Source organism: Panicum virgatum, chromosome 6K, assembly GCF_016808335.1.
Source record: "Panicum virgatum strain AP13 chromosome 6K, P.virgatum_v5, whole genome shotgun sequence".
Taxonomy (NCBI): Eukaryota; Viridiplantae; Streptophyta; class Magnoliopsida; order Poales; family Poaceae; genus Panicum; species Panicum virgatum.
Genome location: NC_053141.1, coordinates 5,097,082 through 5,166,105, shown reverse-complemented (window position 1 = coordinate 5,166,105; position 69,024 = coordinate 5,097,082). Strand labels below are relative to the sequence as shown.

The 69,024-nt window shown below is 46.3% G+C and overlaps 7 protein-coding genes and 1 pseudogene across 16 annotated transcripts; 2 read left to right on the top strand and 6 right to left on the bottom strand.

Moving 5' to 3' along the window:
* The first annotated feature begins 20,240 nt into the window (after positions 1-20,240).
* On the top strand, positions 20,241-26,516 carry LOC120711395 (aquaporin NIP3-2-like). Of its 10 annotated transcripts, none has more exons than XM_039996895.1 (9): positions 20,241-20,442; positions 20,535-20,635; positions 22,403-22,633; positions 23,017-23,112; positions 24,495-24,751; positions 24,942-25,069; positions 25,152-25,826; positions 25,948-26,009; positions 26,116-26,504. In XM_039996895.1, exons 5-9 carry the CDS (start codon positions 24,745-24,747, stop codon positions 26,258-26,260), a joined length of 1,017 nt encoding a protein of 338 aa, XP_039852829.1. In that variant the 5' UTR covers positions 20,241-20,442; positions 20,535-20,635; positions 22,403-22,633; positions 23,017-23,112; positions 24,495-24,744; the 3' UTR covers positions 26,261-26,504. The 10 variants fall into 10 exon arrangements, with proteins under 10 accessions (XP_039852829.1, XP_039852827.1, XP_039852833.1 ...); XM_039996893.1 differs by having other exon boundaries at positions 22,943-23,112; XM_039996899.1 differs by lacking the exon at positions 24,495-24,751.
* LOC120713158 (aquaporin NIP3-2-like) lies at positions 21,117-22,909 on the bottom strand. The gene is made up of 5 exons (XM_039999165.1): positions 22,875-22,909; positions 22,044-22,320; positions 21,530-21,949; positions 21,384-21,445; positions 21,117-21,264 (listed from the first exon to the last, which is right to left on the bottom strand). The coding sequence occupies exons 1-5, from the start codon at positions 22,907-22,909 to the stop codon at positions 21,117-21,119; spliced, it is 942 nt and encodes a 313-aa protein (XP_039855099.1).
* Positions 26,517-26,782: 266 nt separating the features above from the next.
* LOC120713157 (aquaporin NIP3-3-like) lies at positions 26,783-27,758 on the bottom strand. Its single transcript, XM_039999164.1, has 2 exons — positions 27,019-27,758; positions 26,783-26,930 (listed from the first exon to the last, which is right to left on the bottom strand). The coding sequence occupies exons 1-2, from the start codon at positions 27,756-27,758 to the stop codon at positions 26,783-26,785; spliced, it is 888 nt and encodes a 295-aa protein (XP_039855098.1).
* Positions 27,759-28,266: 508 nt separating this feature from the next.
* LOC120711394 (monodehydroascorbate reductase 5, chlorplastic-like) lies at positions 28,267-32,924 on the bottom strand. Its single transcript, XM_039996890.1, has 17 exons — positions 32,699-32,924; positions 32,422-32,608; positions 32,190-32,289; positions 31,957-32,034; positions 31,574-31,645; positions 31,366-31,484; positions 31,027-31,111; positions 30,793-30,882; positions 30,589-30,690; positions 30,383-30,472; positions 29,926-30,006; positions 29,509-29,580; positions 29,336-29,430; positions 29,171-29,259; positions 28,999-29,061; positions 28,863-28,906; positions 28,267-28,698 (listed from the first exon to the last, which is right to left on the bottom strand). The coding sequence occupies exons 1-17, from the start codon at positions 32,706-32,708 to the stop codon at positions 28,567-28,569; spliced, it is 1,509 nt and encodes a 502-aa protein (XP_039852824.1). The 5' UTR covers positions 32,709-32,924; the 3' UTR covers positions 28,267-28,566.
* A 1,300-nt stretch (positions 32,925-34,224) lies between these two features.
* Positions 34,225-37,804, bottom strand: LOC120711393 (E3 ubiquitin-protein ligase TRAIP-like). The gene is made up of 9 exons (XM_039996889.1): positions 37,563-37,804; positions 37,197-37,473; positions 37,006-37,107; positions 36,832-36,914; positions 36,610-36,726; positions 35,784-35,886; positions 35,018-35,702; positions 34,723-34,913; positions 34,225-34,622 (listed from the first exon to the last, which is right to left on the bottom strand). Exons 1-9 carry the CDS (start codon positions 37,679-37,681, stop codon positions 34,530-34,532), a joined length of 1,770 nt encoding a protein of 589 aa, XP_039852823.1. The 5' UTR covers positions 37,682-37,804; the 3' UTR covers positions 34,225-34,529.
* Positions 37,805-39,119: 1,315 nt separating this feature from the next.
* Positions 39,120-47,309, bottom strand: LOC120711390 (annotated as a pseudogene).
* A 12-nt stretch (positions 47,310-47,321) lies between these two features.
* Positions 47,322-48,288, top strand: LOC120711391. The gene has a single exon (XM_039996887.1). It carries the CDS (start codon positions 47,461-47,463, stop codon positions 48,124-48,126), a length of 666 nt encoding a protein of 221 aa, XP_039852821.1. The 5' UTR covers positions 47,322-47,460; the 3' UTR covers positions 48,127-48,288.
* Positions 48,289-48,408: 120 nt separating this feature from the next.
* LOC120711392 (small nuclear ribonucleoprotein E-like) lies at positions 48,409-55,095 on the bottom strand. The gene is made up of 6 exons (XM_039996888.1): positions 54,886-55,095; positions 54,738-54,764; positions 54,579-54,641; positions 48,914-48,992; positions 48,765-48,810; positions 48,409-48,671 (listed from the first exon to the last, which is right to left on the bottom strand). Exons 1-6 carry the CDS (start codon positions 54,925-54,927, stop codon positions 48,662-48,664), a joined length of 267 nt encoding a protein of 88 aa, XP_039852822.1. The 5' UTR covers positions 54,928-55,095; the 3' UTR covers positions 48,409-48,661.
* Between the last annotated feature and the right edge of the window lie 13,929 nt (positions 55,096-69,024).

The window sequence follows — 69,024 nt, the reverse complement described above, 5'->3', positions numbered from 1 at the left end:
GGCTTAGGTTTATTTTGCGAAAAGCAGATTTTTACCCATGCAAGGTTAAGTTTGTAAAGGCGTTTTAGCAAAAGAGTAATATAATCATATTTATGAGTATATATAAAAAGAAGTGAGTCCAAATTTTAATGCTACCAGACACTCCGTCCACAGTAGCCCACGGCACGCTTGCCGGACATTTCCAAAATCAGACCCAAATCCTATTTTATCAAAAAGATTTTAAAAGCTCTAAAACTGGCTGTCTAGTTCAAGCGCTCTTGACCGTGAGCACGGCTATTCAAATAGTTTTACACTATGCAGAGGTTGTACACTTTATCCATACGACATATTTCGCTTTGATGCCAGCGCATAGCTAACGCGCATATACACAATTCCTTAGATGTGTCGGCAAGCTAACATGACAAAGCCGTTACATCAACCGGACCCAAAATATGCTACACGACAGACTGTAGGAGTGCCTCGCCTCCATACATCGGACCGTGTTAGCTACCCCAACACCGACGAGCTCCTCGAACACTCGGGCGGTAGCATCCTCTCGGGCCGACTGACTTAATAAGCTAAGACCAGTGCCCATTTAGTCGTATGATTGCACTGTAATACCTGACTAGAATCCTGTCAATTACTGGTCCTTAATTGAGACAAGGCGGATAACTATAAGACCGAACCACACAGACTCGAGTCAAATATCTAGTAGTCCCACACATGGACCTTATTCCGCCCCAACTCTGGGTAATCACCACCACCATCATCATGTTCATTATACTTTATAAATTCAACTCACACCTTTTAAAACAACCATCCCATTTTTCTCATTTGTAAATAATTGCATTTGATAAAAAACAATGAGTAATATTGCATAAATAAATCCTAAGCATGCTAGTATTATTTATCAAGGCATTCATCTAAACAGAGCTAATCATGTTTAGTGATAAATCTTAGGTTGTCAAGGAATAATCAGGATTTAAATAATAGCAAGGTATGGCATTTCAATTGGGTATTTAACTACAGCAAGCAGTAAAATATTTCGAGGTCTCATATACCAATTGAATGCACTTTTAAATAGGCTTCTACGGGTGGTGTTTAAAAACTGGGATAAATATGATCAAAAGGGAAAAGGTTGGACTTGCCTTCGCTCAACAAACGAGTAGTTCAACTCGCGGTACACGTTTCGATCTCCAGCTCACGGTACTAGTCCTCGTGCTCGCGGTACGTACTCCGGGCTTGTGCTTGCGGTACGAACTTCTTATTTCGCGGCACCGGACTCCAGGCTTCTTCTTGTCGTCGTTCGCGATCTCTCAGTGACTACTACCCGGCACAACTCAAACAAACAAAGCATCCATAAATATAAACTGAACTCCAAAAACTATAAAACTAACAAAGATAGTTAAAGCTTGATTTTAGATAACTTTAGGAAGAAGAATCGGGCCAGATAGCACACAGTGCTTACCAAGAGCACGATGAGCTCGTCAGGATGAGAAAGCGACGAGCAAATTGCTCTGGCGGAAAAGATAGGGTAAGTGAGCTCAGGTTGGTCGGAAATGAGTTGGGAGTGATGGAGGAGCTACGCGAATGCGCCTTTTATAGACCAAGAGGAGGCAGTGGCCGACAGCGGCGTGACGGGGTACTGGTGCGAGAACAGAGGCAACGCTGTAGCGAGGAGCGGCGTTGCCGACACACACACGACAAGATGGCAAAGCTCAATTCGGACTTTCTTTAGTATTGTTGCTATGCATGATCTTGAGCTTGAGCAGTTAGATGTGAAGACTGCATTTTTGCATGGAGAGCTTGAGGAGGAAATTTACATGGATCAGCCAGAAGGATTCATAGTGCCAAGCAAAGAGAATTATGTTTGCAAATTAAAGAAGTCATTGTATGGTTTGAAACAGTCTCCTCGTCAGTGGTATAAGAGGTTTGATTCATTAATGTTGTTACATGGTTTTAAAAGATCTGAATATGATAGCTGTGTTTACATTAAGATTGTTGAGGAATCACCTATATACTTGCTGTTATATGTTGATGACATGCTTATTGCTACCAAGAGCAGAAAAGAAATCACTACAGTAAAGAAATTGTTGAGTAGTGAATTTGATATGAAGGATCTTGGTGTTGCTAAGAAAATTCTAGGTATGGAGATTACTAGAGACAGAAAATCTGGTTTATTATTTCTTAGTCAGCATAATTACATTAACAAGGTTCTTCAGCGTTTCAATATGCATGATTCAAAGCCAGTTAGTACTCCTATTGCACCTCACTTTAAATTGTCAGCTGCTCAGTGCCCTAGTTCTGAGGAGGATGTTGAATACATGTCAAAATTCCCATATTCTAGTGCTGTTGGTTCTCTGATGTATGCCATGGTTTACTCTCGCCCAGATTTATCATATGCTATGAGTTTGGTTAGCAGATACATGTCTAATCCTGGTAAAGAACACTGGAAGGCAGTTCAGTGGATTTTCAGGTACCTCAGAGGAACAGCAGATTCTTGTTTGAAGTTTGAGAGAACTGATCAGGGACTCATTGGTTATGTGGATTCAGATTATGCTGCTGATTTGGATAGGCGCAGGTCACTCACAGGTTATGTGTTCACTGTTAGCAGTTGTGCTGTGAGTTGGAAGGCTACTTTGCAGCCTGTTGTTGCTATGTCTACCACAGAAGAAGAATATATGGCTATTGCTGAAGCGTGCAAGGAGGCAGTTTGGCTGAAAGGTTTGTTTGCTGAGTTGTGTGGAGTTGGTTCTTGTATTGATCTATTCTGTGACAGTCAAAGTGCTATTTGCCTCACTAAAGATCAGATGTTTCATGAAAGGACAAAGCATATTGATGTCAAGTACCATTATGTTCGTGATGTTATTTCACAAGGTAAATTGAAGGTATGCAAGATCAGTACTCATGATAATCCAGCTGATATGATGACTAAACCAGTTCCTGTAGCTAAGTTTGAGCTTTGCTCAAGCTTAGTTGGTTTGACAGTTTAGCCAGAGAGGCTATTTGGCGCCAGATGTTCTGTTCTTTGTTGTGTTCTGGTGATGATTTTGATATGCTACAAGAATGAATTTGTCTCAAGGTGGAGTATGTTATATTGTGATCCAAATTCTGATGGGAGATTGTTGGAATTTGGGCTTGGCCCATTAAGGCCCATGTGGTGCAAACTTTTAATCCCACATTGCTAGTAGAAGTTGAGGAGACCACGTGACTCTCCTATATATCTAACCCATAGGCTTCACCGGAGAATATCAATCATATTATTCCTCTTGTAAGCCGCCGCTAGGCATTGTACACAAACACCCGATATAGTGAAGTTCTTGCTGGCTGGCGCCCGTGGTTTTTACCCTTCGCATTGGAGAGGTTTTCCACATTAAATCCTCGTGTCTTTCTACGGTTTGATCTTTCTATTTTTCATCGTTTTGTTCGCCGTCGCTTCTAACAAGTGGTACCAGAGCCGTGGTTTCAAGTTTGGGTTTCGTGATGGCGTCGATGAAGTATGATCCACCGATGTTGGACTACAAGACAAGGTTCTTGCTATGGCAAGTCAAGATGAGAGCTATTCTGGCGCAAACCAATGATCTTGATGAGGCGCTGGAAAAATTCGGGAAGAAAAAGAAGGATGAGTGGACCGATGAGGAGAAGCGCAAGGACCGTAAGGCTCTTTCTCTTATTCAACTTCATCTATCTAATGATATTCTACAAGAAGTGCTGCAGGAAAAGACTGCTGCAGAATTGTGGCTAAAACTGGAATCGATCTGCATGTCGAAGGATCTTACCAGTAAATTGCATATGAAGTTGAAGCTGTACACGCTTAAGATGCAGGAGGGTGATTCGGTGATGGGTCACCTATCTGTCTTCAAGGAGATCGTTGCTGACCTAGGGTCGATGGAGGTTAAGTATGAAGATGAGGACTTAGGTCTTCTTTTATTATGCTCTTTGCCAAGTTCTTATGCAAGTTTCCGTGACACCATACTATTAAGCCGTGATGAACTAACCCTTGCGGAAGTTTGTGAGGCACTCCAGTCTAAGGAGAAGATGAAATGCATGGTGCAGACAGATGGCTCGTCCTCTAGGGGCGACGCTTTGCATGTCAGAGGCAGATTAGAGCAAAGATCCTCAAGTGATAACAACGATCGTGGCAAGAGCAATGACGGTAGAGGCCGCTCCCAGTCCAAAGGTCCCAAGAAGAAATTCTGTAAGTATTGCAAGAAGAAATCTCATATGATTGAGGATTGCTGGAAATTGCAGAATAAGGAGAAGAAGAAAAATAAATCTGATGGTAAGGCTAGTGTTGCTTCTGCTGGTGAAAACTCTGAGTTAGATTGTTTGGTTGTCTTTGCTGGTTGTGTTGCTGGTCATGATGAGTGGATTCTTGATTCTGCATGTTCTTTTCATATCTGCACTAATAGAGATTGGTTTAGTTCCTATGAGTCTTTGCAGAATGGTGATTTTGTGCGCATGGGAGATGATAACCCGTGTGAGATTATTGGCATTGGCTCTGTTCAGATCAAGACCCATGATGGCATGATTCGCATACTGAAGAATGTAAGGCACATACCAGGGATGAAAAGAAATCTGATCTCGTTGAGCACACTTGATAAAGAAGGACTCAAATACACCGGTTCAGGTGGAGTTGTGAAGGTATCTAAAGGTTCTCTTGTATATTTGCTGGGTGATCTCAATCCTTCAAATTTATATGTTCTCAGAGGTTGTACTTTGCATGGTTCTGTTTCTGCTGCTAATGTTGCTAATGCTGAACCTAGTAAGACTGACCTTTGGCATATGCGTCTTGGACACATGAGTGAACTCGGTATGGCAGAATTGATGAAGAGAAACCTGCTGGATGGCTGCATTCTGAGTGGCAAGAAGTTCTGTGAGCATTGTGTATTTGGTAAGCATAAGAGGGTCAAATTCAATATCTCTGTTCATACCACAAAAGGTACACTTGATTATGTTCATGCTGATTTGTGGGGTCCTTCACGTAAGCCTTCATATGGTGGTGCTCGTTATATGCTTACCATTATTGATGATTACTCTAGAAGAGTCTGGCCTTATTTTCTGAAAAGCAAAGATGATACTTTTGCTGCTTTTATAGAATGGAAAGTTATGATAGAAAGGCAAACTGAGAAGAAGGTCAAGGTGCTTCGAACTGATAATGGTGGAGAGTTCTGTTCGGATGCTTTTGATGATTATTGCAGAAAAGAAGGCATTGTTAGGCATCACACCATACCATACACTCCTCAGCAGAATGGTGTGGCCGAGCGTATGAACAGGACTATCATCTCGAAGGCTCGTTGCATACTGTCCAATGCCCATATGAACAAGCGTTTTTGGGCTGAGGCTGCTAATACAGCATTTTATTTGATCAACAGATCGCCTTCTATTCCACTCAACAAGAAGACTCCTATTGAGGTATGGTCTGGTACACCTGCAGATTATTCACACTTGAGAGTTTTTGGCTGCACTGCTTATGCTCATGTTGATAATGGAAAATTAGAGTCTAGAGCTATTAAATGTCTGTTTCTTGGTTATGGTTCGGGAGTCAAAGGATATAAATTGTGGAATCCTGAAACTAGAAAGACTTTCATTAGCAGAAGTGTTGTTTTCAATGAATCTGTGATGTTTACTGACAGTTTGTCCACAGATGATGCTTTAGTTGAGAAATTCCAGTCACAAGTTAGTGTGCAGGTGGAGCTTATGGATGACCAGGAAAATGAAGTTGTTGGTAATGATGTTTCAGATAGTGTTCCTGATACTGTTCAGCACTCACCTCCAGTTTCACAGTCTGATTTGCAGCATGAGGAGGATGTAGATTTACCTATTGCTCTTCGCAGATCAAAGAGGAGTTGTGGACCTCCAAACTGTTTAATTGAGGAGTGTAATATGACTTATTATGCTTTGAGTTGTGCTGAACAGGTGGAGGATGCTAGTGAGCCAGCAACATATTCTGAAGCCATTGATTCTGTTGATAAGGAGAAGTGGATCTCAGCTATGCAGGAGGAGATGCAGTCTCTTGAGAAGAATGGCACATGGGAGATTGTAAGCTTGCCTGAGAAAAAGAAGACTGTTCGCTGCAAATGGGTCTTCAAGAGAAAGGAGGGTTTGTCTTCTAGTGAGCCTCCAAGATTTAAGGCAAGGTTAGTTGCAAAGGGTTTCAGTCAGATTCCGGGTGTTGACTATAATGATGTGTTCTCTCCAGTTGTGAAGCATAGCTCAATTCGGACTTTCTTTAGTATTGTTGCTATGCATGATCTTGAGCTTGAGCAGTTAGATGTGAAGACTGCATTTTTGCATGGAGAGCTTGAGGAGGAAATTTACATGGATCAGCCAGAAGGATTCATAGTGCCAAGCAAAGAGAATTATGTTTGCAAATTAAAGAAGTCCTTGTATGGTTTGAAACAGTCTCCTCGTCAGTGGTATAAGAGGTTTGATTCATTTATGTTGTTACATGGTTTTAAAAGATCTGAATATGATAGCTGTGTTTACATTAAGATTGTTGAGGAATCACCTATATACTTGCTGTTATATGTTGATGACATGCTTATTGCTGCCAAGAGCAGAAAAGAAATCACTACAGTAAAGAAATTGTTCAGTAGTGAATTTAATATGAAGGATCTTGGTGTTGCTAAGAAAATTCTAGGTATGGAGATTACTAGAGACAGAAAATCTGGTTTATTATTTCTTAGTCAGCATAATTACATTAACAAGGTTCTTCAGCGTTTCAATATGCATGATTCAAAGCCAGTTAGTACTCCTATTGCACCTCACTTTAAATTGTCAGCTGCTCAGTGCCCTAGTTCTGAGGAGGATGTTGAATACATGTCAAAAGTCTCATATTCTAGTGCTGTTGGTTCTCTGATGTATGCCATGGTTTGCTCTCGCCCAAATTTATCATATGCTATGAGTTTGGTTAGCAGATACATGTCTAATCCTGGTAAAGAACACTGGAAGGCAGTTCAGTGGATTTTCAGGTACCTCAGAGGAACAGCAGATTCTTGTTTGAAGTTTGGGAGAACTGATCAGGGACTCATTGGTTATGTGGATTCAGATTATGCTGCTGATTTGGATAGGCGCAGGTCACTCACAGGTTATGTGTTCACTGTTAGCAGTTGTGATGTGAGTTGGAAGGCTACTTTGCATCCTGTTGTTGCTATGTCTACCACAGAAGAAGAATATATGGCTATTGCTGAAGCGTGCAAGGAGGCAGTTTGGCTGAAAGGTTTGTTTGCTGAGTTGTGTGGAGTTGGTTCTTGCATTGATCTATTCTGTGACAGTCAAAGTGCTATTTGCCTCACTAAAGATCAGATGTTTCATGAAAGGACAAAGCATATTGATGTCAAGTACCATTATGTTCGTGATGTTATTTCACAAGGTAAATTGAAGGTATGCAAGATCAGTACTCATGATAATCCAGCTGATATGATGACTAAACCAGTTCCTGTAGCTGCTCAAACTTAGTTGGTTTGACAGTTTAGCCAGAGAGGCTATTTGGCGCCAGAAGTTCTGTTCTTTGTTGTGTTCAGGTGATGATTTTGATATGCTATAAGAATGAATTTGTCTCAAGGTGGAGTATGTTATATTGTGATCCAAATTCTGATGGGAGATTGTTGGAATTTGGGCTTGGCCCATTAAGGCCCATGTGGTGCAAATTTTTAATCCCACATTGCTAGTAGAAGTTGAGGAGACCACGTGACTCTCCTATATATCTAACCCATAGGCTTCACCGGAGAATATCAATCCTATTATTCCTCTTGTAAGCCGCCGCTAGGCGTTGTACACAAACACCCGATATAGTGAAGTTCTTGCTGGCTGGCGCCCGTGGTTTTTACCCTTCGCATTGGGGGGGTTTTCCACGTTAAATCCTCGTGTCTTTCTACGGTTTGATCTTTCTATTTTTCATCGTTTTGTTCGCCGTCGCTTCTAACATTTGGAAGATTAGCTGTTAATAAATTCCGAAAATAAAATGATTTGGATTAGATGCTTAGTCTGGTGCTTTGCATGTGATGGGAGGCTTTTGGGCCTGTCGACTAGCACATGGGCTGGTGTCTTTGATTATCAGTGTACTGGGCTAAAAAGAAAACAGATCACAACAGCACACAGGGAGGGATAGAGGAGTGTATTTCGGCTTTTATTTTTGTAAAGGAAAACGGCCACTTTGCATCCATGATTAGAGCTCTTGCTTGCTTCCTCGTGGGAGAAAACACAGAGAAGAAGAAAGGGTTGAGCTGCTGCGAGAACAAACAGGAACTAGAGTTCGGTGAGACTCGAGAGATGCGGTGACGGGTGAGTCCTAGCTCTGGCAAGGACAAAGCGTTGGGACAGCAAAGCCGCTCGCAAAGAACAGATATCTCGAGACCGCAGTGGTCTACGGCGAGCACACAGCTCGTGCCCGCTAAGGGCTGGCCGCGACGCCGTGGCGTCGGCGCGCGGCCGCCACGCATACCGAAACCGTGGCGAGGCTACGGCAAGACAAAGGCGCTAGGCAAGGGTAAAGGCTCGGCCTTTGGGCATAGGGGCGGCCAGCGCGTGCACGGGCACTCGGCATCGCCGAGGCCGTATCACGGCCGCGACTTTCGCGGTGCTCTGGCGTAGCCGGGCCGCAGGCAGGACGGCAAGATTTTGGCCTGGGTTTTACCAGGGAACACGATGTGGCGAGTTAAGCTAGCACCTTTCAGCGGTTTGGCCAGGCATGGCGAGCTTGTCGGGAAGACGTTGGAGTTAAGCTAACACGTGCTGGTGCTGGTGGTGTTTGGTCTGCAGCACGCGCACACGTGCTGGTGTAGCCAAAGGTCAAGGAGGCAAGCTATCTCACGTTCAAAGCATGGAAACCAATCACAATTTGGTCTCAAGACACACTGCCACAGAATAGGTCTTTGTTTCAGGCCATTTGTCCCGGCTGTTTTTGGACCCGGGACAATAGGTGGCTTTTATTTCGGATCCAACAGCTAGCCAGGCCAGCGGAGAGGGGGGACAGGGGCCTTTTGTCCCGGTTGGAGGCACCAACCGGGACAAATTGTCCCGGTTGGTGCCACCAACCGGGACAAAAGGCTCTGGATATTTAGTCCCGGGAAGTAACACCAACCGGGACAAAAGGACCCCTTTTGTCCCGGTTGGTGACTCCAACCCGGACAAAAGGGGTCTTTTGTCCCGGTTGGTGGCTCCAACCCGGACAAAATGGTCCTTCACGTGTTAGTTTAACAGGAATGCATTCATTCTAAAGTCACATGTGGTGTGTAGGTGGGGTGGTAAAGAAATTACACGTGAGGCAAGACATCTCGGGTTCGAGTTCTGGGTTGCACAGAATATTTTTTACGTTACACATGGCCTTTAGTCCCGGTTATTTCACCCGGGACTAAAGGGTCCGGGCCTTTTGTCCCGGCTTCATTGTCCCGATTCCAAAACCGGGATGAAAGGGGGATTTGGAATCGGGACAAAAGCTTGTTTCTGTAGTAGTGACAGCATCCTCCACAAAGAACACGGGACGGAGGTCATAGGCTCTACGGAGGGGTCATTGGTGGCCGTAGCTCACGTCGGCAGCACTAGAACGTTGAGAGCGGGACGCCGGCACTCACCGTGGGTCGACGGTGTGTTGATGCAAAATTTGGTCACATACTCGAACGCGCTAGAACGCGCAGCAAGATCGTCAAAACGATCAACACCAGCAGCCTCCCTGTGCCGACCGGTTAGACCGGTACTCCAGGAAGACGGCGAAGACCTAGAACCAAGAGCTCGGGAGGGACCCCGTCGAAGCTCGTGAATCTAGGGTTGCTTTGAGATCAGCAGGCTACTCAGAACATCCTCGAACGCCGTAGAGACGAGCGAAGAACAGCAGATGGGGTTGGAAAAGTTAGGGTTTGGAGGTAAAAAGTAAAGGGTAAATGTGTGAATCGATTGGGATTACCCTCAATCGGCCGTGACCCTTTATATTTATAGGGTGGGGTGAACTTATCCCGCAAGAAATCCTGTTTACAGATCTAAATCTATAAAAAACCCTAGTTGTACTCGGACTCTACCTGGACCGGTCAGACTGGTCGGACCTACCGGTCAGACCGGTCGGTCCCTACCGGACACGCCACAGCGCCTCGACCGGTCAGACCGGTTGGTGCCAATTTTGGCTGTCAACATATGCCCCCCTATTTTTTGGTAAAGCTTGCTTGCCAAAAAATATTCTTCTGAGCCAAAATTGTCTAAGAGCGATGATTAACACTACATTGGCCATTTTTTGTACTAAAAGCGATAAACAATTATCGGCCATGTTTTTCTCAAGTCGATGTTGAAACAACTTGTTTGAGCCGCCACACCTTCTTCATTATCGCTGACGTCTTTGGCACGGCCTCCACTTGTTGTTCCATTGCCTCCTTCTTGCGCATACGTTGTAGCCTTCGCTTCTGAGTATGAGACAAGCCTGAGGGACACCACCTCGGCTGTAAATACTTTGAATCTTCCTCCTTGCACTTCTCATTCTCTTTGCTGCAATCAACATCTTGCTTGACCGGATTATTGCTAGCAACAATCGGTCTTTGTAGTAATGCATGATTTGGATACATAGGAGGATATTGAATATAATATGATTGCATATGCATCCTACTATAATCCATAGGTGTATAAAAGTAAGGATACCAGCAATACCATGGAACAAATCAGTCCACTAGATGAAGTATAATTACCTTGACTCAATTGCTCTTGATGTCTTGACGATGATCCCGTATCCTTGACTTCGCTTGGTCGCCCCTTCTGTCTCTGAGCACTCCCTTTCTTCTCATATTTGACCAAGAGTTCGTTAAAACTCAGTCTTGTCTTGATTTTGGAGGAGTTCCCAGATTCACTGGGCACACCGGTCAGACTGCCGCTGTGGCCAGTCAGACCGGTCGACTTGTTGTCGGCCTTCTTCTTCTTGTCTTGCCCCCTGAGTGTTTTTGCGCCTTGAGGGATCTTCTGTGCCAGCTTCTTTTTAGGTCTTTCATCACCAATAACTACATTATTCTCCTTGGTTGATTCGGCTTGACTCGGCCGAACTAGCACTTTAGAATTATTCAATTCCAACACATGCACTGGGAAAGGATTCTGATCAACCTCAGTAGATGCATCCGAGGAGGTAGAAGCGAAGTCGATCTCCTTGATCTTGGTGACTTTGCCGCGTCGATCGACCTTGATGCTCGCAAGCGCCGCTTGTAGATCTTCTTCATCGCGCTTCTTCCTGCGCTCCTCCAGCAGCAGACGAACGTCCTCCGGAAGATGCTCATATGTCAAAGGGATGATGTTCTCCTTGTCGATTTGTTGAGTCAAAACAGCCCCGATGACCTTGTCTTCAGCAACCACATAAAGCCTGAAAGGAACCCCTCTCCTAGACGTCATGAGCACATATGGTAAAGACAAATAAACCAAAGACCTCTTACTGTTCTGCCCCCCAAGTAAATTCGGTTTCATTCTTTAACCGAAGAATAGAAGTAAGAGCATTAATATGCCTTATTACAAATAGTTTGCCAATTTTCTAGCTCGAATTGAAAAACTTCTAATTCGGCTTTTATCCGCTGATGTTGCAATTTTCAACCAGCTCAAGACCTCAAATACATGATCAAAGTCTTGAGAGCCCCTTGCAAACTGATCTGTTGCATACAAACTTCATGAGGTAAATTATCATTTGCCAATATTTTGCCCCCCGAGCACTTAAATGTCGTCGAGCTCCATATTGCTGCTCTTTTGGTGTAGCCTCATGATCCACTAGCTCTTCATTGCCTTGTACCGAGAATGTTAGCGGTGTTTCTCCATCGCAAGGAACCGAAACAAGCATTACCGATTCGGCCTTCTGTTCTGTTGCAACCTCAACCGGTCTGACCGGTTGCTCTGGGCGGTCAGACCGGTCGCTTGTACCGGTCAGACCGGTCTCCTGAGGCGGTTCGACCGGTCGTGCTGGCTGGTCAACTGCTTTGACCCTCCATACCTTGCCTTGAGGGACCATTGGTCTGTAGTGGTTGGATTGTTTGTCCCTCAACCTCTTGAACTCTTTTTTCTTCTTCTCCTGAGCACGTAGACGCTGTAGCTTCCTTCTTTGAGTACGAGTCAACCCTGAAGGACACCATCTTGGTTGAAAGTACTTTAATCTCGAGTTACTGCTGCTAGCCTCATGATCATTAGCCATGATCGGCCTTTAGATAGAAGGATTGACCGATTTACCAAAAACCATCGGTCTTGTACCCGCATCATTGACAACCACTTTGATATTGCCGATTTGCACAGCACCATCGGCTTTAGCTTTCTCTGAATCAATAGTGGGTTGTACCTCTTCTTTCTTCTCCTTGACACGTAAACCTGTCTTGGAGAATGAGTTTTGTCCGGTCTCTGATGAGACCGGTCTGACTGGTCAGTGGCGACCGGTCTGACCGGTGCAGGCTGCCGCCTCCGACCTAATTGGTGGGGTCCCAATCGGTCGTGCACTGGTCGTGAAACCTTGCCGAACACAGGCCTTCTGTGATCCTCCTCCCTGTGGTGAGATGGTGGGTATAGCATTGGATAATAATACATCCAAATTCCTTCATGCCCCATGTAGGACAAGAAAAACCCGATGCCGGTGACGCCCATGGCGTGGTAGTACACATCTTCTGAGGAGGGAACGCTGTAGTGCTGTCACCCCTATGCCTGTTGGATTCTCCCCTAGGAGAAGAACGCTTTCCTTGACGCGGAGGTGAACTTGGTTCTTTTTTTAGTGGCCGATCTTTTGGAACGGCCTTTGTGTACTTGTGCAATAGCTGAACGAAGGTGAGCTTCTGCTTTGTAGAACTCCCCTGCACCTTCGACTTATTAACCTTCCGAGTACCTCCTTCCGGGTGCTTAGGCTTGAAAGTTCTGGGCCGACCTTTTATCTGACCGGTTGAGGCGACCGGTCTGACCGGTCGTGCCTGGGCAGCAGGTCGACTCGTGTCTTGTGAGGAACTCTCTTGCCCTCCGGGTCTTGAAGCTTTGACAGTGATCTTCAGTGACTCCTTTCCATCAAGAGTCTTCTCCATCGTCACTTCCCTAGTCTGAATCTTGTCATTGACATTTTTCGGCCTTGGCTCGCCAATGATAACATTTTTTCCTTTTGCTCCTTCGGCTTGTTCCGGCCGAATGAGTACCTTGACATTATCCAAATCAATCGTATGGACAGGGAATGACGCCTTGTCATCTTTTACCTCATGCATTACCAATCGTCCTTCATTAACGGCCGATTGGATTTTTCGACGAAAGATATTGCAATCATTAGCTGCATGAGAAAAAGTATTATGCCACTTGCAATATGCATGCCGCTTCAGCTCCTCAAGCGGCGGTATGACATGAGACAACTTGATGTTTCCACTTCTAAGCAATTCATCAAATATACGATCACACTTAGAAACATCAAAAGTGAAACAAGCTTGTTCTTGCCGATTCTTTGGAATCGGCTTAAGCGATGAACAAGAACATGACTTAGCATCTGATGGCCATATGAATTCAGCAACATAAACTTCCTTTTTTCTCATCGTCCGAATTAGATTTACAATCGACATATGGACCGATGAGTATTATTGGCATCTTTTGCGCTCTGGAGTCTAAATTCTAAACCCAAAACTTTCATGTGCAAATAATTAATAGTGTAGTACTCAAAGCCTTCGAGTTCTTTTTTCAAATAAGAACGCAAACCATCAAAAGCCAAATCAGTCAATTCCTTTTCAGAAACTGTTAAATTGAAATATCGGTTCTTTATATCTTTAAACCTTCGGAAGTAATCCGAAGCAGGCTCATCTTGGCCTTGCCTAACCGATGCCAAATTCGACAGTTTAGCTTCATTGTGCCCATTATAAAAACGATCATGAAACTTGCGTTCCAACTGATTCCAAGATTGAATAGAATTCGGGGCCAATGAAGAAAACCAAGAAAAAGCGGTTTTAGTCAAAGATAATGAAAACAAGCGAATGCGCAAAGCCTCATGGAAACCAGCTTTTCCCAGTTGTAAGATATATTGGTCAATGTGCTCCCAATGTGCTCTATTATCATCACCACTAAATTTCACAAAATCAGGAACACACCAACCAGCAGGAAAAGAAACTAAATCAAATTCAGCAGGATATGGCTTTTGGTATAATATAAAATTATCTATATCCACACCGAATTTAGTTTTCATCGCACTAGCCGGATCCTCTTTTAACCTAGCGGGATCAGCTTTGCATCTACCACTCGTGGATGCTTGTGCTACAGAAGTAAGACGATGTTCTACAGGATTATCTTGTACCATCGTTTGAATCGAACTTATCGGTGCATGCCCCGCAGAATTTTCATGTATATTAACAAAAATCGGTTCATGTGGAGAACCAGATTTTTGTGAAGGAGAAGGCTGCACACAATTTGTCATCTCATTGGTTTGGCTAAGGATTGTCGAACAAAGAGTAGACGTGTTCGGTGTAGATGTTGCTGGGCTGACCACCATCGCACCGGTCTGACCGGCCTGTTGGACCGGTCTGACCGGTCCAGCCGCATTCAGTTGTACCAGCTGCAATGGTGATGTTTGCCCTGTAAAATAGTTCGTCGGCATACCATATAGTGGTTCTTGAACAGATTCTGGCGTAGCCGATGAATTAGTAGTTTGGAAAGCACAATTATCATCTACGGATTTGCCTTTTTTCAAGATATCTATTTGATCTTTTAAATCATTCATGGGCTTATATATATCAGCAATTTTCTTATCCATAATAGATGATAATTGGCTAAACAAGTCGGAAGATGAAGTGCTTACATTGCTTATTATCTCGACTTGCTTATTCTTGAGCATGAAGGAGGGCATCACAAAGTCTTGAACCCTCGTGACCTGGCCTTACTGATTTTTCTTGAATCCCTTCAAGAATTGTGCTTTGAAGTGCTCCCTGACCACCAAGTACTCTTGGCGCTCCTCCTCGCTGAGTTCCTCGATAGATGTGGAGATGTTGCCTTCGTCGAGGTCGGTGATGACGCCCATCTTCTTTGAGAACTAGATTAGATCGGTTTTAAAAACTAGATTAATCTGTCCCCAGCGGAGTCGCCAAAAAGTGTGTTGACGCAAAATTTGATCACACACTCGAACATGCAGCAAGATCGTCAAAACGATCAACACTAGCAGCCTCCCTATGCCGACCGGTTAGACCAGTATAGCGGACCGGTCAGACCGGTACTCCAGGAAGACGGCGAAGACCTAGAACCAAGAGCTCGGGAGGGACCCCGTCGGAGCTCGTGAATCTAAGGTTGCTCTGAGATCAGCAGGCTACTCAGAACATCCTCGAACGCCGTAGAGACGAACGAAGAACAGCAGATGGGTTGGAAAAGTTAGGGTTTGGAGGTAAAAAGTAAAGGGTAAATGTGTGATTCGATTGGGATTACCCTCAATCGGCCGTGACCATTTATATTTATAGGGTGGGGTAGACTTATCATGCAAGAAATCCTGTTTATAAATCTAAATCTATGAAAAATCCTAGTTGTACTCGGACTCTACCTAGACCGGTCGGTCCCTACCGGACAGACCACAGTGCTCGGTCCCTACCGGACAGACCACAGTGCTCGGTCCCTACCGGACAGACCACAGTGCCTCGACCAGTCAGACCGTTCGGTCCGGTTGGTGCCAATTTTGACTGTCAACACGGTGCAGATGTGGCCGGCGTGGTGTGGACTCGTGGTACGATGACACTCGGCTCGGCGGCGGCAGCTTGGGCTGGGTCGTCGGCGAGGTCGGGGCTACGGCTCGCGGTACTGCTCGTCGTGGCCATCGGTGACTCGGCGTCGGCGTCGTCGATCCTCTTCGCGCTCGTGGTCACCATCTTCATCGTCCTGGTACTGCTGCTCTGCGCGAGCACGGGAGGAGCGGAGGATGGGCTGCTACTGAAGGATTGGAGGGGTCGTGCTGTTGTGCTTGCGTGAGGAGGAAGAGCAGGAGAGAAGTGCATACATGTGTCCAGGGATCAGGAAGTGAAAGAGACGTGTGAGAGAGAAATTGTGTGCGTGAGTGTGCATGCATGTGTACAAGGAGTAAGAAAGAGATGAGAGTTAATTGTGTGCATGCATGTGTGCTGGCGTGAAGTGAGAACAGGTGCAATTGGAGCTCGTGCCTGCTGTGCTTGCTCGGTGGAGAAGAGAAATCAGAGGGGGCGGGGGCGCTGGTCTGCTTGCTGCTCTGATTTTTTGGGGAAAAGAAACGAGCAAGACCATTAAGAGAGCATGAGATGCTACTGATGGAGTGGAGGTGTGCTGCCGACAGAGAGAAAGAGTGAGAGAGCAGGAGGTAGGGAGCGTGGCGTCGCCAGGCTGTGGTCGAGGACAGCGCACAGTGATGAAGGATGATGAGGACGGAGGCTGCGCTGTGCTGCGGGGTGACGAGGCGCCGAGGAGCAGCGCTGGCCGTCGGTACACGAGGTCGTACGCGGGCGGCGCGGAATGGAGCAGCGACGGCGGAGAGTGCAGGCGTGCATCTTCCGTGCGTGAGTGCTGTGCGGCTAGTTTTGTCGTGAGGTAGGAAGCTTGTGATGAGCTGATGAGCATCCGAGGCGAGGGGAAACGAAGGGGGCGCTGGCAGCCTCCTCCACACGGGAAGGGCACTGAGTTGGTCCCACCGGTCAGTGATACAAGAGAGAGTGCGGTGGGGCCGTGTGGGCTTGCTTGGTTTGTTTGTACTCGTTTGGGATTAGCAGGCCCAAGTGTCAAGCAAGCTCATGATTTAGTGTAGGAAGGGTTAGCTTGTGGGCTTTACGTACAAGAACAAACTGGTATGCCATCACGTGAACAGGAGCATGCAAACAGGGGCAGATCCAGTGTGGGGGCAAGGGGGCTCAAGCCCCCCCTACCCCCATGAACTCCATGGAAATTAGAGGAGAGGAGGAGGGAGAAGAAGAGGAAAGGGGGCGGGAGGAAGAAGAGGAGGAAGCAGCCCCCGTGCCGGTGATTCCAGCCTCCGCCACTGCATGCAAAAGAGATGGATTTTTCTTGCAAAAGAAGATGAGTTCAAATTTTTTGAAATTAGATTGGGAAAATGAATTTTTTTTAAATGAATTTTGAATTCAAATAAATTTTTATTTGTGTGAGATTTTGGGCTGCAAGTCCGTAGCACAGCGCGCCCCAAGGCCAACGACCGCCGCCTTGGAGACGCCACAGCCGGTGTTGGCCACGCTGTGCACAACGGCAGCGGTGCTGCAGCCGGAGAAGCCCGTGGAGGCGTTCGCCGAAGCTGCGGCGTGCTGTCTGGCAAGGGCAGCGGCGGTGCGCAGGATGGTGGGTGGTGGTGGCTGCAGTGGAGCGCGCCGCTCCAGCTCGTACGGCGGCTTCCAGCAGCGCCCACGATATCGCGCAAGACGGCAGGGTACCTCTCAGTGCAGGCGGTGCGCGCGCCGCCAAGCGTAAGCGCGACGACCAGCTCCTCCTTGAGCACCATGTGCGCAGCGCGGTCCTCGTCTGATGTCCCCTCGGCGAGGCGCTCTAGTTGGCTATCCACTTGCCGGACTCCTCCTCGCCGAACAGGAATAGGTGCATGCATTTGATAATCTTGTGTTTGAGGTATAGCTGAATGCATTTTTCATGTACAAGCATGTTCTTGATTTGATTTTTTTTCTTTCTTCTTATGTGATGTGCTGTGTTTTTTTTGTCCTCAATATTTCTGTTGAACAAGCTGGTACATGGATTTTTTTATTTCAATTGATATTGCTTTTTATGAGTAACAAACGTGCTTAGTCTCAGGTGGTGCTGGGAGGTACCAGCTAAAATGGGTGGTTACTGCTTAGTCTCAGGTACTGGAAGGTACAATCCCCGCTAAAATGGAACATGCGCATCATCTATAACCTGGTACATAAAAAAGTATGCACTCGTGACATGGAGGATAAGCTCAACGGATAGTAAATTTATTGATATTTTTCATAGATACGACAGTACAAATAAGTACTCATACAAATTCCACTAGTGAGTAGTACAAATAAGTACTCATACAAATACCACTAATGAGTACCATGACATGGAGGATAAGTTCAACTGATAGTAAGTTTATTGATATTTTAATATAGATACGGCAGTACAAATAAGTACTCATACAAATGCCACTAGTATATTCGGTACCAGCATTCACGTCAAGTTAGAAAAAACGATGTAAATATAACACTAAAAGTGAGTGTTTATCGGCAAGGTACCAGCATGTATCATGTATCAGTACATATTCGTCCCATCATTTGGCAACTACAGTAAAATATTAAAAAAAATTATAGCCGCATCTAAAAAATAATAAAAGTAATAAAATATCCCACTAGTAACGGGTTCATTTGCTTTCCACGGTCCACGAGACCTTTGTGTCCGGCACCTTTGTGTGCACAGTAAAGTAATAGAATAACAAAATATTATCCTTAGAAGGAGCGACAGTTAACAAAATTAATTATTCCACTAATAGCAACGGCTAACCACAACAGGGTACCCACTACTAACAATAAAATATCATCACTGTTAGGCGGTTCAAAAACAGTGAACAGTGAAACTTCCAATGCTTTTTACGGTCCACGAGACTTTTATGTCAATCACCTGCCAACTTCCTGTCTAAATCGCAGCAGGGGACTGCAAATATGTGTAGGGATAAGGCAGCAAAGAAAAAAACATGACAATACATTCATATGAGACAAGATGGTACAAATCTCGGTACATAATTGACATCATTGACGAACACGATAGAGTCTCTCACATAGGCGGGAACAAAATCGACTTTTCGCCCTGCACGGCCCAACCAGTCACACGGTGTCACTCTGGTCTTATTTAGTTCAGTGACACAGTGTCACTCTGGCCTTGTTTAGTTCGTGAAAAAATTTGGATTTTTTTATACTGTAGTATTTTAATTGTTATTTGATAATTAATATCTAATTATAGACTAATTAGATTTAAAAATTCATCTTGTCATTTACAGCTAAGCTGTGTAATTAGTTATTTTTTTCAACTGCATTTAATACTTCGTACATATGTCTAAAGATTTGATGTGTGGATACTATAGAAAAAATTTTGTGAACTAAACATTTGATGTGTGGATACTATAGAAAAAATTTTGTGAACTAAACAGGGCCTCTGTTCCTCTGGGGAGGGCGGGCGCCGGCATCTCTTGTCGCAGAGCAATCACACGGTGTCACTGGCCCTGTTTGGTTTGTGCTATGCTAGGAATTGTATCAACTTTGACCGCTAATTTGAGGTACTAAATTAAGTCAGTTTTCAAAACTAACTTCAGAACCCCTGCGCTAGGAACCATGAAAAATTTAATGAGACATTTGACCGCGTGATCAAAAAATGGTTACTGCAGCATCACTGTAGTCAATCATAAATTAATTACCGTCATTATATTCATCGTGAAAAGTCGCACTCATTTTTGAAAAGGTTTTACAAATAAGCCTTCATTTAGTACTTCATAAATATAAAGATTCTCTTCTCGAAAATCGTGTACTAAAATTCAGGAATGAGAACCAAGGCCACTCTGTTCCTGTGGGCAGCGCAGGCCCTGGCGTCTTGTCGCAGTTAAGTGCATGGTTTAATTGGCGTAGCTGCCTGGAAGGGATCAGATTCGGGCCCCCAAACCAACTTCAAGCTAACGAGAAATTTTACGACAAATCTTATCGATTCCGTTGCCAATTAGTTTAATCATACAAATTAGTAGTATCAAATTTTGGTCATGTTTGAAAGTTATAAAAATCTGATTTGAATTTGCATGAGGCAATTTGTTTTATACCTGTCAAATTGAGAAAATAGGAGTAAAATCACCAAATTCAAATAATAGTAGAAACAAATCTGCAAGGGCAAATTGATAAATCAATTTTAACACCGTTAACTGGCTTTCATGGAATAAGGGCAAATGCTTCCTTCATTTATTAAAAACGAGGGTAAACTCACAAAGTTGAAAAAATAGGAGCAAAATTATCATTTCACTTCAAAACAGGAATAAGAACGCCAAAGGCCCCCAAAAAAAATATAATAGCACTAGCCTTACAAATGCATGGAGTTGAGAAATAATGGCAAATCCAGGATAACTTGAGACTCTTGTGATCAAGTCAAGGAACGGAATGAATGAAATCTATAAAAACTTACTCCAAACAAAAAAAAAACTTATTGACCAGCTTAGCTTAATTTGGGTGCATTGTTGCCACTTGCCAGTGCACACTCAAGAAGCCCACGCCGGCCATTAAAAATAAAATGGGCCTACGAGATAACGGGCCCACCGAGCGCGGCCTATTTACGGCCCATGGGCAGTTACAAGCGGGTAGTAGGCGAGAAGCGCAGCCGAGCGCCTCCGCGTGAGGCTCCGGCGGCCGCCGTGCGACAGGGTCGTTCCCCGACGACGGTGGGTCTCCGGATGGCAGGGATCCCTCCTCCTCTACCTCGTGCCTAGTCGCATTGGACTATTGCTGCCATGGATCGACGACCTGCCGTGGCCGTTGAGGAGCTCTGGCCATGCCCTGCTCCATCCTGCCGCCAAGGATGGTGATGGTATTACTGTATCATCAAGTATAAACTGATGCTGCACCAGTGTGTGTGTGATCCTGATATCTGATTTACCATTGAAAACTTTTCAGGTGGGCGGAGTTGCTCTGGAACCCTGGAGGAACAGTGCTCAATGGTTCTCCAGAATTCAGAGACCTACAAAGGAACCGAACAGGTCTTGTAAATTCTGCAGGTAGGTCCAAAACTCAACATGCCAAAATAGCGGCAAGACATTACAGTTTTGCCGCATAATATATAGTCGGGCCCTCCGTTTAGTTTTTGTAGCACAACATACATACCATTGGAATTTGTTCATGAACTAGTGAGATGCGACTAAACCAATTCTTCATTGAGAACCATTGAGGTCAGCTAAGAGCTGAAGGATAGTAGTGCACATATGTACAGATTACAATTGAAGTAAACAGAAAAGGAGGAGAATTCAGAACTGTTCATCAGTTCAAAGTAAACGATGAAAATTTAGACTGTTCGTTGGGCATCTAATCTTTCCACTTGACCATGAAGTCAAAGAATTTTGATGTATCTACATTGTGGTCGTATCAGCTTGCTCTGAGAGTCGCATGTTCCCTGCAAAAACGTAATGTTTCTTAGAACGACAACAAATAAGAGTACTATTTTCAGATACAGATTTCTGAATTTTCCCCACCTTTTGGTAACTACAGCTTAATTGTAATATAAGCTCCAGTTCCAGCTATAGCGCCCATCGGTGTTGCCACCATGTATATCCAAATCTGGGTGTACCTTCCTGTTGCAACTGCCGGACCAATCGTACGTGCAGGATTCATTGATGCTCCTGTTGATGGCCTGCTCACGAGATTATCAAACAAAGTTAGAATTTATCTTTGTTACGGTTCAGCTACAAAAGAACTCTGCTTATGATTTTTTTTTCTGAACCATTGCATATGTACACAAGGACGACATACCCTGCTACAAGAGCATTCATCATGATTGTTGCCCCAACTGCCACTGCTATCAGTTCTTTCACCTAGTTTGATGAGAAGATCATTAGCTTTATATAATGGGAGGAAGGGTAACAAGTCTAAAAGATCTAAAGGAGCATGAAACTTACAGCATGGGGGTCGGTGGCGAGAGCGGTGATGATGAACAGAAGCATGAATGTCGTGATGAACTCAAGGAAGAAAGCTTCAGTAGTGCCAACCTTTGGAATGGTGGCAATCCCAGGGTTCACTGGATGATAGATGCCCTTGACACTGAAGGAAGCAGCAATGGAGCCCAGAATTTGTGCAGTCATGTAAGGTAGGAGGTGAGCAAGTGGGAGGTGGCCAAACACGGTCATGGCGATGCTAACTGCCGGGTTCAGGTGGCATCCGGATATGTGTATGAGGGACAGTACTAGAACCGTGACGGCTAAACCTGCAGATGTTGCGATGCCGAGCAGGCTCTCAACTCCGTCATGCTGCTCATTCATGACTATGGTGGAAAGCACAGTGAAGATCAGTATGAATGTGCCAAGGAACTCAGCAATCACCTGCAACAACAATAGCACATCAAGGTTAAAATTACATCAGAAAACAGTAGCACATCAAGGTCATATATAAACTGTTAAGGTTTTGTAACTGTACCTTCTTGATGAGAGGAACTGCTTTTATCTTCGGTAAGCCTTGATTCCATAGGCGATAATGAGTTGCATGAGCATCAGAGGATTCGGCAGGATCATCATGTGGATGTGAGCTGACACTGCCGGCATTGAGCAACTCAAATGGCATGACCTTGGAGCTTGCAGCCCTTGGGGAAATGATGATGGAAATCCTGTTGCTCTCACTTGTCCCCGTAGGAGGGACTGTAACTGCAGCGGCGCAGCCACATCCATGCCGCGCTTTTGCTCTTCCATGCTTTGCTCTAAAGTCAATCAGCTAAATCTCACTATGTAATCGATGAAACAGGATGTTGATACTTAACTCTGTTGTTTTGGTCTTTGTAGGGCAAAGGAATTCTGTTTTTGATGCTTGGATGTGATATGAAGCATGGCAGTGAAGGCTATATATAGGCATCTGCTTTTGCGTGGTTTTCATATGCGCAACGTGCCTTGTAGTAGCTTCTGTTGTTAAAACCAACAGGCTCCAAATCTGCGGCGGCAGAGGTGCCGAATTCATGGGTTTTGGAAAAGCGGCAACTGAATACCGCGGCGAAAGAAGTTGCTAGAGCAGTGTATGTAAGTATAATAACAATGTCAACGCCCCCCTTCTGGAGTAGCATTCAGTTATCAAATGAGAACTCTGTTATAATCAATTATATTCACCATCATCATCATCTCTGATCTCTGGTTCAGAATGGAATATTCTGACCGGACCTCAGTTGACCTCTTCTTTAGCTGTTCATATTGGCAAGCATGCTGATTCTCTTCTGAGATTATTTTGCCAAAAAAAAAGAGTTATGTTGGGCTATGATGTTACCTAGATGCTTCTTCATATGAAAACAGTAGATACATGACGCTGGCAAAATCATTACTAAAACCTTGCAGTTGGAAGGACAGGAAGTACTACTTCTGCAGCTGTGTGCAACATCTAAGGCATTCTTACGTTCCTTGAAAACCAGGGCGCTGATCTGCCTTCCACCTCTGCTGCTTCAAATCTTGGAGTTGTTAGTTTCAGCAACACCATATGCTAAGCTAAACACACGTGGAGAGCTAGGGTAAGTCAAATGATAATCAATTCGTTGATTGTCCGAATGAGCTTTTGAGATAAACATGTGACCTAATACTAATAGCAATGATGGTCCAATGGGTCTCATACTGGCTGCTATCTAACAATTTACTAATTGGACGTTAATTCTCACAGAATGAGCTAGAAAAACAGGAAAATGCTAGACATTTTCATAAAAATCAAACGGGCTAGAAAAATAGAGAAATTGCTAGACATTTTCATAAAAATCCAAGACGTCTGGCCATCAATCTGGTAAGTCTAAAATTTACACATCTTGCTATTATAAAGATAATCTAAAGTAACCCTAAATTTGCATCTTAGATCCCCTACATGTGTTGTTATTAAGAATAATATAAAGTGATCTCTAAATCTGCATCAGAATTAAAATATTATTATAAAATAGTATTCCAAAGTAAATCGTTATATGATTTTAAATCATCTAATTCCGTAACTTTTAAGTTTTAATACAGAAAAAAATACTAACTTAAGATATACATGCATGATCTGTAAACATACACCATATATGTATACATGTATAAAGAAGCGAGGGGACTTCCATGTTAAAGACGTAGCTCAAACTTCGGGTTCATTCAATTAAGCACATGCCGAACGCATACAGAGGTGCGTGCAATGCAAAGCGAAAAAAATGTTATGAATTTAGATGAAAAAAAGTGTATAGAGTAATTGCTAACTAAAGTCTATCACAAAATGAAAAAAAAACATATATAAGTACGTATCTATGTAGTATGTGCTACAATATTTAACTAATGAAAGAGCAAGATAAGCATTTTTTTATTATATTAGCTATGGAAAATTTCTTTACAAATTTCTGATACTTGTCTGTCAAAATTACAAGCCCGTGGACAGCATGGGTTGATGGATTAATTATCATAATTTACAGCATAGTAATTCCCATATATGGCAGTAATGCAACCTCATCATCAGGAAGTGGTAAACTTACTCCTCTCATGTGTATTATCATAAAAATTAATGCTTCTCAGTTTGCTGTCAAGTGACAAGTTTGTGTGTATTTTTCTGGACTTGCCACCAATGCAATACTATGCTAATTTCTTAGTGATTGTTCCACTATCTAGTTGCTGGACTCGTATATATTTCTTCCATGTTTATGCTTCTCCCAAATTTAATTACATGTATAAAACTTGTTTCAACGCTAATTTATTTATCCCCAAAATATATTTATTATAATCAGATATGTCATCAGCCAGTATTTAGCTGTCAGGATAAACACGGACAACTATATCTGCATTCCTTCACTCCTCGAATTTGTCTTGGTTTTTATCTGAGTTTCCTCTCGGCCAAAATCTACCACTTCTAGCTTTTTCCCTTGAACGACATTTGTAACTTCCTCAGACACAGCATTGACCCCTTCAACTTTGATCACAAAAGTGGAAAAGAAGATGCTTGGGAAAGGACTCTAAGCATCCTCTACTATCGACCAGACAATTAGACAAACAAGAACTTGCCAACATATCAGTCAGTATCAACTGATCCAAGGCACAAGCTTATGAGCATGGTAGCCATAGAATCTACAAGCGGCTTCCATTGTGCTCATGAGCTGTGACCAGCAGAACAGGGCAGATCGAGGCGTTGGTACACATCGATGCATGGTAGGTTTGAACAGGTAAAACGGAGCTAAATGACTGCAACAGAAGTAGTATTATAACTTGATTTGGCATTGGACAGTGAAACCAACAAGAATGGTGTTTGTTTTCACCTTCCCATACTGTGTGGTGTTGATCAATCATTCAATCATCACAAATCATTCCAGAGCTAATTGTTTTTCACTTGTTTGAGCAGGTACATCGATCACATCCATGCCGTGCCCGCCAAAATCCATCCAGGCCAGTCAGTGCCCACATAAATCTCAACCAAGCATAGAGCTCCCTGTCCACTGCACTGACATTCTCCTCCAGTCAGTCCTCCAGGTACAAGAACACCGCAATCATCGATCACTTGATCAGCCATAGATCAGATTCGTCACAGGACATTAAACATCTCTTCTTCTAGCTCGAGAAATCATCAATGGAGCAGCATATGAGGAGCATCTCCAGGGATCTGACACTGAGCATCTCCAGGGCAGCTTCCATGGACGACATGAGCGCCGACGACAAGATCGCAATCATCGTCCCGCACTCGTCCCCAATCCTCTCGACGAAGTCTCCTTCCAACCACACCCTGCCCCAATGGGTGCAGAGCGAGGCTTCCCGTCCACCTCCGAGCATGGAGGATAGGGCGGCGCTCGCCCTCGTCAGGAAGGTGGCGGCGGAGTTCCTGGGCACCTTCCTGCTCGTCTTCACCCTGCTCTCGGCGCTCATCGTGGACGAGGCTCGCGGCGGCGCGCTGGGCCTGCTCGGCGTGGCCGTGGCGGCGGGGTCCGCCGTGGCGGTGATCGTGGCGTCGCTCGCCCACGTCTCCGGCGCGCACCTCAACCCGGCGGTCAGCACCGCCATGGCCGCGTTCGGATACCTCCCCGGGGCCCACCTCCTGCCGTACGTCGCCGCTCAGCTCCTCGGCTCCACGGCCGCCTCGTTCGCGGCCAGGGCGGTCTACGAGCCGCCGAACCTCGGCGCCACCGCCGCCACCGTGCCGGCGCTCGGCACCGCGGCGGCGCTCGCCGTGGAGTTCGTCACCACGTTCGTCCTCCTCTTCGTCATCACCGCCCTCTCCACCGATCCGAAAGCAGTAAATTATTCCTCCACCGTTGCAAATTAGTAGCAATTTAGCATTGTCGCTTGATCGATCACTCTCTGAGGATGCTAATGGCGAGACGATTACCATGCCCATCTAAATTAAACCGGTGCAGGTGAAGGAGCTGCTTGCAGTGGGAGCTGGGGCGGCAGTGATGATGGGCGCGCTCATCTCCGCGTACGTGCAGCAATGGCTTCATCAGTTCAGTTTTCTGATTGAGAAAGAAAGGTTAAATTTACGCGTACATGATGTGCTGAATTTTGGTGGTGGATCGATCGAGCAGGGAGACGACGGGAGCGTCGATGAACCCGGCGAGGACGCTGGGGCCGGCCATCGCCGCTGGGACGTACACCAAGATCTGGATCTACATGGTCGCTCCTCCCCTCGGCGCCATCGCCGGAACTGGAGCTTACGTTGCGCTCATGTGATTCAATGATTGTGCAGGCAGGCATGGCTGCACAATCACATAAACGAAGTGGTTCTCTTTTCTTAAGAAAAGAAGTAGTAGCTAGGATGGAAATGGAATCAAGGGCACAATTGTTGGGACCTTGTCTAATTTCTCCTTGAGAACTTGAACATGAATTTTCCACATATACTTGTGGTTGCATAGTCCATCATTGCCCTCCATTTTGAAATCAACAATGGGAGATGGGTGAAAGAATCATGGGTAGGTGAGAGAATCTGTGGTGGGTGAGAAAATCAACGGTTTTGCTTTCCGCGGCAAGCGCGAAAGTGAACGCCGCTGGTAGTTTTGTGTGAAGTTCATGGCGTTTCAAATGGTTCCTGATCGATATATATTCACTTGATCATCCAGCTACTGCACAGTATATCCAGCAGACGCTGTGCAAGTACTTGCGTTTTTCCGTGCAAGCAGCCAAGCATGTACGTACATGTGTTCTTCCATGTGCCACGGTGCATGAGACTGATCGATCCATCTCCATCGTCACCGATCAGGGCTTGATGAGGCTGTAGGTGCCGGCTCCTGCAATGGCGCCCAGCGGCGGCGCCACCAGGTAGACCCAGATGTCCTTGTACTTCCCCGTCGCCAGCGCCGCCCCGATCGTCCTCGCCGGGTTCATCGACGGCCCCGTCGACGGCCTGCATCATCCGTGCATCGATCGTCATAAGCACCGGTCGGTCTTGAATCTTGATCGGCGTAGCAGCAGCTAGCAGCGCGGCCACTTACCCTCCGACGAGCGCGTTCATCGTTATCGCCGCCGCGATCGAGATGGCGACGAGCTCCTTGCTCGACGCCGGGTCGGTGGCGACGGCGGCGATGACGAACATGAGCACGAAGCTGAGCACCAGCTCGAGGACGAAGGCCTCGGCGGCGCCGACGCGCGGCACCGTCGCCATCACGCCGGGGTCCGCCGGCCGGTACATGCCCTTTGCCAGGAACGCGGCGGCGGCGGCGCCCAGCGTCTGCGCGGCGGCGTAGGGGAGCACGTGCGCGCGCGGGAGGTGCCCGAACACGCCCATCGCCAGGCTCACCGCCGGGTTCAGGTGGCTCCCGGAGACGTGCACGACGGCGAGCACCACCGCCACCACGGCCAGCCCCGCCGACGCCGCGATGCCCAGGAGGCCCTCCCCGCCGCCGCGCTGCGCGTCGGCCACGATGGTCGACACCACCGTGAACATGAGGATGAACGTGCCGATGAACTCCGCCGCCACCTTCTTCACCAGCGGCACCTCCGCCGCCGCCGCTGGAGTCCGACGCTCGTGCTCGCCGTGGAATGGAGGCGGCGGCGGCGGCGACTTGAGCATCAGTTTCTGCAGGGAGTCGAGCGGCACCAGCTTGGACGATCTCGGAGTAGAGGCGCTGCCGGCGCCGGCGAGGCTCCGGTCGCCGCTCGGCGTCGAGCACATGCTGATCGCCACCTGCTGCTGCCTCTGATCTTCACCACTCTTCGTGGTATGATCAGCCATTACTTAACCTCAATTCTAGTTCTGGATCTCTCTCTCTGTTAGATGCTACTAATGCATATAATTTTTACTTAATGATCTTATAGTTCCTAGTGATTTATGCACAATTGCACACAGATCTCCGAGTGATCTTGCAACAAGTTATCATATTTATAGGAGTACGTTGATGCGGTGTGGCGAGTCGATATCGGAGAATACTAATGAGTTTGTATTTGCATAGGGTCTCCAGTGTGTTTAGGAGAATATGACGAGGAATATGTGATGAGAGGTGGAGTAAAATGGACTATCAGGAGCTAATCAACAAGAGGCCACTGCTGAGTCAGCGGCTGTTCTGCTTGTCATTTGGCCTTGCGCCAGTGAGTTCTCCATCAGGTGTGACAAGGCCAAGAGAATTTTTGTGCATATTCCCAGGAATTTTCGGCAAGACAAGTACTGAAATACCAAGATGACAAGAATGTACCCTATGCTCTGTTGGCTTAAGAGGCATCGTCACTTGAACTTCCAAAGATCATGGATAATATGACAGGCCTTGTTATTAATTTCATATCACATGAACAGTGTGTATCAAGTAATAACCACATTAGAGAATCAAATAAGTGTGGCATGAAGGTTTCATTCTATCATCCTCATCAACCCCTCAAAGGGTGACCAAGTTTATTTCAAGATGGAAATGGCAATTACAGGTACAGTAAGAATATCACAATCCCGTGGAAATGAATGCTGCGGAATTGTTATTGATGATGTGGTCTTGACGATTCAAAATATGCAACAGCACCCGTACTCAGCCCAAGAAGTTCCTAGATGTCGAGAACTACACCGAAGCGGCAGACTGAAGAGAGCTTCTTGCGATCTCTAATGCATCTTCAACAGAAGCTGCGGCCTGGAGCTTAGATTTGTCAATAATGGGCTGAGACTTAGCGAGTTGTGGAAGAAGCGAGAATTCCTGAAAGATTGTAGAAAGTTTATTATGAATTCAGGCTGGTTCACGTCAAAAATCACTCCCGTACTTAAATGGCTTATAGTTTGGTCCTAGTTTCAACTGAAACAGAAACTGTCCCTAGGTTAGAAATCTATTGTTCATGTGAGAGGTGATGTCAATATATTTACCTCTGAGGTTCCACTCTCAAGGAAAACACCCTTCAGTCGACTATCTGCAGTAATGAAGGAAGAAAGGTAATGTTATCATGCTATGACAATGTGCAACTGAGAAGAATTAAATTGTATTCCCCAAACACCCGATTACCTGAGTCAATCCAGAAAGTAGCAATTTTTGGATCGAAGTTCCCTACTTCAACTGTTTCACCAACTGTTCAGAGCACATTGACGGTATAAATATCATGATTATTCACGTTCAACAACAGGGACCAATACTATGAGGTAGAAAATGGCTAGCATGGTAATTATATTGTTTGTACCGTTATCGCCATAAAACTGCCACCAAACTTTTCTTGAGCTTCCTTCATACTCAAAAACTCTCGAGTAAAAATACGGAAGGTAATCATACCTGCATACAACATGGCAAATCAAAAGAAGAACCAGGTGCCAAAGCAATGCAGTACACTTGATAGCCATAAACTTACGCTTTTGTCTGGGATGTTAGAAGCGTTTCAACACAGTGGTGTGCAGATTTGCGAGCATGATCCACATGCTCCACTCGAGCAATTCTATTGTACATCTGCAATGAATTTGCGCAAATATCATATTCTGAGATCCAGCTTTGCCTCAAAAGATGAAAAACTTAATGAGTACCAACCTTCAAAGGAAAAGCTGCTACATCTCCAATAGCAAAGATGCCAGGTACACTAGTTCTGAACAAGGAATCAACCTAAAAAAAAAGATATTCAATCAGCTGTATTGACCAAGAATACCCAACAACTGATTTACAGAGTGCCAAACATTGAGCAAGTAACTAATGTGATTAACATCTACCATACAATGCAGAACTACACATCCAACTAGAAGGAACACAATGACAATGAGACAACTAAAATTAATAAATGATAAGGATAAGATGTAACTATGTGTGTTTGTTGCTAATCTACATTAATCCCAACAATATCTCAGGTAGAGAAAAAAAAAAGTTCCACAGAAACTTTGAGCAACTATCATGATGCACTTGCATAACAGTAAGCATTAAATAGTTCTCATCAATTTTGGCATGGAAACAAACCTCTATTCCACCAACTTCACGGTTGACTCCAACAGCTTCAAAGGGCCCCACAACTGGTTTTGCTCCTATACCAACAACTACCTGCACTAACGATATCTTGTTAAAACAACATAAAGTATAACGTTAAAAAAATTTGTCTACTTTTTTTTTTACTTTACGGGCTATATGTTCAATGAAGCGCGGTGCATACTACATATGTCAAACCAACAGATTGAGTAGATCCATCAACTACCCTTTTTTTAGAGTGAACAGACCTATCAAATTGAGTTTGCATGCATAATTATATATTGTTATTAAAAAAATTAGAGTCAGATAGTTTTGGTTCTCCCTGTTTGGTGACAGCAAGGTGGGCCAAAAAGATGAATATGATACTGAAATTTATCTGGTAGCCAAAGTAATAATTTTGATTGTACAGCACTGCAGCATGAAACCATTAGAAGGACATTAAGACCATAACTGTATCAGCTTCAACTACAGATCCATCTTTAAGTACAGCAGAAGACACCCTTCCATCAGATCCAGCTTCAAGTTTGTCGATTAGAGCTCCCTGGTCACCAATAAATATGTTCACACTCAAATTGATCGAAACAATACTAACAAATGAACTTGCATACTCCTCGCAAAATAAAGATAATGAACTTGTGTACTTGATGCAACAATCACCTTAATGAATTTGACACCATTTTGCTGATACAGATCTTCATACTTCTTAGCAAGGGAAGGTGTAAATAATCTTGGCATAATGTGGTCCTCTGGGAACACAATCTATTCATGTACCAATATCAATTAGAGAAGTGGCACTTTTAGCATAAAGAAAGAGAGATGTACAGGCTTCACTGTATCAAACAGAGGAAGGTAGGCCCTTACAGTTGTGTCAAGATTCCAGCCACATGCTGCTGCAGCTACTTCCATGCCAATATAACCCCCACCAATGACAAGAACCTTTTTTGCACTTCCCTAGAAAAATAAAACAAAAAAGATTACCAGTAAATATCAGAGTGAGATTAGAGAAGTCGTAGTTTATCAATGTCACAGTCAAATGAGATAGCATTAATTCTGGTGGACGAGGAATGATGATAAGTATTAATCTACCGAACATACCAGTGAGGATACTAGAGAATCAGCATCAGCAACATCACGAATGTAGTGAACTCCAGGTAATTTCCCTCCAATTTTCTCAGGTAATCTGGAAAGAAAAAGGATTTTTGGTATTAGAAGCACCAAACATAAGGTTGAGATTCATTCTAATCAGTGGAATAAACGAAGTTTGTGCATCCCATTCATGCGCACAACACCAACTGGATGTCACTGGATTAGCATATAAGTATGTCTGACATCTGAGTAGAAAATTTGATAAAACTGGACATCATGAAAAGAATAGAAGAAATCTGGCTTCCCAAACATATACATGAACTCATCCACATAAGCATTGTTGTATACCTTGAAGCTTCACAGCCAGTAGAAATAATAAGTGAGCCATACTTCAGAATTTTCCCTGACGAAGTTTTCAAGGTCTGTGTTTTGCCATCAAATGCAACAACTGGATCCTCATACAACACCTTTCATGAAAGGACAAATCGTTTCAGATAAAGTGTCATAGTTTTTTTTTGAAAAACAGCTAATTAGAAAATGTTAACATCATCACTACCTCTATACCATTCTCCTTGTACCATTCAGCAGTCTGTCGCTGTCCACCAGATCCAACACATGTATGAAAACCCTGCGACAAAAAAAGCATAAGATTTTGGGCTTGTTTGTGAAGCACAAGTTGATGGTTAAGCATGCAACGTACTATCAGGTAATCAAATGCTTCCTTAAAGATACGAATAAATGGTGGAAGTGTTAAGAAACTTAATGACACCAATCCTACTAAAGTCAAATTAATCTACCATGCACCTAACTCATTTCTTGCTCACTATATGAAGAATGTACAATGCTACAATTAAATAAAACCAGCCAATTCAATGGGTGATCCCAAATTTTCATATCAGTTACTGCTGCCTGTCATTGTAAATTTGTCAAGGTACTTACAGGTAGGCGTGCCGGCTTCTTGTCCGGAGGAAAGAGATAGCCTTTGGTCAATGCTGGCCGCTCATATGGTGGAACTGGCTGCACGGAAGCGCTTGAACTATCACACAAGTACATTACATGGCACAATCGAGGAAGCAGCAGCATCATGAACAAACTAACTCCAATCTATTTGTGCAAGTATGACGATCATATCAAAGCGCGCCTACAGCAACCGATCAGCCACACAGCAATACCTCCTTGGAGACGATGCAGAGGCGGCCATCAGCCATGCCATGCTCGACGAACGTCCTGGCCGCGTACCCCGCCGCGTTCCCTCCGCCGACGATCACATACCTGCAGTCCGGCGATCCACCAGCCAACTCGTAAGCACCATTTACCGTACACAGCTCGCCCACTTCAAAGCCGCAAGCTTTGCGCAGCACAAGAACTATACAGAGTGGATTCGAGAGGAACAGGGGCACCCACTCGCGGTTCTGGTTGTCGAATCCGCCAGCTGCGGCGGAGACGCAGAAGCTCCGCCGGGAAGAGAGCTGGAGCACCCGGGCGCCGCCGCGCTGCCGCAGGAACCGCGTGGCAGGGGACGAGGAGTAGGAGCTGAAGCACTGCGCCGCCGCCGCCGCGGAAGCCATCTCCGCCGCCTTCCGCCGGAGAGCTGCGGCCACCTCCAAGAAACGGGACCGGGGAGTGTCAGAGGGGCCTAACTGCAATTACAGGAAGTAGCGGGGGGCCGGATGCGGAGAACCTGAAGTCATCGCTTCTCTCCCTCCCCGGCAGCGCCCTTATAGAGGACTTGAGGAGGCGGCGTTGTCAGGTGAGCAGCGAGCTGGAGGGGACAGGGGTTGGATTAGGGAATAGTTTAAACGCGAGGGATCTAGGTGTGATTTGGAGGGGCCGGAGGGTCGCTGGCCGCTGCGGGAGGCCAAGGGACGGAAGACAAACCACGGCGGCGGCGGAGTGGGGAAGAAGAGGAATGGCCCGAGGCCGTCTACTTGTAATCTCTTCTCCTTTTCAAGGTTGGAAATAGCGGGCTACGAAGTTTAGCGGTAACCTTCTCTAAAAGCTATAGAATAGCTATAGCGAAGCTGTAGCGGACTATAGCGAAAGCTAAATCATTTAGCAGAATGATAAAATAATAAATAATCTAATACAAATTATAAGTATCATTGGTCTAACACCTAAAATTTGAGTCTAACACGTCTCTTAACTACCCAACAGTACCCAATTGACATTTATTGCTGCTAAGTCTCACAGAAACCTATTTAGCGGACATTTAGCATGGCTAAATCTCATAAAATCTCATTTAGCGGATATAGCGGACAAATGTTGTATAGCGTAGCGGTAGATCTCCTAAAAAGCTATTAGCGGGCTATAGCGAGGCTATAGCGGGCTATTTCCAACCATGCTCCTTTTACATTTTTACCCCCCTACAAAGTAGAACTTGTCGCCCATGCCTCTCTGTTTTTAGTCGAGGTCCTGTTTGTAACATGAACTTTCTTGTTTTTTTTCGGAAATGAAATTATTACATTAGTAACAGTTTTTTGAGTTTTGCAATTTGCAAAAGAGTTTGAACGTATTAGGGGAAAAAAAGAGATTGGACAAAAGTGTATTTTCATAGGAACTTTGTGCTCAGACGCCCTAAGTGTCGAAGTTCCAAGGCAAGCCTGGACTGCATACGAGGTTTTTTAGTCTTAAGACACTGGTGCTAAGATGTTCCGTTACAATTGAAAGACTAAAAAATTGTACAAATAGCCTTCCATCTCAGAGGGCTACAAGGTTTTGAAGCCACTGGTTCAATGCAATTCTGTGAAACCAGAAAGAACAAGAATGCTATCCCAGTGATCAACTTCGAGAAGAGGATTTTGTTGTGTTGTGTGCCTATCTTTGAAGAAAAGGACAGCAGCTGGTGTAGCTCCAGAAGCTCAACACTGGGTACAATAAAATACTAAACTAAACTAGAAGGTGTCATCTTGATTGGACTCTGCACAGCTGCTGTAGCTTCTCCAGAGATCCCTAGTCCACACCACCTTCTAGTACCTACCATCAAACTCTTCTTCTAACCCTCAGTACCCAACACTGTTTTAGTGTTTGTTTCCCCTTCACTCATTCCAGCTGTCATGTGATGAAGGAGTTCGGGGATTTTCTAGACCTGCGTAAGAAAATCTTCTTCTTAGTGCAATGCCGTGGGGGCGGTCCCCCCCCCCCCCCGGTCTAGGTTTTTTTTTCATTCCAGCTGTCATGTGATGAAAAGAAACCAGACAAAGTTCAGGCTGAACCAAAAGTGAAGCTCCCTATGCATTTACATCTACATCAGCTGACGCATCAAATGAACTGCTACATTTTCAAAATGAGAGGTAAACAATACATGCCTGGATGGTACACCTAAGGTGTAAATTCAGATTTCTGGCGTGGTATAGATTGTGTACAGGTTCTGTAGGCCCAATACTTTACCATTGCAAGAAATTGGATTCAGTTATTCAGGGCAACTGTAGCGGAACCTTTAGAAGTACAGATGGATGTCAATAGATGCACTTCACATAATCCAATGACAGCATCACAGGCAATGTTCAGTATGATCATCTCTTGCCAAAGAAGTGATATATCTGAGATTGGCCACCTTTGCCTCCAATCTTCTGCGCCTTTGGCCACAGAGCTTGAGACTTGCTACCCTGTGGAGCCCGGAAAAAACATGCAAAAGGAACAATTAATTATAAAAGATTGAGTTGTTTTTGCTGTCTGACAAACATGAAAAGAACTTATTCAACTGACTTGGAATCCGCCAAGGTCCCTTAGAATTTTGACCTTTCCTCCACGTCCGTCCGGCCCCACAGCAATCAGGTTGCCTCTGTTCGGGTTTGCAGATGCAGAAGCAGATCCAGGAGCTGTTGAGCTCTTGCACCATTTGCCGATGCCTTTTCTTGCTCCATCCATGCCAGGAACTCCAGGTGACTGGAAATCATCTGATAGTAAATGAAGCAAAGTTGCTTTGTTAGTAAGCTAAATAAGCAGGAACAGGTGGGCATGGATTCATAAATAAATTATTCAGTAGAACACAAGGACTCACCAGAGAGAGAATTGAAGTTGTGAATCTGCTGAGGTCCAGTGCCAGAAGTCAACCTTGTTGCTTGTTTGGAGATGCCATCAATTGTTAGTGTTTCTTTCTCCCATGTTGAAGTTGTCACATTAGTCCTCTCAAAATGACTCTCCTGAGAAATATGCAGTTTAGCCCTAAGGTTCGCCAGAGAGGTTGATTTTCCAGTTGCTTCTTTATTTTTGAGGAAGAATGCTTCTTTCGCTACATGCTGAGTTGTGCATTCAAATGTCATCGTCTGTCTGTTATCATTTTGACAAAGACTAGAATTGTTTTGGGAATCCAAAGTGTTATCATCAGTCCCAAATGGTTTGGCAGATAATTGTGTCTTGTGTTGATTTCCAAAAGCGGAATCATCAGCATCTAGTTCTACCACATCCACATTCTTGTTCTCAAAGTTGCCATTAGAATTCAGATCACTCATAGCTTCAGGTTTTAACTGGTTCAAGTCAGGCTTGTCGTTGCAGGGATCCTGCATCACTTCATCAAGCTTGGTTGTTTGATTTCTGTTCCCAGCACTTGGACAAGGGAAACCATCATTTGCTGTGATATTCCCTGATTTTGTTTGGTCTGCTTTCAATTTCTTTGAAGGCCTCAAGTCCCTTATCAAACTATTTTCTTTTTCCTCTAATTCCTTCTCAAGTTCATGTACCCTTGCCTGTTCTTGTTCACACTCATAAAGGTCATTCACAAGAATTATGACATTAAAAGCATTAAATTTATACGAGGCTGAGCTCACCTTTAACTTTTTTACAAGCTCTTTGGCCTTCTCAACCTTCTGCTGCATGCGAGACTCTGATCTCCCGAGAACATTGCATTGGATCATCAATTCTTTGTAGCTCCTAAAAGGAAGAATAATTACTCAAAGTGCTCCAAACAAGCAAACTGTGACAAAAAGAAAAGGGGAAAGCTAATATTCAACAGCACATCTTTTATGTCTTTTCCTAGCAATATCTAGTACGGTGAAACCATCAGCATTCTAATGACAAGAGAATCTATTTCATGTTGGGAACAATGCCATTCATCCACAAGCAATGAAATTTGTTCCCACAGTGATTTTACAATAACATGGCTTGTCCATTCTCCAATGGCTATGAAATTTTATTCAGAACAGAACTTTTTGGAGTGGGTGGGGAACAGAAACAATACTATCTGTTGTTTAGATACTGGTAAGAAAGAATTAGTGATATGATTGGTCACTTTAAACTTTTGAAACCAGAACTCTGGACAGTCACTCCAAAATAATGCAACTCCAGTTTGACTGTTCAAACAACCATCATTTAGGTTGACAACCTCATGCTTCCATAAAATTGGTGGCTACAGTTGGCAATATAGAACACATCAGCAGAGAAAACAAAAGTAAATAGCCTAAAAATAGACATTGGCAGACAAAATCTATGGTGCATTGTTGAATCGAATTGCCGTATATGATCCTAATTCTAGCTGGGCCTACTGTAACTAGTATAGTAAGGAATGGTCCCCATGATTCAGTTCACCGATGCTAACTGGTTAACTAAACATGAACAAACTATTTCCAAATAAGGAAGTCAAGAAGATAAGTATACTTGTTCCGAATAGCAAGGGATCTCTTTAACACATCAACAGCATTCTCTAGGTTCCCATGGTTACCGAGTGACGCCAACTTAAGGATCTCCTCCTCCGGAAGGTTCATGTCCGAGGACCTAACAAACAAGACATAAAATCAAAGTCATTTTCAATAAACAAGAAGCGACAGCAAAGCCGATTTTCACGCAAGCGATTGTATTTTTCAGATACAAAAAGCATACAGCTTCAGTGCCGCGAGCTCTTTGGCCAATGCAAGGCTCTTCTCCTGCAATCTACCACATTCTGATGTCTTCCTCAACAATTCCTGCAATGAAGTGAGACTGCAATTCACTAATCCACGGCTGGATAAACAATCAGAGGCATCAAATCTAGCCAGCTGAAGAATCAATTACTACCTCTTTTCTCGCAATGAGTAGCATCTGGACATGGTCTTTCTCCTTTCTCGCGGCTTCCTGCATCGCCTCTGCGGCGGCCGCCTTCGCCATCCACCTGGCAACCTGGCCGAAACCCGGCAAGAACCCATCAGCAACCCACGCGAAACGCTACCTAGAAACACAGATCTGGAGGGGACAGCAGCAGCGCTCACCTCGGCATTGAGGTTCTTGATGCCATCGCGCTGCTCCTCAACCACCCTGCCGAGGGACGCCGCCTTCTGCTCCAGCCGCGCGAGCTCGGCGGCGAGCGCCTCCGGGTCGGGGCCCGCGGGGGCGTCCTGCGAGGCAGGGTCGGCCTGGGTCGGGCACGCGCCGGTGGACTGGAAGTAGAGGCGGGTCGGCGGGTGCGCGGCGCCGCAGGCCTGCTTGCAGACGGGGCAGGTGCGCTTCTTCTTGCCGCCCGGGCAGTACTCCAGCCATTGCTCCAGGCTGCGCGCGCCGGGGGGTCAAGAAGAGACCTGGGTGAGCCAGCCAGCCATCGCTGGATCGAAAAGGAACGGAGGAGAGAAGGGACGGACCAGAGGGCGTGGAAGACGTGGCCGCAGGCGGGCAGGCAGTGGAGGTGCTGGTCGGAGAGCGGGCGGAGGTCCTCGTAGCAGATGGTGCAGACCGGCCACGCGGCCGCGGCGGCGGTCATGGCGGCGCCAGCATCCGACGGGGAGCGGCTGCGCCCTCCCTCTTGTTGGATTTTGGGGGAGGGGGGAGAGAAGACCTTCCCTCTCTCGTTTCGCGCGGTTTCAAAATGCAGGGGGAGATTTCGCGGCGGGACGGATTTTCTTTTTTCCTTTGTCCCTTTTTCTTTCTCTCTTCTCCTTTTCCCCATTTCATTTTTAGGTGTATTACAAAAATTTTAGCTGCATTTCCAGAAATGTTAGCTAGTTTACAAAATTTGATCCTGCTGCCGATGGGATTAAAACTCCCAGTGCCTTTTATGCTTGAATTTCGTCGAAAATCTAAAATTTTCGAAGTAGGGCTAGTCAGCCTAGATTCCTCCGCCAATCCTTATTTCCACAAATAAGGATAGGTACATTGCTACATGTCATCCGTCTAATAGGTCATCTTATGCAATACCACATATGCATGCCACATGATTTTTGATGATTTGGAGGAGAGAGAGCAAAGTGAGAGAAAGAGATGGTTGTCTCGCGAAACAACTGTCTCATAGACTAAATTTAAAGAGTATGAAACTACTTTCCACCATTGTATAAGTTGTTATTACCATGCAATTCAAAATATTTCTTTATTTCATCCACAAATCAAGAAATGTGATATAACTATGAGACAACTAAAAAAACAAATTATTGTAGAAGTTTGTCTAGTAAGTCGTCTCAAAATTATGTGACACTGCACGAAACTGCCTTAAAGACGACATCAATGTACTTGCCCTAAGACCCTCTGCCATCCGTTCCAGTCTTTGAACCTTGACTTTTAAACAGGAGTTTTGCACATGAAGAAGCAAGCAAACATTTTAAAATGGGAAAAAGTCTATATCACACCCTCACCTATGGGGTGGACTATATAACCCCAACCAATGAAACAGTCTATATTACCCCTGAACTTTTCAAAACCGGTTAAATTACTCCTAAAGTAATTTCAAAAAATTATAGTAAATCACAGAAAAATCATAAAATAAAAAATCTAGTTGTGTTGGACTCCAAATGAGTAGATCTATAAGTGAACATATAATATGATATGTTTTAATACATTTTTTGTAGCTATAAAAAAAGCATAGATCTAAAGCTACAACAAAAAAATATACTAAATCATACCTTATTATATATTCACTGTGTAGATCTACTCATTTAGAGTCTAACACAATTGGATTTTTCATTTTATGATTTTTTTGTAATTAACTATAATTCTTCAAAACTACTTTAAGGGATAATTTTACTGATTCTAGAAAGATCAGGGAGTGATATAAACTATTTCATAGGTTGGAGGTTATGTAGTTCACCCCATAGAGGAGATAATATAGACTTTTTCCTTTAAAATGCGAGAGAAAAGAAATTTAACATTAAGTGTATAATTCAGACATACCTCCAATAGGCATAGGCCTTTCAGGGAAAGACGGAAAAAAGATAGAAATCATGCCTTCAACAAGTTTTGATTGAAGTCAACGTTTCTTTGTATGTACATGGAGGAATTTAACAAATTCTCGGCAGCTATGAAGGTTGCGAGTCGCAACCCGTGCAGCTGCCCTCTGCTCCAAGCTGAAGTCCATTTTCTTTGCAAGTCTAACGAGCACCTTCATCATAGTTTATAAACACGGCACTCCAAAACTTCACAACCACAGAACACACATTTCTTCCTTCACAGACAACACATGAACGAACTATACACACTCTGTTTCTCTGTGGGACGCAAAGGTCTGCTGGCCATCTGAGGTCGTGGTAGCAGTTGCAGTACTGTCAGAAGAACCGCCGCTTCAAGCTTCTGGTCGTTGCTTGGTAGGATCGCATGAGGAGCCCAACACCTATGCCAACACCAACAGACTCCCAGCCCAATCCCTACGCCGACTCGAACGCCAGCGTTGAACCATGAGAGCTGCCCGTCGTCGTCATTGGAGTACCAACCTTCAGGGTACTGCATGCTGGTACTGTTCATATCATTGTCGCCTTCATTGCCTGCAGCCTGCCAAAGCAGCTCATAATGATCAGTAGAAATTTGAGGGGTCAATCGTCGCAAACTTACAATCTGTTTATGTGTGTACTGATGAAAAAGAGCTTGAGTTTTGCCAAGCAGGTCTGTTTCAGCTCAAGGCAGGGGCACAAAAACAAACCAAAAACATAGGGGAAATATTCAAGACAGAAAGTGTCAGAATTTTAATTTAGTCATATTTCTGAGTCTTCTCACCTTATATCCAAAAACATAATGCATCGCAAGATAGTACTCAATACCTATGTCTATTCCCTAGGGCTCTTATCGGTACATTGGAAGGGGAATGGTAGATTGGGTTCGTGAAGAGACAACAAGTAACTAGACAAAAACTATTGGATCTCCATAGGCACTAAATCTACAACAACCAGTGTCCCCTTATACAGCAATAGTGAAGGGGTAGCATTGTGAATTGTGATATGATATTTTATTTGAAAACCAGCAAATATCACTAATTAAGTAATAAAAAGCAGTGCTTCCTGATACTTTTTGCAATAAGGTAACACTGTCACTTGAAATAGATTTTTAAGGCTGACAGATCTAAAGCATGACATGGAATAGCGCAAGATAGATGTTAACTTTCTGCTGACACTTCCAGGTTCACCACATCCGAAAAAAACAAGCCAATGCAGGAATTAATGACAGAGCAGATGCGCTACAATGTTTCTAGCAAGACAAACTATTTTGCAAGGCACAATCTAACTAGATGCGTGTGAGATTTAGTTTGAAATTGAAAGCAATGTACAAGTAATGTTCTTTTCAGGGGTATGTACTAGCAGTACTCTACTAAATTTTCTTTTGCAGTGGAATTATTAAAAAACTTGAAAATAATAAAAGTCCAATACTTGTAAATATGTACTTCATTTTTTCCAAAACAAAAGGCTGGATGTGCATCAGTGTTTTTAAAGCGGTAAGGCGAGGCGAGGAGATCCACCACCGCCTTATTGCCTAGGCGTTAAGGCAGACTAAGGCGACACCTTAAGCAAGGCGAGCAGCCACTGCCTTGTCGCCTAGGCGACACCTTGAAAACATAGATGTGCATTCACTTCAGTACAAAAAACATTTTCCAACAAACAAGCATATCAGTCCAATACTGGGGATGCAGACACTAATACCCACCAGGCCACCAATCAATCACACTCACACAAAATAACAATGAGATCGCAACATCGTTTACGGGATTACACCCACAGAAAAATGTTTCTACGTCAGTGATAGTACAATTGACAACGATGTGCAGTGCCAGTTGCACCTCAACTGCAATGCGTGAACAAAGCAATCACAATCAGAAGTCAGAACCCTAGTACATGAGTAGTACCATTGTACTGTTAGGAATATGAAGGCCATAAGGCCCATGTATCTATCCACTTCATATGTACTCAGCAGAGCTTCGGTGCTCTCTCTCTCTCGCTCATTCTTCTCAGTCCAAAGGTAACATGGTACAGAGCAGGTTGGGTTAGGGAGAGGATAGTCACCTCTCCCGCCCGAGATCCCATTTTTCTTCCCCGCCGCCGGTCGTCTGCCGGTCGCCGGCCGCCGGCCGCTCGTTTTGGCGCCGCCCTTCGCGGATCCGCCGTTTGCCCACTCGTTGTTCGTCCGCCCGTCGCGGACGTTGCTGTGGCTGTCCGCCCGCCCGTCCGACCTCGGTCGCCCTCCCGCCATCCTCCACCGTCCACGGCGCCCATCCCCGCCGGCTCGTCCTCGCACGGCCACGGGCCTCCATCCGTCGCGGACGCTGCCGCGGGCCCTCATCTGCGCCTGTCACGCGGCCTGCATCCGCCGTCCCCCATCCGCGCCGTCCGCGCGCGTCCGTGCGGCCTCCTCCTCCGTCCGCGGCGACCCGCGAGCCGTCCGCGAGCATCTGCGCACCTCCGGCCGTCCGCGCGCGCACTTGATTGGGCGCCGGCTGCCTGCATCGTCGACTGGATCGAGCCGCCAGCCGTGGCTCTGTTCCTTGCCGCGGGTCTGCTCTTCGTGCCTCCTGTCTACGCCGATTGACTGCCGTCCCTCGCGTTTCTGCTGTGGATGAGCTGCAGTTCATCTGTTGCTACCTGTCCTACTGTGCGGGAAGAAGAGGGAGGGGCGGCTGTGCTGGACTTCTCCAAGCTGTCTGTCTCAGCTAGTGTCCGTTTGCCTCTGCTGCTGTCTTTCTGCTCCTCTGGTGCTACACACGAAGGCTGAGAACAGAGAAGGTCCCCTATTGTTGTTTGCCCCTGGACTGTTGTTTTGTGGAGGCTGCAGGTCATCTTCTCTACTATTGAGGTCCCCAGCTATTTGTTGCAATAAGTGTTTTCAGTACTTCAACATGTCAGAGTCAACCAATACAATTGCTATTGCAGCTACTTCAGGTTACATTGCTCCGGAGACTTGGTTTTTGGATTCAGGAGCTTCTTTCCATGTGACATCCGACAGGTCCAAATTGGTAGCTTGTAAGCCTGTCACTGATGGTAGTTCTATCAATACAGCCAATGGAACAGCTTGTCATATTACTCATCAGGGTTCTCTTTAGTCTCCTCATTTCTATATACCTGATGTTTCCTGTGTACCTCAGCTAGCTATGAATCTTCTATCAGTGGGTCAAATAGCTGATATGAACTGCTTTGTTGGATTTGATGAGTCATCTTGCTTCATTCAGGACCGTCCAATAGGGAATGTGATTGGGACTGGTCATCGCCGTAGGGATTCTTCTAACCTCTATGTTTTGGATACCTTACGCCTTCCTTCTTCTGCAGCCCGTGCATCGTCAGCTGTGTCTTCATCGGCTTCATCTTTTGCCAAGTGGCACCATCGTCTTGGCCACCTTTGTGGGTCTCGATTATCCACCTTGATTCATCAGGGACATCTAGGTCATATTCCTATTAATTCTAGCTTTCATTGTAAGGGTTGCAAGCTTGGCAAACAAGTACAGCTCCCATATTCTAGTAGTACTTCTCATTCTGCTCGATCTTTTGATCTTATTCACTCAGATGTCTGGGGTCCTTCGCCTTTTGCTTCTAAGGGTGGTCATAGCTATTATGTCATTTTCATTGATGACCATTCTCGATACATTTGGATTTACTTTATGAAACATCGATCCCAACTGTGTTCTATTTACCAGTCCTTTGCTCGCATGGTCCACACTCAGTTTTCCACCGCTATTAAAGTTTTTCATTCTGACTCTGGAGGTGAATACTTGTCTTCAGCTTTTCGCCAGTTTCTCACCTCCGAGGGCACCCTTGCTCAGCTCTCATGTGCCGGTGCTCATGCTCAAAATGGTGTTGCTGAACGTAAACATCGCCATCTTATAGAGACTGCTCGCACACTTATCATTGCATCTTTTGTGCCTTCTCATTTTTGGGGAGAAGCTATCTCTACTGCTGTTTATCTTATTAATCGGCAACCTTCCTCCAAACTTGCTGGCAAATGTCCTGGTGAGGTTCTTTTTGGTATACCTCCTAATTATGACCATCTTCGAGTTTTTGGGTGCACATGCTATGTCTTACTTGTACCTCGTGAGTGAACTAAGTTGATTGCTCAGTCCGTTGAATGTGCTTTTCTAGGTTATAGTCCAAAGCATAAGGGTTATCGTTGTTATGATCCTTCCTCTCGTCGCATGCGTATCTCTCGTGATGTAACTTTTGTTGAGAATCGTCCTTTCTTCTATAACCCTTCTACTCAGCCCTCATATTCTCCCACAGAGTCCACATCATTTCTTTTTCTTCCTCCTATTTCATCTAGTGATGATGTCATACCACCACCACCACCACCTGTTATCCTTATTCCTGATCCTACTCCTTCCACCACATCTACTCCACCACCACCTCCGCCCTCTAAACCACCTATAACGCGTGTGTACACTCGTCGTCGCACAGTGCTTACGCCTAGTCCTACCTCCTCGGCCAGTCCGGATGCTCCTGTTTTAGATGGATCTGACAATATTGAGGAGTCACGTGCTATCTCTGATGAATTACAGGCTGGTCCACGATATCATCTACGAGATCGCACTACTATTGAGCCTCCTGACAAGTTGGGTTTTCCATGTGTGAGTGCTGTTATTGTTGAGCCATCCACTTATCAGGAAGCAGCTAGTATTCCAGAGTGGCAGCTTGCTATGTCTGAGGAGCTTGCTGCCCTTGATCGTACCGGAACTTGGGATCTTGTTCCACTGCAGTCACATGCTGTCCCTATCACATGCAAATGGGTTTTCAAAATCAAAACCAAATCAAATGGTTCTATTGAGAGATATAAAGCTCGTTTGGTCGCCAGAGGTTTTCAGCAAACTCCAGGTCTTGATTATGATGAGACATTTGCTCCCGTTGCTCATATGACCATTGTTCGCACTCTAATTGCAGTAGCTGCTTCTTGTTCTTGGACTATATCTCAGATGGATGTCAAGAATGCTTTTCTCCATGGTGATTTACATGAAGAAGTTTATATGCAGCCCCCACCAGGTGTTGATGCACCTTCAGGACATGTTTGTCGCCTTCATCGTGCATTATATGGTCTTAAACAGGCTCCTTGTGCCTGGTTTGAGCGTTTTGTCTCTATGATACGGGCTACTGGTTTTTCACCGAGTGATAATGATCCTGCTTTATTTATTCATGTATTTTCACGAGGTCGTACCTTGCTTCTCCTCTATGTTGATGACATGTTGATTACGGAGGATGATGTGGAACCCATTTCTCATGTCAAGAAGCAACTTGGTGAGTAATTTCAGATGTCTGATTTGGGTCCTCTCAGTTATTTCTTAGGAATTGAGGTCTTACATTCTGCTAAGGGTTTTTACCTTTCTCAATCCAAATATATGCAAGATCTTGTTACTCGTTCTGGCATTACTGATAATCAGGACTGGCTGCAACACCAATGGATCTTCACTTGCAACTTCGTCCTAATGATGGTACACCTCTGGCGGATCCCTCACGATATAGGCATATTGTGAGCAGCCTTGTTTATCTCACTGTTACCAGACCTGACATTGCTCATGCAGTCCATATATTGAGTCAGTTTGCGAGTGCACCTACTTCAGTTCATTTTGACCATTTGCTTCGTGTGCTGAGATACTTGAGGGGGACGTCATCTCAGTGTTTGCTTTATGCTCGTGATAGTCCGCTTCGTCTTCATGCTTATTCCGACTCCACTTGGGCGAGTGATTCGACAGATCGTCGTTATGTCACTGGTTATTGCATTCTTCTTGGCTCTTCTCCTCTTGTATGGAAGTCTAAGAAGCAGACGGCTGTATCACGGTCTAGTACAGAGGCAGAACTTCGAGCACTTGCCACTGCCACTTCAGAGATTGTATGGCTTCGATGGTTATTAGCTGATTTTGGCATTTCCTCTGATGCTCCCACACTTCTTTGTGATAATACTGGAGCTATACAGATTGCTAATGATCTAGTGAAGCATGAACTTACAAAGCATATTGGTGTTGATGCCTCCTTCACTCGGTCTCACTGTCATCAGAAAATAATTGCTCTTCAGTATGTGCTATCAGAACTGCAGTTGGCAGATTTATTCACCAAAGCACAAACTTGAGAGCAGCATCGACTTCACTTGCTCAAACTCAATACTTCAGATCCTCCGCTTCCACCTTGAGTTTGAAGGGGGGTGTTAGGAATATCAAGGCCCATAAGGCCCATGTATCTATCCACTTCATATGTACTCAGCAGAGCTTCTGTGCTCTCTCTCTCGCTCATTCTTCTCTGTCCAAAGGTAACATGTACCACGGCATGAATAAAATGTTTATCCATTTCCGCGGCACCAATATATTAACTTGACACTAATCTATATACAGGTACACACTGGCAACCTGCAGGCCAACCTGGGAATGGTTCGGTCCAAAACCAGTTTTTTTGGGTTGTTTTCTTATTTGGGTCTATCTGGTTTGGGTGGGAATGGGCTGGAAAGTGTAATGGGCTGGTTCGGTTTGGGGCAGTAGCTGTGATGATTTGGTCCGGTTTGGGTCCGGTTCCATGCCTTCCGCCTGATCTCGACTCGTCCCAATGCAGTTAACAGCTTGCTGCTGCTTGCTAATCTACTTGGAATCTGTTTGCTACTGTTTGATGCAGTTTATCGCAGCGGTCCGTGCTGCCGCTATCCCCCGCCGAGATCCCGCGGCGGGAGCTGGAGGCCGTGCTGCGGCGCCTCGGCCACGGGGAGCCCTCCGACGACGAGCTGGATGCCGTGGCCGCCATGGCCGCGCAGCCGCCCGCGCCCGGCGGGGAGGACAACCTCATGGAGGCCTTCCGGGTGTTCGACGCCGACGGCGACGGCCGCATCACCGCCGAGGAGCTCCGCGCCGTCATGGAGGCCATCCTCGGCGCCGAGGGCTGCAGCCTCGATGACTGCCGCCGCATGATCGGCGGCGTCGACGCCGACGGCGACGGCTTCTTCGGCGTCCAGGACTTCGCGCGCATGATGATGAACGCCACCACCGCGGCCGACGCCCCAACGACAACCTTCTTGTGATCCCTCGTCGCCTGACAAGAGAGATTGGGGATGGCGGATGGCCCCGGCCCAGCCCTGATGCGCGCTCAGATCGGAGAGGAAGGACAATAGCTAATCTGCTTGCTACTGCTTGCTGCGGTTTAACTACTGGTTCGGTTTGGGTTTGGTTTGAAACAACAAATCAGTTTGGTTTGGCTCGGTTTTTGAGGCATACAGTTTGGTGTGGTGAAGTTTGAATGGTGGGAAGATTAGTAAATAATTTGGTGTGGTTATGGTCCTGGTCTCGGACCACTAGCAGGTTGACCTGCAGGTTTGGAACTTCTTGGTGACAACGAAGTCATTGTGCCATCTTTCGCCGTCTATAGTGCGCAAGCAAACAACAGTATTCAACAGCTATGCAAATAAAATTGTTAGCCAGCCACTTTGTTGCTGCATATATGCTTGGTTTTAATGGCAAAGCTATTTGCCTATTTCCCTTTACAACCATATCACTCCATAAAATCAAGCAAATAATGATCTTGGTGCAAAACTCACCGTCAATGTCCCCGGCCGGCGGCGAACCAACCCACCGGCAGCTTCCTCAGGCGTGGCAAGCCGCAGGGCGCGCGTGAGCACCGCGGGCTCGCCACCGCAGCACCCAGCGACATATACCTCGAACGCCGAGGCCGAGGCGGCCGCCCCCGCGGCGGGGACGCAATCGATTTCCCAGGCGGGGGAATCGGCGGCCTTGGCGCCGGGGGGGCACCGCCGGAGGGAGCCGCGGAGGAGCGTGGCGCCGCGGTGGTCGGCGACCTCGAACGCCGCGGCGGGCGGGGCCAGCCGCGCGGCCGCGGTGGAGACGTAGGTGGCCTCCCCGGAGGCGGCGTCGTGGCGGTCCAGGCGGAGCGCGAGGGGGATGGCCTCCTCGCCGTCCGCGGCCGGGCGGAGCTCGAGCGCGAGGCGCGGGGGTGGGGCCGCGCCGCCGTGCGGCGCGACGCGCACGTAGAAGAGCCGGACCTCGAGGCAGCTGCCGGGGTCCGGCGGCGGCGGCGGCGGCGGCGCGTGGTCCATCCGCGCGGCGAGGTGGCGGGGGAGGGGGGCGCTACGGTTGCGCGGCCAGGGATGGCTATCTCAGGTGGAGTCGGGTGGTTAGCCAAAGTGGAATAAGCCACCGCTAAAAAGTTAGTTAATTATTTATTAAGACAAGATTAATTATTAATTAGTTCGCTTGGGCTGGGCTGGGCTGGGCTTCAATGGGCCGTAACTGGGCCGGGTAATGGGGCGATTAGCCTTAAACCGCAGGAGGAAATGACTTGATGAAGAGAGCAAAGCGAGCAGCACGGAATCCGATCTGCCAGGATGAACGGCGGCGGGGGCGGCGGCCGGAAGGCGGCGGGGCCCGGCGGCGAGGAGGCGGAGGTGGAGGCGCTGCTCCGGGCGGCGCAGGACGCGGTGCTGCTGATGCTGCAGGCTAACTCCCACCTCGTCTCCTCCTCCGCCTCCGCATCCGCGTCCGCCCCCGGCCCGATCGCTCCTCTCGACGACGCCGCGGCGGCGGCGCCCGATCCCCTGGAGGACGACCTCGCCCGCCGCTTCGACGCGCTCAAGTCCCGCGCGGCGGCGCCGAAGCCGGGCGGAGGTGGAGCTGTTGCTCCTGCTGGTGCTAGCGGGATGGACGAGCTGGAGGCGCGGTTCGCGGCGCTGAAGGGGGCGGCGGGGCCGGAGAAGGAGGCGAGGGTGAGGCTGGAGGACCTGGGAGGGGAGTCGTCGGAGGACGAGGTGGACAAGGTGATGCGGTGGGCCATGGACGCCGCGCGGCTCGACGTCGCCACGGCGGTCGCCGGCGCCGCCGGCGTCAAGGCCAAGCGCGCCGAGGCGGAGGAAGAAGGAGAAGACAAGGATGATGATAAGAGCAGCGTGAGTAGCGAGGACGACGACGACGACGAGAGGCTGCAGCTGGAGATGGCGAGGAAGAGGAAGGAGATGGCCAAGAGCAAGACCAAGAGCAAGTGGTTCTTCCTGTGACATCCCAAGAACAGACTAGCAGAAAGATCATGTATTTCTATCTGAGATTCCTCTCCGTGATTTGTAATTGTTGTTGCAAGATTCCATTTTGATATTTGAATCCTGATGAACATGATCACAAGACACTTTCAAAAAAAATGCAAATGAACAATAATTCAGCAACATTAAGCCAAGTTTCAAACCATTCAGCAACCGATAAACTTGCAGAGACTATCTCGAACTGCGTGTGCATATCTTTCGGAACATTAAGCCGAGCAATATAAATTTATGCGAAGCTGACGATGAGAACCAGAAAGCGCACACACGTCATGTTGATCTTCAGAGCACAAGTGAGCAGCTCATTATCACATCTAGAAGTACATAAGAGTTAAACCTCAGGAAGTCAACAGCGACAACTATCTCACTCTCATAACGACATGCTACAATCTCAGTTTGGATGGAGTACATATCTCGCGCACAATGACAATTCTACATTTCAGTCTGGATGGATTACAAATGCCTCACGGAAATACTAGGCTCCAAACATCTTCCAGCTTCACTTGCCACTGCAAAATTTGTAATTGTATTAGTTTAGGAGGCTTATCACCAGAAATTACAGCATTCAGAACAGAATGCTAAGGTTTGTTTTGTTCACTTACGTGTTCATCATCAAAGTTATGTTGTCACCTTTCAGAAGTATCCGACCTGCAAATCAATTCCAGCCAAACATATCTGAGCATAACAATGAAATAATGGCATGCGTCCGTGTGACAGAAAAGAAATGCTTTTTAATTGAAAATTTACTAACCCAATGATTTCCTAGTGTTCTTCTTTACATTGATTTCCTCAGCATCATCAAGGACCAAGTTCATGTACTCATCAAATCCCTGCATGTGTACAAAAATAAGTGTAAGAACTTCAGGTACTAAGTAGAAATGCACACAAACAGTAGTAACAGTTTGAGGGTTAAGTGACAATTATATAGAGGGTTACATGGTCCAATGGAATGCTACGAGGGAGTTTTTATGATCTCTTCCCCTAACTGACGTTTAGAGGCCTAGGCTTTCAAAAAAAATACAGACCTAGAGCTCCAATTAGTTAAAACACCACTGGTAAGATAAACTCATCTGAGTTAACAAATATTAAGCAAGAAAAGTTGTCACATGAAAAGGAAAGGTCATGCCTGGAGAAAATTCTTGCCAGCATAATTGTCGTGGGATTTCTAGGGTACCCACAGCCGGGTGGCGGAACGCACCCGCCTATTCCCAGAGAGGGAGTGCTCGGGGAGGTACTAGGCGATTGGGCTGATCTAGCCCTGAGATAAGCACACAAGAACACACGATCTAGAGTGGTTCGGGCCGCCGGAGCATAATACCCTACGTCCATTGGGAGAAGTTTTGATCTCTGTTGTGTATGAGTCTATCCTCTGCCGGGCCTTGGCTCTCACCCAGCTTGAGTTTCCTTCTAGCGGGCGCCCCCTTTTATAGACCAAGGGGGCGGATACATAGGACGTTGGGGCCCCGACAAGTGGGCCCAACGTGACTGCGCAGCATACTACGCAGAGTATTTAGATTGTTACAATGGTTACGAATCTTTCCTCCGATACGCTCCCACGCCTTGCTAGCGCTACAGTGGTCTTCTCTTGTCCCGTCACCAAGGTGTCCGTTGGGGGAGCATAGCTTGCGGCGTAGCCTGTGGAGGCTATTATGTAGGCGTCATAATGGGTGAAGCCGAGCCGTCGTATCCATCTGTTATGGCAGACTTGGCAGGCGCGGCGTGGGCGGCGCCAGCAGCTCCACTATCTCGGTAATACGCGATCAATAGTGTCCCCTGGTCAAAGTATCGCCTCGGCTTCTGCTACATTAATGCGGACGTCCTCCTGTCGTAATGAATGCCGCGGTAGGTGAGCCTTAATAAGGAGACCAAGCGGCCTTATATACGTGTCTGGGCCTGTTGACACGTGGTGGCCCCGGACCACCCTCGAGGCGGGGTGACGATTCCTTTCCTTGGAGAGGGGTCCGGTTACTATACAGGGGTCCGGGATTCCCTGGGGATTCGGTCCTCTTCGGGAGGAGGTCCGGAGCTTCCAGCCATTCGGGCTGACCGCCAGCTTTTCCCGGGACACGTGGTGCTCCCGGACCTTTCCTAACCAGGGGAAGGTCCGGGACCGCTGTTGGGTGAGCGGGGCTCCGGACCGCAAGGGTCCGGCTGCTGGACGTAGTTAAGGATAACTACAAGGCTCTTGCCTAGGCGCAGCAAGAGGGGGTACCCCAGTCCTGGGGTACCGACAGTGGCCCCCGGGCCCACCTCGGGAGAGGCACGAACCCGCAGGTGGGGCCACTAACGAGATGTGTTTCCACGCAAACTTGATTGCGTCGGTGCGCTCATAAAGAGCGGGTGCTCCGGACCCCTGAGGCCGGTACACCGGTTGCCAGGTTCAGGCTCTAGAGTGCTCTCCACAGGGCGACGAAGGTGTAGGCTTAGGGTGCGGAACCAAGCTAAGCGGCTACACAGACCTCGGATCGCTCAGGGAGCATGCACCACCTTCCGGACCTGGCTCTAGTCGACCGTGGCGAGCGGTCTCCGCCGGAGCGGGCCACCGGAGTGGACTTGAGTCGACCGTGGCGAGCGGTCTCCGCCGGAGCGGGCCACCGGAGTGGACTTGAGTCGACCGTGGCGAGCGGTCTCCGCCGGAGCGGGCCACCGGAGTGGACTTGAGTCGACCGTGGCGAGCGGTCTCCGCCGGAGCAGGCCACCGAGTGGACTTGAGTCGACCGTGGCGAGCGGTCTCCGCCGGAGCGGGCCACCGGAGTGGACTTCAGTCGTTGCTGATGATCCGATGAAATATATCATCGGACCTGAGAGTAAGGTGCGAGAAACCAAGCCTTATACTAGAAAGTAGCTCGGGACCTCTAAAGACAGCAGTTCTCGGATACTAGAGTACTTATAACAGGGTAGTGAAGTACGTAAACTTAGGGTACATTACCAGGCTAAGCTACGCGGAGCTTCTCTACCCTAGGATACGAGTACTACTTCTCCGGACCAAGGTCCTTAGGGGTCCGAACTGCCTTCCAGCTTGAAGGGGTGTCCCCACCTGGCCACAAGCCAGCAACTTATCTTGGATTGTTAGCAATAATAGGAAGGTTCCGTTTTTAGAGGAAAGAAAAGCTAAACCAAGGTGAATAAATGTAATCAAGGTGGAGCCTAGATAAAACTGAGAAAGATCTCATTTATTATTGTGGTTGTCACGGTATACATCAAAGGTCGGGATTACGAGGTCGGACCTCTACCGCTCCGGACCGTAGCTTTGCCTGTTTGTGCGATAGGGCCAGAGGTCGGGTTTACAAGGTCGGGCCTTGACCGCTCTGGACTCACACGTAGGCGCCACGTTATTACAAAGGAGGAATTTTCTCAGTCCTATTTTAGGAGTAACCTTCGACTGCATTCTATACAGCATGTCCTTCACTGATTGGAAGTGGTACCACTACTCCTGGGTTCTTCATGGTCGTCGGAGGTGAAGGCGCCCTGGATGTGCCTGAACTGCATCATCCAGCATCACCTCGGGAGCTCGGGGGGCCACTCCTTGCCTAAGAGCTGTCATATGCTTAGGTAGCATGAGACAAATTATTTGGCTTTGAGTGGGAGAGGCCCCCCTACCGCCGTCGTCGTCTGCCGATGGAAACCAGACGCCCTTGCGCAGCAGAAGGACCGGTGCGAAGCGCGGAGAGGTGCGGTCGTTCGCCGGCTTGTCCTTGGTGCTAGCACCAGGGGCCCCCGCGCCTGGCGGCGGGGCCTTATCTGCAGCAGCACCAAGCTACGTTGAGGCGGATCTCCGGTGCTGGCGACGGCAGGACGACACGGCCAACTTCTTCCGGGATGGCCGTCGGCTCCGGGCTCCATGTTGAGAGAAAGCCTTGAACCGACGTCCTGCCGCCGGAGAGGAAGCATGGCCGTTGCTTGAGAGAAAACCTTGAGCCAACACCGGGATGGCGCGGGGCGGCACGCAACAGGCGTCGCCCCCGCGCACCACCGTGCCGGCTCTGAGGCGTCGCAGTGGCGACGCACAGCAGGCGCCGCTGCCGTGCACCGTCGCACCGAGGGCGCTGGTGCCACAGCATAGTAACATGCGGTGTAGGTGCCACCATGCCTCTCTTCATCTTCTCGTTCGTCGTTGCAGAGGATGAACACGGCCCCAGAAGCCTGAAGATCCAGCCAGCGCCTGATCCTCCCCACGGACGGCGCCAAATGTCGTGGGATTTCTAGGGTACCCACAGCCGGGTGGCGGAACGCACCCGCCTATTCCCAGAGAGGGAGTGCTCGGGGAGGTACTAGGCGATTGGGCTGATCTAGCCCTGAGATAAGCACACAAGAACACACGATCTAGAGTGGTTCGGGCCGCCGGAGCGTAATATCCCTACGTCCACTGGGAGAAGTTTTGATCTCTGTTGTGTATGAGTCTATCCTCTGCCGGGCCTTGGCTCTCACCCAGCTTGAGTTTCCTTCTAGCGGGCGCCCCCTTTTATAGACCAAGGGGGCGGATACATAGGACGTTGGGGCCCCGACAAGTGGGCCCAACGTGACTGCGCAGCATACTACGCAGAGTATTTAGATGGGTACAGTGGTTACGAATCTTTCCTCCGATACGCTCCCACGCCCTGCTAGCGCTACAGTGGTCTTCTCTTGTCCCGTCACCAAGGTGTCCGTTGGGGGAGCGTAGCTTGCGGCGTAGCCTGTGGAGGCTATTATGTAGGCGTCATAATAGGTGAAGCCGAGCCGTCGTATCCATCTGTTATGGCAGACTTGGCAGGCGCGGCGTGGGCGGCGCCAGCAGCTCCACTATCTCGGTAATACGCGATCAATAGTGTCCCCTGGTCAAAGTATCGCCTTGGTTTCTGCTACATTAATGCGGACGTCCGCCTGTCGTAATGAATGCCGTGGTAGGTGAGCCTTAATAAGGAAACCAAGCGGCCTTATATACGTGTCTGGGCCTGTTGACACGTGGTGGCCCCGGACCACCCGAGGCGGGGTGACGATTCCTTTCCTTGGAGAGGGGTCCGGTTACTATACACGGGGTCCCGGACCCCATGGGGGGTCCGGGATTCCCTGGGGATCCGGTCCTCTTCGGGAGGAGGTCCGGAGCTTCCAGCCGTTCGGGCTGACCGCCAGCTTTTCCCGGGACACGTGGTGCTCCCGGACCTTTCCTAACCAGGGGAAGGTCCGGGACCGCTGTTGGGTGAGCGGGGCTCCGGACCGCAAGGGTCCGGCTGCTGGACGTAGTTAAGGATAACTACAAGGCTCTTGCCTAGGCGCAGCAAGAGGGGGTACCCCAGTCCTGGGGTACCGACAATAATGATTGTTGAAATCACGATAAACTAAAAAAAACATGCTACCTATGGGGATTGACCCATCACCCATGCAAATTTTCTCTACGAAACCCAAAAGACTAACCAAGTATGTAAGTGATTTTTTATTGTCACCCATCCTTTATTTTCCAGTCTCATGAGTCAACACAAGCAAATCAAAAACAAATGCATACTCTGTGACTCACAGTGTTCCATACTAAGAAAAGTGAATCCAGCAATTCATAAATGAAGGCATTCTGTAAAGTATGTTTCAGAAATACTCTTAAAGATAATGAAGCCAGCAATGCCTCATTGAGCACATTCTAAAAGGTTTCTTTAGCTCATTATCTGATTACACATTGCAATGTTCTAATTGGGCAAATAGATAATGCTTTCATAAGAAAGCAACAGAACTAAATTGCTATTTACAGGTTTAGTTATTTCATATAGTATTGTTATTGGTCCCCTGGTCCGCATAACCAAGATCTGGATTGATTCCAATTATGACTGAACAAAGAAGCATAAATATATGAATCACATTGTAGCTGCCCAGTATAGTCAGGAAGGCCTAAATTTTCAAGCATAAAATTGGAGCAAAGCAATCACAGGTAAACAAGCCAGAGTTGCTGTTCCATGTTATTACTGATATAATTCACTATTAAAGCCTAATCATTCTACCTAGAAGTACATACAAGAAATCTTAGTTGAGAACGGCCATTAACTTGACTGTGTAGTTGAGATCCTTCAAGAGTCTATGTCATGCTTAGAAGGTAGTGAACATTACTACTCACTGCATCCTTTAATACTTTTTGAACTTCAATCCTTTAATATAAGAACAGGTGTAATATATGAGTATATGACAATGGAAGAGCATTTCAGTAAGGCTAGATAAACTTTTAAAAGCTCTACCAATTGCTCAATGCCAAATCCATTGGGATAAAAGAAAATAGTCGATTGTTCTAATTGCATTACTTAAGGGCCACATGAACGACTCTCCCGCTACAACCACTGAATATAATCCATAACCATAGGTGCAACTATACCACCGCTACAAGGTATCTATGCAAGCAAAGGGGTCACTAGTGCTTAATTTAGCAACTGCAAAAGGAAGGAGCCAGTCGAGGAACTCACGATGATGCGACCCTCAATCCGGAGGTCCTTCTGCTCGAACAGCCAGATCTGGATGCGCGCTTTCTGCAAGGAACTCACAACCGAATCAACTTAATTTTTCAGAACACCTAAACACAAATACGGTCGGAATCAGAAAAAGAAAAGTTCCAATCCACTTACGCTCTGGAGGAACCGGAAGATGAGGTTCTACCACCACACGCACGCGCGGACGAGGGATCCACCAGCCACCACGGGCAAGAGAAAGCAAAACCATCAGGAACGGCGGGATACCAGAAGAGCAAGCAGGAGCAGAGGGGCGCGGGCTTACGATGGGCTGGGTCATGATACGCTGGACCTTGGTGGACGCCATGGCTGATGCGGCGGCGGGAGCTTCCCTTCCCCTTCTCTGAGCGTCTGGAGGCGAGGCGCGCGCGCGCGGCGGGGGCGGGGAGAGCAAACCCTAGCTGGACCTGCGGCTGCGAGCGGGCGAGGCGGCGAGGAAGGGAGGAGGGTTTTGTGCCTCTCTCCTGATCGGCTAATCCCCTTCGACGCGATGGCGGCGCGGTTGCATCAAGATTCGTGTCACAGGATCGAACGGTGCCGGTTGTCGTGCCTGGTTTGGGCTGTGCCGGTGGGCCTGGTGGGCTCCAGATACGGAAACTAATGGGCCGAGGTTGAGTTGAGTAGTAATCCTTGACATTTTCTATTCTGTTTCTACCCCATCTCATCAAAAAAGAAAAAGAAAAAAACGGTTTCACTAGGCTCCCCTCCCCCACCCCCGATTTCAAATTATTTTGGCATCCTAGTTTGTCAAACTTTAATTTGGCGCATCAATGTATGAAAAGGTTATATTTTTTTTATTCAAAGGTTGACTCTATTCACTCAAAAATTCAAAGCCCATAATTTCTTGAATCAACTGGGAATTTATTTCAGGATTTAACCGGCGCTATTTTTCCAGTGGTACGCGACATGTCCGTCGATAGCGAGGCGTCAGTGATGACTTCGTCAATCTCAAAGATCTGCCGGCTCAATCTCTCGGAGGTGCTCATATATAGGGGTAGAGTTGCGTACGCTTCGTACTGTGTTTCGCAAAAAAATAATAATCTGTAAAACAAAAACCTCTGGAGTGCAAAAAGGCACTCCTTAGAAAAAGGGGATGCAAGTAGTCAATCTATCATATGGTACATGACACTAAGGCCCAAACGTCAGTGACTAGATGATTTTAGTCTACTGCATGGGCCCCTTGAACAGATCCAGTGGTTGCTGCCGGAAAATGGCATGAACCAGGCCATGAAACGCGTAGGTGGTGATGGTGCAGAGCAAGGCGCAAAGTGTGCACAGGAGACGTCCCCTTCACATCTCGGCAACCATAAGCTTCGCATCATCTCAATAGTACGATGGATTGGGATTTGAGCAGGGATTGCAGTGACCTTCTGATCGAAGTCGCAGCTAGACAAAAGCAAGATTCTCTGATGACCTCATTGAATACGAAGTCACGGTGATCTTACAAGCTCATCCAATCGGTGTCCATGAATTTTATTTTTTCTGCTAGGTGTGAGAGTTCCAATACAGCAACTGCTGGTACGGTCCAGACTTTCAGAGCATGTAGCTCACTCACTTCATGCATCATGCTTACTGTGGGTGATGATCCTGTATCTAATGGACAGCAGAATGTGAGATTGAACATGCAGACATTCCAGTGCGCGATTGGTACTACATAGTATTAGCATTATTTATTCATAGTTCCTTATTAAAAAAATAATAAAGAAAAAAAACGGAGAGCACCAATTGGTTGCAAGGCTTCAGCCTGAATTTGGCAGGAACAGCTTTGTTCAAATCAGAAATCTATCCACGAGCTAACTAAAAAGAAAAAAACTGCACCCAGTTCTAAGCAACTCCGATTACCTTGTCTATCTCTGTCTGATAAGAAGCAGAGGACGTCTCCTAATTGCCATTGCTCAAAGCAAAACAACCATGACATGTTCTCTGAACAAACTCAAACGCACAAAGAGATTCTAGTAACTTTCAAGACAACACTGGTCACTTCCAATATTCTCTAATATCTTATTCTTGCAATTAGGCAGCACCATGGATTAATTTTCACAGTAACTCAGAATAGTTCAGTTAAGATTGAATCAACACAAGTAATTTGCCATATTTGCCTTGCCTGCTTCATGCACAATTACCCAATATAAACAATAATCCAGGTAATTTTTCCAGCATTTTTGTTGCAAGCTTGGCATGATTATTATTTGGGGATCTTGATCTTGATCTTGATCTTAACAGCGTGCAATGATCACCAACCACAACATGATATGTAGGGGGCCAGCAAAAGCAACATCTATCTCGGTCCCCTTCGCCGGCCCTTTCCCCCTCAATCATGTACTCCGCCGATCCCCTCCAACGTCGCCACCGTCGGCCTGACGCAGATGCGCCGGTCGCCGTCTCGCCGTCGGCGCCGGCCGGTCGATCGGTTAGTGCACGCGCCACGCCTCTTGGTCACGCGATCCATCGGCCGAGCGACCCGGCCGGCCGGTTTCTTGATTGTCACTGTGCATGTTAGTTCAGCAGTGACGCTGATGGATTGGAGCTCAATTGTTTCTACACCCGTGTTGCATACTGAATTGTCAGTCTTCTTGCTGTCTGCGACTTGCTGCACATTGCAGAACACACTTGGGAGAAAGAGAAAGAGATGGTAGTATTAATTTGCATGCTTGGTTATTCCTCTGCTGGGAGATTCATGATGCTGAACGTAGAGACTAGAGACTGATGCAGATATCCATAACTAACCAGGAGCCAATGAGAGGGAGAGAGGGAGACAGAGAGTACTTGAGGAAATTTATTGCACTGAAGGAAAAAAATGCAGGTAGAGACATCATACGTGCATCTATAGGCCTTTTCACTAACTGAACGATAAGTACAGGAGCCTTACATGTTCTTGACTTGCTGTGCCCATGGTGTGCCTTTGAATCCATTTAAGTTTGTACTGTTGTCTTGTTGGAACGTTTGGTTCTGTTTTTCCAGTAAAAATGAAGAGATGAAAGGGACAAGTGTTTAAAAGGTTATAGATGTTTACCAACTCTTGTCTGTTGGATGTACTCTCGATCCGATTACTTTCGGTGATTAATTATTGGAAATTACTGTAATTTCCAGCGAGAAAAAAAATGTTGTTTTCTTGATCGTTACTTCTCCAATTAAATTACTTGATCTATGATCGAGTTGAATAATTTTATAAATTTTTTGCCAATAACCGACAGGTTTCCAAGGTTGGGTGAAGCATCATTACCAAGAGATGTGTTGGTTTACTAGGTTGTTCCCAAACAAATTGAAGAGTGAGTGCTGAAGTAGAAACAAAGCAATTTTGCAGAGCCGAAACAAAAGGGTTATTTTCTGTACTGTTATTTGTTAGTTATTCTTGGGTGGATTTGAAAAGAAGGACCATCTTGCTGAAAAATTTCCCAATAACTGACAAAGAGTTTCCTCGGTTTGGTGAAGCATCGGTGCCAGGAATCATGTTAGTTTTACTAGGTTGTTCACTAACATATTGAAAAGAAAAGAAAATGGAGAGAGAGAGAGAGATGTAGATGAAGTACAAACAAAGCGATTCTTCATGTCCATATGTAAATCATGGATTCCAACGGTGATTAAAAGGGATGGGATGGGCAATTTGGGATGCCAGAAATGTGTGAGAAGGGCCCTCTAACAGCTGAAGCAGTGCGTGTGGTCGAAAACATTTTGAAACTGCAGTTTGCACGCATGACAGGTAGGCTACACAAGTTGCTGCTTACTGATGATGAGGTTGTCTAGAGTCTGGACCTTGAGGGCAACCTAAAAAAGCTGGCAATGCAAGCATGTGACACTGTTGATTTCAATTGTTCTTAGGGTACTATTGCATTAGTAATTTAAGAAACTGTTCTTCTTTTGCTAGATTATAAGTTAAAACTTAGATTGTTCCCAATGTATTTCTTCAGATGCTAGGCATGCCCATTTGTCTGCCTAGCTAGTGGCTCAGTGACTCTGTATTAGTATAAAGCAAGGAAAATACGCAGTGGCATCAGGGGCACAGATGCTCATGGAAATGTGTGTTCATGGGTCACTGTCGCAGAGTACCGGCGTACGTTTAATTATTATTGCTTAGTGTTAGTTATGGTTGTGGTGTGGCAATAACGTTTTTCTACGGCACAGCAGGACCGGCAGCAGCAGAGTGATCTGCGACTGATTGAGATTGAGGCATATGACTCACCATCTGTGATGTGAGCATCTCAAGCTAGCTTCCATATCCCTTTCCCTCTTCTATTTTTGCTTAGATGGGTAGCAAGCAATCCACGCTCATGGTGAGTGAATAAACAAATTAAGAACAGGAGTGACAATGTGGAGAGAGACTTCTTTGAATTTGTATATATACTCCCTCAGTTCCATGAAGAGTGCAATTCTAAGTTTTTTCGGACAGATTAGTGGTGCCATGAAAAGACTCTCATACCCTCATTTATTTGCCACATATGATTAGTTTTGACATATAATTCAAATCTAACCACTTAATTAGACATGTAATTGAGAACCAATCTCTAGAATTGCACTCTTTGTTTCAAACTTAGGATTGCACTTTGTATGGGACGGAGTGAGTACATATTTTCCTAATTAACTGTAGTATAGTGCAACAATGTCATCTCAAAAGAGCATTTCTCAATTTTAGTTCCTACTGTATCAAAAGTTAATATATTTATATCTACTTGGGTTTCTTATGATTATGTTGGGCTAAAGCCTAAAGATTTGTGGCGGTTACCACCAATGACTGCTTCGGAGAAGCTCATGCATGCTTCATGTTGCGTGAGGACAGGATTCTCAGGATCCGCTGCTGCCGGCCTTCTTGACCCTAAGCTCGTCTTTAACAGCACCACTGGTCGAGGAGCCACGCTGCTACTGGCATCCTCCAAATCACTACTGAGTTTGACATCGAACGTCTCGCCACCGACGGGCACGTGTCATCAAACTATTGTGTGCGTGTGTGTGCGTGTTTTTCCTTTTTTGAGATAATTTTTCTTCTTTCTTCTCCCTATGGCAGTGCTCGACTATCACTACTGATCGAGTGTGCATGTGCACCTCCGTATCCAAACTGAATGATCCTTAGTTCTGTGCGCGTGTGGTAGTGTGATACGTTTCCAAATGAAAACAATGGAAGTGAGCCTTATTGGTCATCTAGCCTCTGAAGCTACCTTGACCGCAAAGGAAAAACAAATCAAGCAACGGGCCTGGAGAGAGACACAGTTAGTGGAGAAAATCTAAATAAAGGGGGGTTATGGTTAATGAGGCCCATCAGCAGTAGCTTAATTGCGGTCGCGAAAAAAAAGCAGTAGCTTAATTGTTTGAGCTAGCTAGCTGGCTAGGGGGGCCACTGTAGCAATCAGGGAGGGGCCTTTTTGTCAAAGCAGGGATGGCGACCTGCGGCATGATGAGCTCAGAGAGGGATGGATCGGATAGCTTGAGGAAGGAGCATCTTGATTGTCAGGCAGCAGGCAGCACAAGGCCCTACACTGGTCACCCTAACACTACTGTTGCGAATCAATTTATGTAGAGCCTTTGTGTTCCCTGAATCTGAGTGCAACACATGCTCCTTCACGCACACTCTCTCTCTCTCCCCCTCTCCCCTCTAGATCGATCGATCGAGTTGGTTAAGCTAAGCCAGTCCGAGATGGTTAAAACGTCGCCCTTTCTTGTAGTGCAGTCCTCAAATTAGCTTGTTTTTTTTTTTGACGGAACAGGAGGGGTGTTAGCCCGGCCCTACTGGTTATAATAAATATATTTAAACAGACAAACAAAGTTCTTACAAGCAAGTCAAGAGACAATAAAGGAGATATAAAATTAAAAACAAAACACAATATTCTCTCTGTCTTCTCTCTTCGGTGTATGTAGGGGTTGCTCTACAAAAGCCCTCATAGAGTAAGTATTATAACAGGTTGTAAGTAGCATGATGAATGCTAAGATAAAACAGAGAGGAGAGGAGAGACGGTTTGTAAGCTTACAACCGACTTCGACATAAGAATCAATAAATTTCATGAGAGATAAAAGTCGGCCATGTATTAATGGTGAAGAGCTAACTACTATATGAGTGCGCTGAGAGACGGACTGTAAAGATTCTTATAGCCAGCAGCTGACTGTATTATTAATCTTATTCTTTGAAGTTAGGCCAATGTGAAAGCGATTGGGTGCTCTAGCCTAAGAGAATGAGGGGGTGAATTAGGCACTATTAAAACCAAAACCTATGGCTCCAACTAGTTTGCACAAAACTTAATCTAAAACAAGTTATCTAGATGTGCAACTACGGTTCACCTTAGTGTAAAACCCTCATCCCAAAAGAGTTTAGCAACATATAGCCAATCCTATCAAGATACTGCTCTATGAAAGTAAAGACACACAAGTTGCAATATGAAATGCGGAAGCTTAAAGGGAGGGATGAGAGGAAGCAAACTCTCGACACGAAGATTTATCCCATGGTTCGGATTGCCACAAAGGTGCCCCTACATCCACGTTGTTGAAGCACTCACAAAGAGTATCGCTTCCCGGCAATCAAGTCTCTTCCTGTGAACACAATCACGGTCACCTTGATCCCGATCTTCACTAAGGGAGATTGCCCACGAAGGAGGGGTCTCCGTCCCCCGCACAAAGTTATCGACGCCGCTCCTACACCAAGCCGGAGGGTCGTTGACTTGCCGGCGAGCCACCAATTGCTCCAAGGGGCCGGCGCACCGTAATACAAGTGTGGTTCACTCTAGAACCAGCCACAAGGATCTCAACCTTGCTTTTTCACTCACTCAAGAGCTAATCTAGCACTCACACTTTTACAAAGCTAGTGCTAAAACCTAAGGATATGATCAATAAGCTCTTGTATGGCTTGGAGGTGTTCTTGGGTGTGTGTGGGATGTCCAGCAACTCCAGCAAACTCAAAATAGCCGGGGTGAGGCGTATATATAGGTGAAGCGTCCCCTCATAAGAGAAGACTTAAAAGTGATACAATATCAGTCCTAGGAGGCTGATAACACTTTTATTACATCAGATGGTACATCACCATACAACTCTATGCGGAAGTGGGCAGTGAAGCGCCACTATCGTGAGGATAACAACTAACACCTACACAACGATATTAACTACGAAGAGGGGGTCATCAGAGTCTTGCGCCATACGGAACTTTCCTGCGGGTGACCCTATCCACAGGCAAAGTTGGGTGCAGGACGGGATCTCTACTCAACGTCTTCGGGAACGAAGTCTGGATCTTCCTCTGTAAAAATTAAGAATGAGGTGAGTACAAACGTAATTAGCAAGTCCAACCACACCCACGGAGGGGTATAAACAGAATATAATGCACAGGGTAAATCAAGGATAAGGCTAGGGTTTAATTTGCAGAAAGCAAATTTTTATGCAGGGGTTCGTTTGAAAGAAAGGATTTTCAAAGCAAGTTTTTCTTGTACCGGGTAACACGTAGTGTTGACCCACACAGGATCCAAGTTTTAAGCTGCTACCGGACTCCTCATCCGCCGTAGCATATGGCACAACTGCCGGACACTTTTCCAAAACCACTCACGCCAACCCTGTCCATTCCCAGAAGAAACACTAGTTATGTGACCACACCGTAACTCGCCCAGTACCGTGGGCACGGACTATTCGAATAGATATTAACTCTGCAGAGGTGTGCAACTTTACCCACAAGCGGGGTACCACAGCTCGATCACCGTAGTATCGGTGCAAATCCCAACAATGCCATTATCCACCTTAGCTAGACCAGACTAGCCATCACGGGATCCACCAAGGAGTCATTGACCTATCACAGAGGTTTTAACCGGGGCATAAGTCACACAGAGCTAATCCCCTCTCCTTGATCACCCGTTGCTCTCAGCTCTCCGGATGGCTATCAGACTAACTAGTGGGGTTTATGCTAAGCCGTTGCCCATACAACGGTCGAGTGGTTTGCACGATAGTGGAGTTAGGTGAGATGACACACCAACTCGGTCCTTAGTTGTGACAAGATGGATATCTCCCTTCCTTGCTCTGCCACACAAGGCACGAGCACACCATTCGGCAATTCACACAGAAGTGCCATCCATCTCGTCTAATCTCATCTTTCGAAATTCCACATTTTCCCCTTCCCACACACTCACACATTTTTCCTTTTATAAAACAAGTTGTATTGTGTTTAAGGTCCTAAGCGTTCTAGCAGCGATTAACGTCAAAGCAAATCACATTCAGACATTAATCTAGGTGGTCAAGGATTGGTTATAACAAATCAAGGGGTGGCTATCCAACCATGTTTTCACCAGGCAAAACATATGCAATTTCATAAAATAGGCTAATCGATTGTGCTTATAAAAACTGGGACAAAACATGCATCAAAGGATGAGATTGAACTTGCCGTCTTCAAAGCCTTCCGGGAAGTCCTGATCGAGGTGCTGTCCTTCGGGTTCGGGATCGTGGAACTGGTCCTCGTTCACTTGCTCGCAGTACTTGCTCGTCGACGGGTTCTCCCTCGTTCACACCGTGATCTACGACGTATACAAACAAACACACAATCAAGAAAAAGAAATAAGGTTTTATCGTTGTGCTCAAATCGGAAACAATTAAGATATGGAGATAGGAGTAATATTTTTGGGCGGTTTCCTAATGGCATGGCCAAAACTATGTTAGAAATGGCGTGGTAAAGTTTCAGGTCGATCGGAGATTTTTTGGCGCATGAAATGATAGGTTACAGAGAGGTTTAGGGGTTAAATAAGGAGTTAGGGACCTATTTGTAATTATTTCTGAGAAGACAGGGGCTTGATTGGTATTTTAGAAAATACCCGGGTTATTCTAAAAAGGTCAGGGGTTTATTTAGAAATATGTTTATATGGGGGGAAGGATTTATTTTGGAATATAATAAAGGGAAGGGTTTAATTTGCAAAAAGGCTAAAGAGTGGAAGGGCTCTTAAACAAATAGGAGAAGGGGGAGGGGGTTCTGGGCAAATGTGCCCTTCTCTTCTTCCTCTCGACCGGGAAACAGAGGAGGGGGCGGCGCGACGCCGGTGGCGCCTGGGCCGGCGGCTCGGGGCGCGATGGCGGCCACGGAGTGGGAGAAAGAGAGAGGAAGGCTCGCGGGGTCGATCCCTGGCTGCGGCTCGGGCGGAGGCGGTCCGAGGCGGCCTGGCCACGACGGCCGATGGGCGGCGGGTGGTGGTGGCCTTGGGCCGGCGTCCCGGAGGTGTGGCAGCGGTCAAGGGAAGGGGAAAAGCACTAGGAGACTCTGGGGATTCGATTCACCCGCTCACCTTGGGCGGTGGCGGCCTGTGGACAGCTCTGCACGGCAGCGGGCAGAGCTCGGTGGCTACGGTGGTGGTGGCGGCGCTGGAAGCTCGGAGAGGGGCTGTGCGGTGGTGGTCGGCGTTGTGGGGTTCGGGAGCGGCACAGGGGTCCCTTTATAGGCCGAGTAAGGCGGTGGAGCGGTGGCCGCGTTGGTGGCGGTTCGGCGAGTGGTGCGGGGCGCCTTTAATGGCGTTTTGTGTCGTGACGCGGCGGCGGCGCGATTCGCGGCGGCTCAGGACGACGCGACGGCTCGGGCAGGTCCTAGCGGCGCGCAGGCACGTGGAGGGGCCGGCTGTGGGGCTCGGCGTCGCGCAGAGCGGCGCGAGCGGCGAGGCGGCGGCGCTGTGCTCTGCAGTGCGGCGGCGCGAGCGGCGAGGCGGCACAGGGCGGCGGTGGCGGTGCGCCGGGCGGTGCGGCGAGCGGCGCGGCCGCATGGAACGCGTGACGCGCGTGGGCGGTGCAGGGGAGGCGGGCGAGCGGGTGTCGCGGCATGTGCGGCTCGGCGTGGCGAGCGCGTGCGTGCGCAGCAGCGGCTCGTGCGGCGCGAGCAGAGGGAGGCAGCGGCGGTGCGCGCGCGCGTGCGCACGGCCCAGGGGGGGTGCTCGGTGCGGTGAGGTGCATGGGCCAGGGGGAGGCGTGCGCGCGTGGGCAGGCGGCTGGGCTGGGCGGGCGCGTGCGTCCGCGTGGCCGGGAAGCAGAGAGGGAAGGAGAAGAAGGGAGATGGAGGGAGAAAAGAAAAAGGAAAAAAGAAAAGAGGGAAAAAGGAAAGGAAAAAGAGAGAGAGAAAGTGATAGAGAGATGGCGGGAATCGCGGCGGCGACCGTGGCCGGGCGCGCACGCGCGCCGATCGGGCGTGACGCGCGGGATGAGGGCGAAAAGGGAGATGGGACAGCGATGGATTCGGATGTCGGGACCGGTTTTTCGGGAGATCGGGCGGGAAAGGTCTGAGCTCAACGACGAAAAGAATTTTGAAAAATTGTTTTTAGCGTGTGATTTATTTGGTAAATTTTCGGGATGTCACAATAGGCCACCAACTTGAACTAGCCGTTAGGAGCCGTTGGGCACTTTTCAATGTAGGCATCGGAACTTCCGGTGCTAGGGCATCGGTTCTTCCGGTCACTCTGCGCTCTGAATTAGCCGTTGGCTTCTCTGACACAGTTGCAGCGACTCCAGGGACCATCGGTTAAACCGATGCTTAGAGGCGTCGGTTAAACCGATCACACACAGCAACTGGACTAGCCGTTGGACCTCTCTCTTCTGCTGACGTCATTGCACCGATGGGATGCTCCGACGCACCACCGGTTCAACCGGTGTTGAAGACTTGGCTTCTGCGCGCTTGACATCGTCTCTGGAATATAGTACTTAAATGCACTGATGGCTATCTTGAAGCCGTCGGTTCAAACGGTGCTTCACTTGATCTTCCCTTGATCTCCATTTGGCGCTCAGACTTGTACCAAAACGAGGGCGTCGGATCTTCCGACAACCATCGGATGCACCGATGCTTAGGCATCGGTTCTTCTGATGCTACTGGTTTCTGCAGAACTCGTCCAATTCAACGTTTCTTTGAGTTTTTTCTTCGTGTTTTGCTTTGTATGGCCTTTTTACTTCATCTCTGGGATCTAGAAATGTTCACTTAACAAAAATATTAGTCTCATTGATTGTGTTGTCATACGATCACCAAAATCACTCGAAATGGCATAAATGGTGCTATGTTCGTTACACAATGCATGGTGTCCCTTATTATTAGCTTGGTCCAGAACCGGATACCTCGAATAATTCAGTTTCAGTTCATCATTAGTTTTTTTTTCCTTTTTGGCGAGGACATCGTTACATTCAATGAAGAAGCAGGTAGCCATGGTGCTCCATCGATCAATGGACCAATATGTGCTCCTCCCATCCAATTCTATAGCTAGCTCGTGTCTCACTGTTGATCCTGGGCTTGCATGGATGCCCCACGCTGCACCGAGCGATAGTGATCAGGGCACTCGTACAAGGGAGCGAGCCCTGTAGAGGAACAGCTTGCTGATAATACCCTAGATTCTTGCTTGCAAAATAAATAGGGGACCTTCTAGGCTTCTACATTGATTCAGCCACCATGGACCCTAGCTAGAATCTAACAATAATCTAGGTCATATATGGATTACTATTGATCATTATTGTCATCTAGAATTTATAAAAACTGAAGTCAAAGTACCATATTATTGGAGGCTATGCCGTCCGTATCTTCATGTTTTGTATGGTAATAATGCTTGTAAATTTGAGGCAAAGGTTTAGGTGAAAGCACACAGTAAGTTTGATCCCCCTTTTTTTTTCCAAATTCGCAAAACCTTTGCATTTTCAATCATTGTAAAAATTCTCCTATTTTAAATAATGAAAATATTATAAGTCTTGGAAATATACCTTGGAAAAGAAAATATAGTTCATCTTTTATATTTTTTAGATAATGAAAAGGAATATCCGGCTTTACCCTCCTCGTCGAGGGGATCAAACCAACCTTATTACACGCATAGCAACCACACCACATTCTCACAATAATTTTAAAGTATACAACATAGTTATTGAAAGCCAATCCGAAAATAAAAGGTCATCCATGGAATGCGAAGAAACAAAGCTGACATCTCCAGCAAACAACATGCCTGAATCATCCTCTCCTTTTGATCCTCACTGCACTACAACTATGCCCAATGGCGTAGCCAATGCGTTCCCTTGAATAAAACATGCAAGGATGCCAATATATATGTGACTTATCCAAATAATTGTTTAGTCTACATTCAAATGCAATGCAAAATATTTTTTTTTGGAAATCCAATTGTTGTCCTCGTATGTTTGGAATTGATTATATTGGTCCAATGAAAAGAAATCCATAAATCACTTAATGAATCATGATTCTAGCTAGAACATGCTATAAAATGACTATATATAGCTAATCATAGCACAATCTAGAAAGCAAATTTCTCATCAACATCACATTCTCAACAAATCAAATAAAATGACCCTCATGAGCAAGCTATTTCTGCATTTGTTTGTAACAAATAAAAGTTCTTTATTTTGAAATTCCAGAAAAAACCTAGAATATATATACTCCTTGGGCTCATAATAGAAATCTCAAATCTGAGTTAGGGTATGTGCTATGACGAGAGGATGTAGTTTCTCATAGTTGACTATTTCTTATATATCGGTGTTTAAATACATTTGCGGTGTTATTAGTTCAAATGAGGCTGGATACTTTTCCTTTTTACAGGAACTATAGCACATTGTATTTATATTTTTTTAGCAAATTAGTTTTAAGCTCACCGGTTGTCCGGCCCCGCTCGGTCGGCGGTGCTCCCGCGCCGCCACGCCCTCCGCCGGCCAAACCGCCGCCACTGTCTGCCCCCCCCAACCCCCTCCTCTATGGCCGGTGGTCATGGAGCCGCCCCACCCCCAGCAACTCGGGATCATAAGGCCGCCTCCACCCTCCACCACCCCGGCTGCGCTCACCGGCGGCCGCTCCTCCCACCTACCACCCCTCACCGTCCGCCTCCTCCCCCTCCCTTAGCCAGCGGCCGCCGCGCTCTCTCCCCCTGGCTCAAGGTTGAAGAAGCACGGTGCTCCTGCCTCCTTCTGCGACAGCTCCGCCGGAAATCGCATATGCGATGAATAGATTTTGCCCATATTATTGGAGGTTGTCGTTGTCTCTTCTTGTTTCGTATAGTAATGCTTGTAAATTTGAGGCAAAGGTGTAAAGCACACAATAAGTTTGATCCCTTTTTTTTTTCCAAATACGCAAAACCTTTGCATTTTTAATCATTGTAAAAATTCTCCTATTTTAAATAATGAAAATATTATAAGTCTTGGAAATATACCTTGGAAAAGAAAATAGAGCTTTGTTACAATGATTGACCAATGGGTACTTTTAGGTATTTGGCCTTGAATTTTTTTCTAGCCGTTGATCAATGAAAGATATTTACAAAAATTAAATTAAATTAGTATTCGGTCCCACTTATTGGTACTTGGTCCTGTATTTTTGTACCACCAGGTACTTTAGTCTAGGTACTTCGAGGTACTTCCTGCTTTGATCACCGTATTCTATCACATGGACAACTCTCATTTTTTCATCACATGGACAACTCTCATTTTTTCAATCATTGTAAAAATTCTCAAGAAGATATAGTTCATCTTTTATATTTTTTAGATAATGGAAAAGAATATATGGCTTTACCCTCCTCGTCGAGGGGGATCAAACCAACCTTATTACACGCAGTAGCAATCACACCACGTTCTCACAATAATTTTAAAGTATACAACATGGTTATTGAAAGCCAATCCAAAAACTAAAAGGTCATCCATGGAATGCGAATAAACAAAGCTGACATCTCCAGCAAACAACATGCCTGAACCATCCTCTCATTTTGATCCTCATTGCACTGCAACTGTGCTCAATGGCTAGCCAATGCGTTCCCCTTAATAAAACCTGCAAGACTGCCAATATATATGTGACTTATCCAAATAAATGTTTAGTGTACATTCAAGTGCAATGCAAAATAAATTTTTTTGGAAATCCAATTGTTGTCCTCGTATGTTTGGAATTGATTGGTCCAATGAAAAGAAATCCATAAATCACTTAATGAATACTATAAAATGATTATATATAGCTAATCATAGCACAATCTAGAACTCAAATTTCTCATCGACATCACATTCTCAACAAATCAAATAAAATGACCCTCATGAACTAGCTATTTCTGCATTTGTTTGTAACAAATAAAAGTTCTTTATTTCGAAATTCCAGAAACAACCTAGAATATATATATACTCCTTGGGCTCATAATAGAAATCTCAAATCTGAGTTAGGGTATGTGCTATGACAAGGATGTAGTTTCTCATAGACTATTTCTTATATATCGGTGTTTAAATACATTTGCAGTGTTATTAGTTCAAATGAGGCTGGATACTTTTCCTTTTTGCAGGAACTATAGCACATTGTATTTATCTTTTTTTAGAAAATTTGTTTTAAGCTCACATAATTGGATATTTTGTTATACAATAATACTATATCAGTGAGATAACGTGTTCATATGGTATTTATGTAAGTTAAAAATGGATCACAATAAATTAATTGTTGTTTGTGATCTATTGTATTTTAAGGTTGTTTGGTTTTCCT

Bases quoted from the DNA above. Each gene is read 5' to 3' on its own strand.
- LOC120713158 (XM_039999165.1), bottom strand. From the start codon at position 22,909: ATGTATCTACTGTTTTCATATGAAGAAGCATCTAG. The intron at 22,321-22,874 runs GTAACATCATAG...GATTGACTTTAG, and splicing joins TCATATGAAGAAGCATCTAG to AGCAAAGCATGGAAGAGCAA. The intron at 21,950-22,043 runs GTACAGTTACAA...TTGTTGTTGCAG, and splicing joins CAGTTCCTCTCATCAAGAAG to GTGATTGCTGAGTTCCTTGG.
- LOC120711395 (XM_039996895.1), top strand. The intron at 25,070-25,151 runs GTACAAGAACAC...CTCTTCTTCTAG, and splicing joins TCCTCCAGTCAGTCCTCCAG to CTCGAGAAATCATCAATGGA. The intron at 26,010-26,115 runs GTACGTGCAGCA...TCGATCGAGCAG, and splicing joins ATGGGCGCGCTCATCTCCGC to GGAGACGACGGGAGCGTCGA.
- LOC120713157 (XM_039999164.1), bottom strand. From the start codon at position 27,758: ATGGCTGATCATACCACGAAGAGTGGTGAAGATCAGAGGCAGCAGCAG. The intron at 26,931-27,018 runs GTAAGTGGCCGC...CGGATGATGCAG, and splicing joins ATGAACGCGCTCGTCGGAGG to GCCGTCGACGGGGCCGTCGA.
- LOC120711394 (XM_039996890.1), bottom strand. The intron at 31,485-31,573 runs GTAGTGATGATG...CTTTCATGAAAG, and splicing joins ACAAGGAGAATGGTATAGAG to GTGTTGTATGAGGATCCAGT. The intron at 31,112-31,365 runs GTATACAACAAT...TTTTCTTTCCAG, and splicing joins ACTGGCTGTGAAGCTTCAAG to ATTACCTGAGAAAATTGGAG.
- LOC120711393 (XM_039996889.1), bottom strand. From the start codon at position 37,681: ATGACCGCCGCCGCGGCCGCGTGGCCGGTCTGCACCATCTGCTACGAG. The intron at 37,108-37,196 runs GTGAGCGCTGCT...GGTTTCGGCCAG, and splicing joins TCAAGAACCTCAATGCCGAG to GTTGCCAGGTGGATGGCGAA. The intron at 35,703-35,783 runs GTGAGCTCAGCC...GAACAAGAACAG, and splicing joins AGCTTGTAAAAAAGTTAAAG to GCAAGGGTACATGAACTTGA.
- LOC120711391 (XM_039996887.1), top strand. From the start codon at position 47,461: ATGAACGGCGGCGGGGGCGGCGGCCGGAAGGCGGCGGGGCCCGGCGGC.
- LOC120711392 (XM_039996888.1), bottom strand. From the start codon at position 54,927: ATGGCGTCCACCAAGGTCCAGCGTATCATGACCCAGCCCATC. The intron at 54,765-54,885 runs GTAAGCCCGCGC...GTGTGGTGGTAG, and splicing joins GTATCATGACCCAGCCCATC to AACCTCATCTTCCGGTTCCT. The intron at 48,993-54,578 runs GTGAGTTCCTCG...GTACACATGCAG, and splicing joins GGATTGAGGGTCGCATCATC to GGATTTGATGAGTACATGAA.